The sequence below is a fragment of the Myotis daubentonii genome, chromosome 16 (assembly GCF_963259705.1).
Source record: "Myotis daubentonii chromosome 16, mMyoDau2.1, whole genome shotgun sequence".
Lineage (NCBI taxonomy): Eukaryota > Metazoa > Chordata > Mammalia > Chiroptera > Vespertilionidae > Myotis > Myotis daubentonii.
The window spans coordinates 14696080-14767186 of NC_081855.1; the positions used below are offsets into that span (position 1 = coordinate 14696080).

The following is a 71107-nucleotide window of genomic DNA, read 5'->3' on the forward strand; positions in this document are numbered from 1 at the left end:
CAGATCGTGGTCTGTAATAGAAAAACACCAACTCTTGTTGCCTTCATTCAAAGGACTGCAAATTGCTTCCCCCGAGGTGGCGCGAGGGCAGAACTATTTTGAGGAAACATGGGGAATGCCCTCTGCCACAGACTTCAAATCCCTTGACAGGACAACCACCTGCTGCACCTCCACAGGCCAGCACCCACCGGATGCTGCTTCCTTTCCCACAGTGACACCCCCCTCCCCCACGGGGCTGTGAAGACCAACAGGCAAGTACCTTCTTAACCTGCACTGTCCATGCAGTAACCACTTGGGTTAAGCAGCCACTTAAATTGAAATTAACTAAAATTAAACCAATTAAAAATGTATATGAGCCACATGTGGCAAGTGTCTATGTGCTGGACAGAGACATTTTTGTTATCCTAGGAAGTTCCAGCCACAGCCATGCTCTCCATGATAACGCCTGATACAAATAAATAATGAGTTGTATTATCACTGCTGCTGTTGGAGTTTGGAATTCACACACACACACACACACACACACACACACACACACACACATGGAGAGGCACCATGCACAGGTTGCCCACACACCAACGTGAACCAGAGTGAGGGCCTCCCTAAGCATTCATATTTCAGCTGCATCGAAAGTAATTGCAAGAGCAATAAAAACATAATTAAACCCTTGGAAATTAGAGGCAAGGGTCAAATAATTATGGGTGCACTGTTTTCAATAAATGTCATTGTCTGGGCCACAAATAGATAGCTTCATGAGCTTTCTAATTATTGCAGCAAAAAATAGGAGTGCTATTTTCCTATGAAATTACTAGTTCAGATTAGCCATTTATAAAAAGAAATGTTGTCTTCTGAAGTCCTTTCCTCGTGTCCTGCAAGACTAGGCCCACGGAGGAGAGCAGGAGAGAGCAGGGAGCAGCTGGAACCCTGCGCAGGGACTCCTGGCCGGCTCTGTGACACAAAGAAAGGGCAGTCACAAAGAACATGCAGCCCCCAAGGACTCAGAACAGCAAGAACAATAATATCCAACATGTGTCATGTGCCAAGACTTACACTAAATGCTTTCTATACCTTACTGAATTACCCTTGCCAAAATACCAATGAAGTCGCTATCTGGCATGGTCTCAACTTTGCAGATGCAGGGACTAGGCTCAGAGAGGTTGAGTAACTTGCCTGAGGTCATTCAGTAAATAGGTATCAGAGTCAAGGCTCAAACTTAAGTATGGTCGTCCCCCCCTTATTCATGGGGGATACATTTAAAGACACCCAGTGGGTGCTGTTTTTTCTTGTATACACATACCTATGATAAAGTTTAATTTATAAATTAGGCACAGTAAGAGATGAAAACAATGACTAATAAAGTAGAACAATTATAATAATATACTATAATATAAGTTCTATGAATGTGGTCTCTCTCAAAATACAGGTGGGGCAAAAAGTAGGTTTACAGTTGTGAGTACACAGAACATGGAGTGTATGCTTGTATTATGATTTATTAATCATTGTATTATTTTCCATATGAGAAACTGTAAACCTCCTTCTGCCTCTCCCTGTATCTTGTTGTACTGTACTCACCCTTCCTCCTGTGATGATGTGAGATGATGAAATGCCTTATTTAGTCGAGACTCTCTCCTTTTCACTTAGAGGAGGCACATGGCAGCTTCGCTGTGGCACTTTCCCAGTGGCCAGCCTCCGTCTTGCACTTGGAGCCATTACTAAGCAGAATAAGGGTGACTGAGCACAGCAAGGTGGTGCCCTGGCAGTAGATCTGATGACAGGGAGGAGTGGCTGACAGGGAGGAGTTGCTACAGCGTGGAGACCCCGGACAACGGGATGGCTCACGTCCAGGCGGGATGGAGCGGGACAGCGAGAGATTTCATCACGCTGCTCAGAACAGCGTGCAGTTTGAAACCTATGAATGGTTTACTGCTGGAATTTTCCATTTAATGTTTTCAGACCACCGTCGATCACAGGTAACTGAAACCTGGAAGGTGAAACCACAGGTAAGGAGGGACCCTTGCATGCCCCTCATTGCTTATGCCCTTGGTCCTGAACAGGGTGGTCCCGAGGAGAGGAAGCAACGGCACCTGCCCCTTAGGAAGGCCTGTTTGGGCTCTGGTGCCAGCCCCTCAGTCCTTCTCAACCCTGGCTCCACCCTGAACTGCAGGGGCTCACACAGTGTGCGGACTCTCCAGTCTACACATCCATGCACTAGCCTTTCCCACGCCCTGTGCACAGGTGCAGCGCAGGCCCTGACACCAGCTCAGGCTGCGTGGACAAGGAGCTCTGAGACCCTGGTTCTCCGAGTACAGTCTAGGAGCAAGGAGGATGGGCCTTGGCCCCATAGACTCTTCGCCTGTGGGGAGGGGCCCAGCTGGCAGAGGCTCAGGAGAGCGTCCTCCAGCCCTGGCCGGTGGCTCAGGTGGTTGGAGTGTTGTCCAGTACACCGAAAGGTTGCGGGTTTGATTCCCGGTCAGGGCACATACCTAGGTTGCGGGTTCAGGGTGTGCACAAGAGGCAACCAATCAATGCTTCTCTCTCACATAGATGTTTCTCTCTTTGTCTCCCTTCCTCTCTAAATAAATAAATAAATAAATAAATAAATAAATAACATATCCTCAGGTGAGGATTTTTTAAAAAGACAGAGAAGGTCCTCCAAAGAATCACTGCTCCAAGGGGTGTCCCAGGACCGGCCGCACCAGCATCCCCTGGGAGCTTATAAAAACGCAAATCATCAGGCTCCGCCCCAGACTGAGTCACACACTCTGGGTGCCGCACCTCTAGCCTGTGTTTTAACGAGCCCTCCTGCTGATGCTGCTGAGGCCTGAGAACACTGGGCCAGGACAGCTCTCCACACCCACTGTGGTCCCTGGCAGCAGCACCAGCCTCACCCGGGAGTTTGCTAGGGATGCACATTCAGGGCCCACCGCAGCCCAGCCCGTCTGGATCGAAAGGGATGATTCGCTTCAACATGCCCTCCAGGTGGCTCATGCGCAGGGAAGTGGGAGAGGCCTGCTCCAAAGCAGGCTGTCTGAGCCCCACTCCACTGCCGTGTTCCCCGTAAGGGCCGGGCTGTTCCCAGGGACAGAAAGTCCTCTCAGGTTGGTTTAAGGGAGAAAAGGGAATTCATTAGCTTATGTCATTGAAAAATTTGTGAGTAGATCTGGCCCCACTGATTTTAGTGGCAAATTGTAGTCCTTGGGCCGACCCCGCCCACTGCCTGTTTTTATAAATACAGTTTTATGGAAACACGGCCACACCTATTCTTTTAGGTGCCTTCACACTAACTAACAGAGCAGAGTAGAAGAGTTGGGACAGAGACATTGGGGCCCATGGAGCCTAAACCGTTTATAGGAAAAGTGTGCTGACCCCTGCTCTCCAGCCTGCGGCCCAGGGCAGGACCCCGCCTGCCCAGGTGTGACAAGGACAGTGGGGATGAGTGACACTCAGCCTGTGGGCCCAATATAGCCAGTGGGCTGTTATGCCTTGTTTATGGCTATATCTACACAAATGTGTGTATATACATGCTTACACATATATGTATACACACATGCATGTGCACATGTATATGTGTGTATAAATAACTATTATATATGATTAAATATGTACCAAAACAACCCTCTATGCTCAGTTAAGGAATCTTCTGGGGCAGATTTATGCAGCAATATTTGAAGCACTTTACCACCCCTGGAGTGTGGACTCCTAATTAAGGGGTGTGGCAGAGTAAGAAATAAATATTTGGCCTTTTCCACAGTCCCTGGCTCACAGTTCCTAAAACCCTAGAATCTCCACAGTGATGAGAGGATCTTGTGTATGCTAATGAGATGGCTGTGGATGCCCGCCTCCCCCCAGGTTCAGGATGAGGGCTGGTCTCCAGAAAGAGCCTGGCATGATTAGAGGGTTGGAACTTTTAGCCCCACTGCCTGACCTCCAGGGAGGGGAGAAGGGCTGAAAGTTGAGGTGCTGGGGGAGTGGTGCACCCGTGCCCCACTCCACCCCTATACCCCTGCCTTGTGTGGTTCTTAAATTGTATCCTTTATAATACACTGGTAAATGAGTTAAGTGTTTCTGTGACTTCTGTGATCCACTCTAACAAATTACTGAGCCTGCAGAGGGCGCTGTGGTTCATCAGCAGTATGGGTGGCTCAAGACTTATAACTGGCATCTAAATTGTGGAGGATCTAGTGGGAATGAGCCTTAAATCTGTGGAATCTGACGCTCACTCCAGCTAATTAGGGTCAGAATTCATTGAATTGTTGGACACCCAGTAGAGTGTCTAGACAAGGTCTGTCCTCTGCTTCGCCAGAGCTCTTCTTTAGGTTGGGATTTGTGGAAGTTGAGGGAGCTGAGGGGAAAGCTGTTGGAAGCTTTGGAGGTGAAAATGAGTCAATGGACTGAAGTGTCTTGGCTTGTATGTCCTCCTGATTTACTAAGCCACTATTTTATTGATGTGAATGAGGAGAAAGAGTTGTTGCCTCTTTCTGAATCCTGTCCTGAAGGAAGTGTTGCTCTTTCTGAATCAGGGTGTTGATTATTCTTTTTTAATTTCAAGAGGAAAATTCTGATTTTTTTATTGCCTAATCATTTGCATTTCTGCGATGAAAGAAATGGGTATTGTCCAGGCTTACTCTAGTTTTTGAATCAGCTTATGCTGTGCATTTTAACATATTTTCTCTCTGTGGTCAGGGCCGCAAGCTTCTTATTATTGGGACCACTAGCCGCAAAGATGTCCTTCAGCAGATGGAAGTGCTTAGCGCTTTCAGCACCACCATCCACGTGCCCAACATTGCCACAGGAGAGCAGCTGTTGGAAGCTTTGGAGGTGAAAATGAGTCAATGGATTGCTCACCGTTTATAAGAAAGGAGTTGGGGCCTGGAAATAATGCTAAGGGGTGCCAGACTTTGCACCTGGCGTTTAGTTTCTATGTTAGCCTAGAATATGGGACTGGGGCTATCCCTTCAGTTGTTTTCATGAGTTAGGGCAGCCGTGGGCAAACTACGGCCCGCGGGCTGGATCCGGCCCGTTTGAAATGAATAAAACTAAAAAAAAAAAAAAAAAGACCGTACCCTTTTATGTAATGATGTTTACTTTGAATTTATATTAGTTCACACAAACACTCCATCCATGCTTTTGTTCCGGCCCTCCGGCCCAGTTTAAGAACCCATTGTGGCCCTCGAGTCAAAAAGTTTGCCCACCCCTGATTTAGGGGAACGAGAGATGAATATAAATTAGAGTGAATTTCCCTCTTCTCGGTGTGGGTAGCACAGGAACTGCCAGGAATGAGGCACTCTGTGTTCAGCATGAGTGATGCACCTAGATTACAAGGACCAGAAACGTGGGGTGAGGGCAGGGACGGTAATCAATATAGAAAATGCAGTTATTCATAGTAGCTTTCAGCCCATTTACTTGTATTTATTTTTTTTAATATATTTTTTATTGATTAAGATATTACATATGTGTCCTTATCCCACTTTACCCCCTATTCCCCCCCCCACTCATGCCCTCACCTCCCCCCCCCCGCCCCCTGTTGTCTGTGTCCATTAGTTAGGCCTATATGCTTGCATGTAAGTCCTTTGGTTGATCTTTCCCTCTTACCCACCCCCTTCCCTACCTTCCCTCCAAGGCCCGTCAGCCCAATCAATGCCTCTCCGTCTCTGGATCAGTCCTTGTTCATCAGTTTATGTTGTTCATTATATTCCACAAATGAGTGAGATCATGTGGTATTTATTCTTCTCTGACTGGCTTATTTCATTTAGCATAATGCTCTCCAGTTCCATCCATGCTGTGGCAAATGGTAAGAGTTCCTTTTTCTTCTTCCTCTTCTTTTTTTTTTTTTTTAATTTATTTATTTATTTTTTTTATTGCTTAAAGTATTACAAAGGGTATTACATATGTATCCATTTTATCCCCCCGCCCTAGACAGTCCCCTAGCCTCCCCTATCCCCCAGTGTCTTATGTTCATTGGTTATGCTTATATGCATGCATACAAGTCCTTTAGTTGATCTCTTACCCCCCTACCTCCTGCCCCCCAACCCTCCCCGGCCTTCCCGCTGCAGTTTGACAATCTGTTTGAGGCAGCTCTGCCTCTGTATCTATTATTGTTCAAAAGTTTATAATGGTCTCTATTGTCCATGAATGAGTGAGATCATGTGGTATTTTTCCTTTATTGACTGGCTTATTTCACTTAGCATAATGCTCTCCAGTTCCATCCATGCCGTTGCAAATGGTAAGAGTTCCTTCCTTTTTACAGCAGCATAGTATTCCATCGTGTAGATGTACCACAGTTTTCTAATCCATTCATCTACTGATGGGCACTTAGGCTGTTTCCAGATCTTAGCTATGGTGAATTGTGCTGCTATGAACATAGGGGTGCATATATCCTTTCTGATTGGTGTTTCTGGTTTCTTGGGATATATTCCTAGAAGTGGGATCACAGGGTCAAATGGGAGTTCCATTTTCAGTTTTTTAAGGAAACTCCATACTGTCTTCCATAGTGGCTGCACCAGTCTGCATTCCCACCAGCAGTGCACAAGTGTTCCTTTTTCTCCACATCCTCTCCAGCACTTGCTGTTTGTTGATTTGTTGATGATAGCCAGTCTGACAGGTGTGAGATGGTACCTCATTGCTGTTTTGATTTGCATCTCTCGGATGATTAGTGACTTTGAGCATGTTTTCATATGTCTCTTGGCTTTCTGGATGTCCTCTTTTGAAAGGTGTCTATTTAGGTCCTTTGCCCATTTTTTGATTGGATTGTTTATCTTTCTTTTGTTAAGTTGTATGAGTTCCCTATAAATTTTGGAGATTAGGCCCTTATCAGATATGTCATTGGCAAATATGTTTTCCCACACAGTGGGTTTTCTCGTTGTTTTGTTGATGGTTTCTTTTGCTGTGCAGAAGCTTTTTATTTTGATGTAGTCCCATTTGTTCATTTTTTCTTTAGTTTCAAGTGCCCTAGGAGCTGTATCAGTGAAGAAATTGCTTCGGCATATGTCTGAGATTTTGTTGCCTTTGGATTCTTCTAGAATTTTTATGGTTTCCCATCATACATTTAAGTCCTTTATCCATTTTGAGTTTATTTTTGTGTATGGTGTAAGTTGGTGGTCTAGTTTCATTTTCTTGCATATATCTGTCCAATTTTCCCAGCACCATTTATTGAAGAGACTATCTTGGCTCCATTGTATGTTCTTGCCTCCTTTGTCAAATATTAATTGAGCATATTGGTTCAGGCCGATTTCTGGGCTCTCTATTCTATTCCATTGATCTATATGCCTATTCTTGTGCCAGTACCAGGCAGTTTTGAGAACAGTGGCTTTGTAATACAACTTGATATCTGGTATTGAGATCCCACCTACTTTGTTCTTTTTCAGGATTGCTGCAGCTATTCGGGGTCTTTTTTTATTCCAGATGAATTTTTGGAGAGTTCGTTCTAGATCTCTGAAGTATGCCGTTGGTATTTTAATGGGAAGTGCGTTGAATTTATAGATTGCTTTGGGTAGTATGGACATTTTAATGATGTTGATTCTACCAATCCATGAACACGGTATGTTCTTCCATCTGTTTATGTCTTCCTCTATATCTTTTTTCAACGTCCTGTAGTTTTCTGAGTAGAGGTCTTTTACCTCTTTAGTTAAGTTTATTCCTAGGTAGCTTAATTTTTTTTGGTGCAATGGTAAACGGGATTGTTTTTATAATCTCTCTTTCTGAAAGTTCACTATTGGTGTATAGAAATGCCTCAGATTTCTTGGGGTTAATTTTGTATCCTGCTACATTGCCAAATTCATGTATTAAGTCTAGTAGCTTTTTGATGGAATCTCTAGGGTTTTGTATGTATAATATCATGTCATCTGCAAATAAGGACAGTTTTACTTCCTCTTTTCCAATTTGGATGCCTTTTATTTCTTCTTCTTGCCGAATTGCAATGGCTAACACTTCCAGTACTATGTTGAACAGGAGTGGTGAGAGGGGGCATCCCTGTCTTGTTCCTGTTCTTAGGGGAAATGGTGTTAGTTTTTGTCCGTTGAGTATGATGTTGGCTGTGGGCCTGTCATATATTGCTTTTATTATGTTGAGGTATGATCCTTCTACTCCCACCTTGCTGAGAGTTTTTATCAAAAATGGGTGTTGAATTTTGTCAAATGCTTTTTCTGCATCAATTGATATGACCATGTGGTTTTTTTCTTTCAATTTGTTTATGTGATGTATCACGTTTATTGATTTGCGGATATTGTACCATCCTTGCATCCCTGGGATAAATCCTACTTGGTCATGGTGTATGATCTTTCTGATGTACTGCTGGATCTGATTTGCTAAGATTTTGTTGAGGATTTTGGCATCTATGTTCATGAGGGATATTGGCCTGTAATTCTCTTTCATTGTGGTGTCTTTACCTGGTTTTGGTATTAGGGTGATGCTGGCTTCATAGAATGAGCTTGGAAGTGTTCCTTCCTCTTGAATTTTTTGTAGTAGTCTGAGGAGGATAGGTTTTAGTTCTTCCTTGAATGTTTGGTAAAACTCCCCTGTGAAGCCGTCTGGTCCTGGGCTTTTGTTTGATGGAAGCTTTTTGATGACTGCTTCAATTTCTTCCATAGTTATTGGCCTGTTGAGATTTTTAGATTCTTCCTGATTGAGTTTTGGAATGTTGTATTTCTCTAGGAATTTGTCCATTTCCTCCATGTTGTCTAGTTTGTTGGAGTAGAGCTGTCCATAGTATTTTTTAACAATCATTTGTATTTCTGTGGGGTCTGTTGTTATTTCGCCTCTATCGTTTCTGATTTTATTTATTTGGGTCCTCTCTCTCTGCTTCTTGGTGAGTCTGGCTAGAGGTTTGTCAATCTTGTTTATCCTTTCAAAGAACCAGCTCTTGGTTTCATTGATTTTCTGTATTGTTTTTTTGGTCTCTATGTCATTTATTTCTGCTCTAATCTTTATTATCTCCTTCCTTCTGCTCACTCTGGGGTTTTCTTGTTGCTCTCTTTCTAATTCTTTGAGTTGTAGAGTTAGATGATTTACTACCATTTTTTCTTGTTCTTTGAGATAGGCCTGTAGAGCTATAAACTTCCCTCTCAGGACTGCTTTCATTGTGTCCCATAGGTTTTGGATTGTTGTGTTTTCATTGTCATTAGTTTCCAGGATGTTTTTAATTTCTTCTTTGATCTCATTGGTAACCCAATCAATATTTAATAACATGCTATTCAGCTTCCAGGTGTTTGAGTATTTTGGGTTGTTTTTATTGTGGTTTATTTCTAGTATTATGCCATCGTGGTCTGCGAAGATGCTTTTTAGGATTTCAATCTTCTTGAATTTGGGGATACTTTGCTTGTGACCCAATATGTGGTCTATTTTTGAAGATGTACCATGAGCACCTGAGAAGAACGTATATTCCCTGGCTTTGGGGTGAAGTGTTCTGAAGATGTCTATTAAGTCCATCTGATCTAGTGAGTCATTTAGGATTGCTGTATCTTTGCTGATTGTTTGTCTATAGGACTTATCCAGTGCTGTCAATGGTGTATTAAAGTCCCCTACTATGATTGTATTGTTGTCGATCTCTCCTTTGATATCTTCCAGGAGTTTTTTTTATGAATTTGGGTGCTCCTACATTGGGTGCATATATGTTTACCAGGGTTATATCTTCTTGTTGTATTGATCCCTTTAGTATTATGAAGTGGCCTTCCTTATCTCTTGTTAAGGCCTTCACTTTGAGGTCTATTTTGTCCGATATAAGTATTGCTACCCCAGCTTTCTTTTCCTTTCCATTTGCCTGAAAGATATTTTTCCATCCTTTCACTTTCAGTCTGTGTGAGTCCCTTCTAATGAGGTGGGTTTCTTGTAGACAGCAGATGTATGGGTCATGTTTTTTTATCCATTCAGCCACTCGATGTCTTTTGGTTGGAGCATTTAGTCCGTTTACGTTTAAAGTTATTATTGAAAGGTACTTGTTTGTAGCCATTTCTTTTTGTGTGTGTGTGTGGCTGTTTTCTTTCTGAGCTTTTTATTTCTTCTTTTTATACCAGTCCCTTTAGCATTCCTTGCATTGCTGGCTTGGTGGTGACAAACTCCCTTAGCCTTTTTTTGTCTGTGAAGCTTCTTATTTCCCCTTCAAGTTTGAATGATAGCCTTGCTGGATAGAGTATTCTTGGATTCAGTCCTTTGCTTTGCATCACTTTGTAAATTTCAGTCCATTCTTTTCTGGCCTGATGTGTTTCTGTTGAGAAATCATTTGACAGTCTAATGGGAGATCCCTTGTATGTAACTTTCCGTCTCTCTCTTGCAGCCTGTAAGATTCTCTCTTTGTCCTGAACATTTGCCATGGTGATTATGATGTGTCTTGGTGTGGGTCTTTTCGGGTTCACCTTGTTTGGGACTCTCTGGGCTTGTGTGACTTTTTTCTTCCCCACCTCAGGAAAGTTTTCTGATATTATTTCTTCAAGTAGGTTTTCTAATCCTTGTTCATCCTTCTGTTGTTCTGGTACTCCTATTATTCGTATGTTGTTTCGTTTCATGTTGTCCCAAAGCTCCCTTAGGCTCTCCTCCTGTCTTTTAATTTTTTTCTCCAATTGCAGTACATTTTGGGTGTGTTTTGCTTCCTTGTCTTCTAATTCACTAATTCGGTCCTCCGCTTCTCCTAGTCTACTGTTGATACTTTCAATGGAGTTTTTCATTGCAGCTATATCACTCTTCATTTCTTCTTGGGTCTTACTTAAGTTGTTGATTTTTTCATCTGTTTCTTCTAGCTTCTTCCATATGTTATCGATTTTTTCATCTGTTTCTTCTAGCTTCTTCCATATGTTATCGATTTTTTCATCTGTTTCTTCTTGCTTCTTGAAGAGGTTGTCGATTTTTTCCTCCATCCGGTTTATGCACTCTAGGACCCTTATTCTGAATTCTTTATCTGTCATGTTGCATGCCTCTGTATTACTTAGCTGCTTTTCTGGAGAGTCCTCCTTCTCTTTCCTTTGGGGGTTTCTTTGTCTACCCATGTTTGATCTCACTGACATATCTAGATGTTGAGTCGTTCAGTGGTTGCTCCCTTGGTGGCAGTGACTCCTTGGTCTGTGGTTGCTCTTCGGGCGGTTGCGGTAGCTGCTGCTCTTCAGTTGGCAGCAGCTCCTCTGGTGGGTGCTGTTCACAGCTGTGGTGGCTCTTCTGGCTGGTGGGGCGAGGTTTCACATACAGCTGCTGTTCCTCAGCAGAGGATGTGGTGCTCAGGAGGTTGCTGTTGCTTGGATCTGCTGCATTGATTTAAAGGCACAAAATACAACACAACAAGGCACCACGTACCAGGCACTATACACAAATATATTCACGATATTAATAACCCCAATTAAAGGTGACCACCTGAATTAAGAGAATTAGGGGATAAGGAAGAAGGAAGAGAAAAAGATAAAAGAGAAAAAGGAAAAGAAAAGTAGGGACCAAAAAAAGGGAGTGCAAAAATGAAATTGGGAAAAAGGAAGGGGGAAAATAAAAGCGAGAAAAGAAAAGAAAAGAAAAAAAGAGCGAAAAGAGAGAATGAAGTGGAAGAGGGAAGAGACTTTTTATATGAGGAGAATACTCCTATAGAACAGCCATTAATCCCAACAAATTCCAGCAACAGCTCCCTGGATATGAATGCAAACTAGAAACAACCAATAATATAACAATGAAAATAGAATGGAGAACACTAATCCCAAAATAAAATAAAGAGAAAATAAAATGGCACTTTAAAAAATGGTAAAATGGTAGCAGTAATAATACTGGTTAAAAAATAAGAAGGTAGTAATTAAAAGGGTAAAATCAGGTGATGGAAAAAGAAAAAGAAAAAAAAAAGAACAGAAAAAAATAAAAAAAATTGATTTCTTAGTTAAAAAGTGAAAAAAGAAAAAAAAAATGCAGTAGTGAAGGTCCTTCGGTTCTTCTATTCTTCAGTGTGGCTCGCCTTAGACCTTCCAGGTATTCAGGAGAGTGTTGAGTTTCCCTGCGATATACTGTTCCTCTGTGTTGTGAACCACAGTCCTTATTTTAAAGCAGGTCGCATTTATTTCCCAGACTGCCTTATTTTGTGTTTAGCAAAGAGTCAGTTTGTGGGTCAGCCTCTGGGTGGCAGTGTTCTGGGGTTGGCCTCTGGGGCTATAGGGCCTCTCTTTCCAGTGGAAGTTCACTGCCCAGAGCTGACTGCGTAATAGTTAGTTACCGGCGCTATGTTGTTGCTGGGATTGAAAATCCCTCTATAGGCCAGACCCTGTTAACTCCCAGGGACTGATAAGGTTATTTTAATCCTTGATCTCGTACAGGGTGGAATCTGGGTGTGGCTGTGCTCCTTGTCTGGGGGCCGGGGGGAGGAGCCTCACTCTCTGGAGAGAGTGGCTGCCCCAGTCTTGGGCTCAGGGGTGTCTCAGCACTCAATTCGCTGCCACCTCTCCCGGCTCCCCCTCTCTCCCCAGTCTCTCCCCAGATTCCACTCCTCCGCACACTCTCCCTCTCTTCAGCACAGGTGAGTGTCTGTATCCGAAATGTCCCATGAACAGGATTCAGTGAAAACAGACAAACAAACGCCGGCCGCGGAAACGGGGAAGGCTTGGTTTCTGTAAGCTTCTTCTCTTACCGGGATTGTATGGTCAGGTCAGCTCTTCAGGCTGCCCCCTTTAGGCTCAGTCCTCCGCGGTCACAGAACCCAGTTCTCAATTTCCCTGGCGGCGCCAGGAATCCCGCGGTTCTCTTTTCCCCCCCGTCAGGGGCTGTGCCTGTCCCAGGGGACGCGGCTGTCTGCCACGCGGTCTTCCTCCGACTCTCTGGGCTCAGAGGTCTGGCAAACTTTCCTGCCCAAATCCCTGGTTTTTTTTTACCTTTCCAGGGGAGTTCTGCTCTTCCCAGCTGCAAACCCTCTCACCAGCTGAGCAATTTCGCCAATTCGGTGTGGGTGTTACTAGTTTCAGCTGTTCATTCCATTTGCTCCGGGACACGACCTGGGACGCGTCTGCCTATATCGCCGCCATCTTGGTTCTTTCTTCCTCTTCTTAAAGAATACCTTTCAGCATTTCATATAATGCTGGTTTGGTGGTGATGAACTCCTTTAGCTTTTTCTTATCTGTGAAGCTCTTTATCTGACCTTCTATTCTGAATGATAGCTTTGCTGGATAAAGTAATCTTGGTTGTAGGTTCTTGCTATTCATCACTTTGAATATTTCTTGCCACTCTCTTCTGGCCTGCATGGTTTCTGTTGAGAAATCAGCTGACAGTCGTATGAGTACTCCCTTGTAGGTAACTGGGTTTCTTTCTCTTGCTGCTTTTAAGATTCCCTCTTTGTCTTTTGCTTTTGGCATTTTAATTATGATGTGTCTTGATGTGGGCCTCTTTGGATTCCTTTTGTTTGGGGTTCTCTGCGCTTCCTGGACTTGGAAGTCTATTTCTTTCACCAGGTAGGGGAAGTTTTCTGTCATTATTTCTTCAAATAGGTTTTCAATATCTTGCCCTTTCTCTTTTTCTGGCACCCCTATAATTCTGATGTTGGTACGCTTGAAGTTGTCCCAGAGGCTCCTTACACTATCTTCATATTTCTGGATTCTTTTTTCTTTTTGCTTTTTCGATTGGGTATTTTTTGTTTCTTCGTATTTTAAATCTTTGACTTGCTTCTTGGGATCCTCTTGTCTGTTGTTGGATCTCTGTATATTATTCTTTATTTCAGTCAGTGTATTCTTAATTTCTAGTTGGTCTTTTTTCATATCCTCCAGGGTCTCACTCACTAAATTTATTGGTGGTTTCCAAAAAAGTCTTGAAAAACCTTATAAACGTGGTTTTGAACTCTATATCCAGTCGTTTGCTTTCCTCCATTTCTGTCATTTGTGACCTGTTTCTTTGTCTCTGCATTTTTTATGCTTCCCTGTGTTGGTAGAGTGGTTTTGTGTGCTAGGCGTCCTATAAGGCCCAGTGGCTCTGCCTCCCTAGTTACCTGAGGTGGACACGCTTGGTGCACCCCTTTGTGGGCTTTGTGCACAGTCTTGTTGTAGTTATGCTTTGATTGTTGTAGGTATCACTAGGAGGAATTGACCTCCAGGCCAATTGGCAGTGAGAATCAGCTGTGTCTACAGTGGGAGAACTTCTGTGCTGAAGACACCCTTCTGGGGCAAGACTTGCTTCAGTGGGGCTTTGGTGCTCACTGAATCTGCCCCCTGAGTGTGTCCCTTATGGATCTGAGGAGTTGTAATCTGGATGGTCCCACTCTGACCACTGGGTACACTGGCTCTTGGATCTAAGGAGGTGCTAATTTAGCCTCTGCCTGAGGCTACCGAGCAGGAGCTACAAAGAGATCTGCAGATTCCCCTTCCTTTTTGGGGGTTTGGAGGTGCCCAGATGAGGCCCAGCTGTAAAGCAATGCAAGCTGCTGTGGGGCCTTGGGCCTTCTCTTGGAAGTTCTGGGTCTGTCTGGCCCAGCTGCAATTTGTTAGGTAATTTTCAGGTTGCAAAGGGCCAGGGCATTCATATGCAAAAGCCTCTGCCCCAGCCTAGGTGGGGCAGGGTCTCGGAATCAACAGGGCAGAGCAAGCAGCTATGGCTGATCCTCAGCCCTGCCCTAAGGGGCCCTGTGTCTCAGTGTCCCCGTAATTGCTGCAAGCACCTCTGAGGGAAAGCCGCCCTCAAGTTCCGAGTTCTGCCTGCTGCCAGACAGTCCAGTTTCTCCCTGTATTCTTTTTTGTCAAAGGATGTCATTAAAGCCTAAAAAAGAGGTTTGTCCTTTTTTAAAATTCTTGCTAAATTTGTACATCTTCACTGAAACACTTTTTAAATGTAACACAGAAAACTGTATACTGGTAGTTAAAACCTGAAATATTTTTTGCTTTAAGTCTGTTTTTTCATATCCTAAAAACTTCCCCTTGAAGTTTCAGCAATAAGCCATGGAGTAGATTCAAGTGTGTACAATAATCAAATCTTGCTAAACACACTTGGGGAAGCATTGAGTCAGCTATAAACAGCCAACCCAGCCCAAACACAGAAGGTAAAGGCAAGATTTCATTTTTCCTTGCCTGGCAACTTGATCCATAAGCCTTTTCAAAGTAGTGACAGGGAAAGGTGGGTACGAGTTCAAAAAAGCATGTAAATCCAGAAGTTATTGCAAAATGATCTGAAGTTTCTCATCAGCTGGCAAGCAGCGCTGAGACGAGAGCCTGGAGCAGAGGGCCTTGGGCTGTGTGTGTATGGATACCAGTAGTGAAGACAGGATTTGCAAGGACTCAGGTTCGAAAATTTCCCAGTATACAGTCACCACAACTGCCTTTGCCTCACTATTTGGGGAGTTTACGACTTAGGGGTAGATAATTTTTTTGCATCCTAGAAAGTTCTCTGTTAAGCTAGGAGAAATGATGACAGTGTGGTGGCCCATCATTTTGCTGAAATAACTTCGCTCACACTTTCCCCTTCCTTTCTTTGTAAAATAATACTGCTTTGAAAGATATCTTCTCATTATATTGTCTTTTTTCTTTCTTTTGGATCTTTTTTTAAAACTTCCTCATGTTTTCAGATGTTTATTAGTTTTTATGTTTACAGAGATGCTAAATGTTCAGGCGCTGCTATAAACTGTATTCTCTTTAATCATAGAATATGGTTAATCATAGGAAGGATTACAAATGGCCTTAGTAAGTATGAGTAGGGACCATTTAAATATTTGGCAATCTTAAACATACCCAGAACACTGGGGTAGACGAGTACTAACGTTACATAAAAGCTGAATACAAAGCTAAGCAGCGCTTTAGAGCGTGGAGGGGAGCTGTATATTTTCCATGTCCGAAGCCTCGCACAGCTGAAGCAACCATTTCTGTGGTTTAAGCTTTGCAGGGGCTAAATAAAATGCATGAATTTCTAGTAGCCATTCCCAATCTAAGGTTAGAGGTCTGGCAACCCATCTCCACTGCACAAGGCAGACTGCTTTATTTTCCTGTTGTTGTCTTCTGTGAAATTAGATGAATAGTATTTGTTCCTAATAAAGGTAAGTCAGGAGGGAGGGAAGGAAGGGAGGGAGGGAGGGAAGTGGGTGGGCAGGAGGAAAGATGGAAAGGTTTTTACTGTGCTAAATAAAATGAAGATGACCTTAGGGTTCGTCTGAAGACATTTTATGTCTGTTGTCATAAAACCGAGTTATGGCATCTCACTGCTAAGAAGGTGTTCTTGTGGACCTCAGGTGAGTCCTTTGAAACTGCAATCCAAGGAGAGGATGCCTTTACCTAGAGCAGTGGTCGGCCAGCTGCGGCTCGCGAGCCACATGCGGCTCTTTGGCCCCGTGGCATGGCCCACACAAAGTTTCAATTGAACTGTACGTGCGCGCCCGCACGTGGTATTTTGAGGAAGAGCCACACTCAAGGGGCCAGTTTGCCGACCACTGACCTAGAGCATGCCCACTGGGGGTCCGTTCTGCCCAGACCAGTCTAAAACTTTAAACGACACTTGTTCCAGACCATCCAGAGCTCAGGGGACAGCATGTCTTCTTCCTGACAACCCTGGCCCTTGTGTGGCTTAGCTCTCCAGCAGAGCTAGCAGGGCAGAGCCATTTCCAGTCAAGTTTCATTTTCAGTAGGGCAAACGCTATGTTCCCAGTAAATGGAGTTGAAAACATGGGTGAGGAAAGGATTGAATCAGTGGCCAACATCGTGGTCTGCTGGCCTTGAGCCACATCTTTGAGTGTCTGTGGCATTAATTTGTGTATTGGGAGTGCTGGAGTCTATGAAATGAATTACTGCCCAAATTGCTTATTTCTAAAACTGGAAATTCTTTGTTAAAAGCTGTTTTAGAACAAAGTAAGCCTGTAAGAAAGTCCTAGAGTAGATCAGGCCTACTGTCCATGACGGGTCAGATTATCTTGCTTGGAGAACAGAGGAAATGAACTTAATTTGGGCCACTAATTTAAGAGTGAGAGTTGAAGCTACCACATTCAGATCTTGATATTCCTTGACCTCCTGAGGATTAATCTGGAAACTCCACACATTGTACAATTTATCCATTTTAAGTTGACCTTCTCTTTAATGACTTAACAGAAAAAAACTGCATGATGAAATATATTTTCTCCAAATATATATATATATATTTATATAATATACTAGAGGCCTGGTGCACAAAAATTTGTGCACTCGGGGGGGAGGGGTGTCCCTCAGCCCGGCCTGTGCCCTCTCGCAGCCTGGGACCCCTCGGGAGATAACGACCTGCTGGCTTAGGCCTGCTCCCAGGTGGCAGAGGGCAGGCCCAATCCCTAGGTGAAGCCCCTGGTCAGGCTCAGAGCAGGGCTGATTGGGGAGTTGGGGCGCCACCCCCTGTCATGCACAGAGCAGGGCGAATTGGGAGGTTGCAATGCCACCCCTAGTCACGCTCAGGGTAAGGCCGATTGGGGGGTTGGGGTACCACCCCCTGTCACACTCAAGGCAGGGTCGATAGGGATGTTGCGGCGCCACCCCCTGTCACGCACAGAGCAGGGTCGATCAGGGGGTTGGGGCTCCGTACCCTGTCAACCTAGTGAGAATATCTAAAAATCATGCCTCTGGAGAGAAAAAGATGAACAGAGATGGCTGAATCCCCAAATCCCAAATCCCAGCTTCTTGTGTGGTCACAGTCCCTCCCTGCTGTCCTACTATGCTACAAGTACACGTATAGGCATGAATATCCCAGATTGTTACTGTATTTCCTTATCATTGGTTTCTTAAAGATGGGGCTATATCATAGATAATGCATAAAATGGTCTATTAGTTCTCACATGAAAAGATTTTTCTTTGATTGCAGGTAATTTTAACTTGTGAAATGGCAATGTACTTATATGGTTCAAAATTCAAAAAGAAATAAAAGTCTATAATAAAAAGTCATCAGCTCATCACTGTCCCTTAACCATCCAGTTCCCTTCCTGTAGGCAACAATTTTTATTTTTTGTATATCTGCCCAAAGGTATTTTATGAAGTATAATTATGCTATAATTACATATTCCTCCCCCATTTACAAAACAAATTACAGTATGCTACTCATGTGTCAATTTACCTTTTCTAGGTTCTTTTAGTGCAAAAGTGTAGTCAGTCTGATGCAAGGTTCTTTGTTTCTCAGATAAGGATCCCTATAAAAATAGAATATGAAAAGGTACCTAATATTTATAAACCTTTATTTTTATTAGGAATGGCAAAGAGATACTAGTACTATGCCGGCTTCCCCCTGTCTGTTTTGCATTAGAAACGAATGATTCTAAGGATCTTTAAATATCTGAAGACAGCGATCAGCAGTCCCCGCAATGAGTCTTTTCTCCAAGTAAAATATCCCCAGTTATAGCAGTTATTTTTCAGATGACATGGTATCTGATTCCTTTTCCATCCTAGTCATTCTCTTAATCCCTCCAGTTTGCCTGTGCTTTAGGATGTGGGGCCCAGCACTGACCACATAACATTCCCAGGATATTCTGACCGACATACAATAGAGTGGGCTTTTTATCACCCATGTCCTAAAAACTAAGCTACCTTCACTGCTGGTGATACAGCTGAGGATCAGATTTGTTCTTTTGGCAACCACATTCTTGTCTGAGAGAGGGCTTACTGTCACCTGAACCCCACGTGGTCATTACCGGTATTGCCACATGGACTGCTGCTAAGAAAGTCTCCCCCATCCTGTGTTTGGATGGCGTGTTGGATTCCTCCTGGGCACCTCTTTTGGGAGATCCTTGTACCACCTCTTTCCCCAGCCAATGTGGCAGTCACCAGGTCTGTGCAGGTTTCAATGATATTTGCTCAGACACAGTGTGGCAGCACCTTTCTTCAACCTGTGTCTGGCTTCCTGGGATTTTTCTGGGATGCCACAAAGACTTCTGACACCCAGCTATCTGGAGTTGTGCCAAACTTCATGGGTCACGTGCACAAGGCAACTTTACTTCAGGCACCAGCTTCAAGTTTGGGGTTCCCACTATCCCCTCAGGTTCATCGGAATGACTTCCAGGACACAGGAAAGGGCTATACTTACCATTACAGTTTTATTACAAGGACACAAATGAACCAAAGGGAGAGATCCCGGTGGTACCAACACACAGCTTCCGTTGTTCTCTCTCTGCTCACATGTGTGGTTTCACTAAAAGCAATCAGATGGAAGGATACAGGGTGGGGCAAAAGTAGGTTTACAGTTGTGAGTACATAAAACACAGTGTTAATAAAGCTATTGGTGTGTGTGTGTGTGTGTGTGTGTGTGTGTGTGTGTGTGTGTTTTGGGGGGGAGGGGGAGGTTGTTGTTAATCCTCACCCAAGGATATTTTTCCATTGATTTCTAGGAAGAGTGGAAGAGAGAGGGAAAGACAGAAACATCGATGTGAGAGAAACACATTGATTGGTTGCCTCCTGCATGAGCCCTAACCAGGGCCCAGGCTGGGGCAGAGCCTGCAACTAAGGTACGCGCCCTTGATCGGAATCAAACCTGGGACCCTTTGGTCTGCAGGCCGATGTTCTATCCACTGAGCCAAACTAGCTAGGGCTAATAAAGCTATTGTAATAATCATAATCTGCATGTTTTTTTCCACACAAGCCACTGCAAACCTACTTATGCCCCACCCTGTATATAATCCTGAGAGTTAGGAATGCATTACCCTTCTGGCACATTGATGTGTGATGTATGCAGAGTATTGCCAAACCAGGGAAACTTACCTGAATGTTGATGTCCAGAATTTTATTGGAACTTTATTATGTAGGTTTTATGCAGAAATGAAGTGATTGAAAATGAGTGATTGCCCTAGCTAGTGTGGCTCAGTTGGTTGAGCGTCGTCCTGTGCACCAAGAGGTTGCAGGTTCGATTCTCAGTCAGGGCACATGCCCAGGTTGTGGGCTCAATCCCCAGTAGGGGGAATGCAGGAGCCAGTCAACCAATGTTTCTCTTCTCTCTCACATTGATATTTCCATCTCTTTCCCTTCCTCTCTCTCTAAAATAAACAAAAAACGTATTTTTTAAAAATGAGAGATTAAAAACCTTTTCTTTGTATATTTCTCTGTATATTTTATATAATCTGGTGAAGGGCTATGATGCTTCTGAAAAAGATAGGTTAGTTGGTGTACAGTACACTTCCTAACTCTCGGGATTATAGAGTCTTCCATAGGATTGCTTTCTGTGAAAACACACATGTGAGCAGGAAGAAGCTGTAAGGAGCTGCCATTTCCAGGTTCCGATTACTAACATGCTTGTGATTTCTCTCCAGGTGTGATTTTTGTGGTCGATAGTAACAACAGAGAACGGATCAGTGAGGCCAAGAAGAACTAACCAGATTGTTAATGGAGTATGAGCTCATGGATGCAGGATTGTTGGTGTTTGCAAATACACAGGTATGTTGTTGGCTTTCTGAATACTGGAACTGGAATTTACTGCTAGTTGATCACTTACAAATAATAGATATTTGAATTACATGTCTGCCTCTCTCTCTCCAGTCCCTACCATAACCTCTCCCTCCACCTCCTTTATAGCATATGTCATTCATTCATCCACTCAACAAATATTCATTGAGCATCTAAGTTCCAGTCATTGTTTTAGGGATTGGTGATAATATCAGTGAACAAGACAGACAAAAGTCTCTGTGCTGATGGAGTTTACATCCTGTGGGAGGAGAGTCGGTGAGTACATAGTGTGTACTGTGTCTGGTGGAAGTGTTGTGGAGGAAGGTAAAACAGAGAAGGGGCAGAATGGATATGGGGAGGGGCCAGGATGCCTCTCTGATAAGATGACATCTGAGCAGAGACCTGAAGTCCAGCAGGAAGGGAGCCCCAGGGTTCCAGGAACAGCAAGACAACCAGGGACACTGGAGCAGAGTTGGGAGTGGACAAGGGAGGGAATGATTATATCTCATGGGGCTATCACTGAGGAGGAGATGTAATATAAGCTGTGAAAGAGTGGGAGAAAGGCCCAGTGTAGAACAGGACTCGAAGCTGAACTAAGTATGGGAAAGAAGGTGGAATCATGTGCAATGTACCAGCCTGAGATAACGACAGTTACCTTTGGATATGTTTCCTCCCACTCTCTCCTCTATGAATATATTCATTTTAAAATTGAAATCGTACTGTTTTGACAGTGTTGCATACTGTTTTGTCACTTCAGATTCATCGAAAGCATTTTCTCTTGTCATTCATCTCTTTGTAAACATGATTTTAAAGGGCGAATGGATCATCATTTACTCAACTATGACCCTACTGTTAGGTTCGATGTCAGTCCAGAATTTCACTAGTGAACATAGTGGACTTTCAAAAAAAAAAAAAAAAGAACAGATTTATTTTTTAATTATAAAAGCAGAATATGTTCATGGTATAAGTATGCAAACAGTTCAGAATATCAACTGAAGTGAAATACGTAGCACCACTCCTCAGGGTAAAATATTGTTACATTCCTTACCTCTTTCCAGAGGTAGAACTTTCTATGCCTATACAACAGTGATGGCGAACCTTTTGAGCTCAGCGTGTCAACATTTTGAAAAACCCTAATTTAACTCTGGTGCCATGTCACATATAGAATTTTTTTGAAATTTGCAACCATAGTAAAACAAAGATGTCTATTTTTCATATTTATTTTATATATTGAAATGCCATTTAACAAAGAAAAATCAACCAAAAAAATGAGTTCGCGTGTCATAGGTTCACCATCACTGCTATATAAGCAGTTAAATGATTATATTCACATTGAAATTGTGGAGATCATAGTCTGCATTCTGTTTGGCAACCTGCCTTTTTCAATTAGCATATCTTTGACCAACCTTCCATATCAATACAACGGATCTACCTTGTTCTTTAGTGCTGATTTATTCAAATTTAGTTTGAGCTTGCTATGTGCCAGGCACAGTTCTGTGCACTTGGGATACACCAGAGAAAGAGATAGAGTCCTGCCTTTGTGAAGCTAACATTCTAGTTAGGGGAGATGGCTAAGAAAAACCATACTAAGTAAGTAAGTGCTATAATATAGTGCTGAGTGCTGTATTTAAAAAGACTAAGCAGACTATTTGGAGAAGTCATGGGGGCTCAGGTCATGAAGGCCTTAAAGACCATCAGAAGGACTCTGGAAGTTCGAGAACCAAGATGGCGGCATAGGTAAACACCGGAGTTTGCTGCCTCGCACAACCACTTCAAAAATACAACTAAAAGACAGAACGGACATCATCCAGAACCACAGGAAGGCTGGCTGAGTGGAAATTCTACAACTAGAAGGAAAGAGAAAAGCATACTGAGACTCAGAGAAGGCACAGTGTGGAAGTAAAATTCTAAGGTGCAGAGGTGCATGCGGAGCAGGCTGGCGGCTGAGGGCGCGATTGTTGTTTTCAATCAGGAGGGAGTCTCAGGCTCTGAGCTCCAGTTCCAGGCAAGTCTCTAGGGACCCAGACTCATACAGGCGAAGCGGGACTGTCTGGCATCGGTCAGAACCTGAGGGCAGCTTTCTCTCCGAGGGGCTTGCAGCAATTACCTTACCAGGACACTGAGAAGCAGAGCCTCTGAGGGCAAGACTGAGAGCAGCCATAACTGCTAGCCCTGCCCTGTTGATCCCATGGGACCTGCCCCACCCAAACCTTGCATGGAGGCTTTTGCTGAATAGCCACAGGCAAAGTCTAGATTAGCAGCTCTCTAGAGATCCAGGAGGCAGGAAGCCCAGAGGTCAGAGTGGGACCATCCAGTTTGCAGCTCCCTAGAACCATAAAAGACACACTCAGGGGGCAGACTCAGTGAGCACCAAAGCCCCATTGAAGCAAGACTTGCCCCAGAGGGGTGTCTCCAGCACAGAAGTTCTCCCACTGCAGACACAGCTGATTCTCACAGCGAATTGGCCTGGAGGTCAATTCCTCCCAGAGATAACTACAACAATCAAGGCTTAATTACAACAAGACTGTGCACAAAGCCCACAAGGGGGTGCACCAAGAGTGTCTACCTCAGGTAATTGGGACACTTAGCACAGAAAGGCACTCTATCGACACAGCGAAGCATAAAAAATGCCGAGACAAAGAAACAGGATGCAAATGACAGAAATGGAGGAAAGCAAACTGCTGGATATAGAGTTCAAAGCCACACTTTTAAGATCTTTAAAGAACTGTCTAGAAGCTGACGATAAATTTAGTAAGGCCCTCGAAAAGACTGGTGAGACCACCGATAAATGTAGTGAGATCTTCAAGAAATCTAGTGAGACCTTCGATGTTGTGATAAAGAACCAACTAGAAATTAAGCATACACTGACTAAAATAAAGAATATTATACAGGCTCCCAACAGCAGACCAGAGGATCACAAGAAGCAAGTCAAAGATTTGAAATACGAAGAAGCAAAGAAAACCCAACTGGAAAAGCAAAATGAAAAAAGAATCCAAAAATATGAAGATAGTGTAAGGAGCCTCTGGGACAGCTTCAAGCGTACCAACATCAGAATTATAGGGGTGCCAGAAGAAGAGAAAGGGCAAGATATTGAAAACCTATTTGAAGAAATAATGACAGAAAACTTCCCCTACCTGGTGAAAGAAATAGACTTACAAGTCCAGGAAGCGCAGAGAACCCCAAACAAAAGGAATCCAAAGAGGACCACACCAAGACACATCATAATTAAAATGCCAAGAGCAAAAGACAAAGAGAGAATTCTAAAAGCAGCAAGAGAAAGAAAATCAGTTACCTACAAGGGAGTACCCATACGACTGTCAGCTGATTTCTCAACAGAAACTTTGCAGGCCAGAAGGGAGTGGCAAGAAATATTCAAAGTGATGAATACCAAGAACCTACAACCAAGATTACTTTATCCAGCAAAGCTATCATTCAGAATTGAAGGTCAGATAAAGAGCTTCACAGATAAGAAAAAGCTAAAGGAGTTCATCACCACCAAACCAGTATTATATGAAATGCTGAAAGGTATCCTTTAAGAAGAGGAAGAAGAAGAAAAAGGTAAAGATACAAATTATGAACAACAAATACACATCTATCAACAAATGAATATGAAAATCAAGTGAATAAATAATCTGATGAACAGTATGAACTGGTGATTGTAATAGAATCAGGGACATAGAAAGGGAATGGACTGACTATTCTTGGGGGGGGAAGGGGTAATGGGGTGCGGGAAGAGATTGGACAATAATCGTGCACCTGTGGATGAGGACAGTGGGTGGGGAGTGAGGGTGGAGGGTGGGGTGGGAACTGGGTGGAGGGGAGTTATGGTGGGAAAACAGAGGAACCAACGTAATAATCTGAACAATAAAGATTTAATTAAAAAAAAAAAAGAAGGACTCTGACCCCCAGAGAGAGTGAGCTGTTGCAGGATTTTGATAGAAGAATGACTTGATCTGATTTTAATTGACTGTTAAGAATAGACTTGAGGGGAACCAGAGCAGAAGCGAGGAGACCAATAAGGAGGTTATGTAAGTAATCCAAGTGAGAAATGATGGTGGTGGGGTTAGGGTGTAGCTGTGAAGGTGAGGTGAGAAATGGTCAGATGCTGAATATATTTAGATGGTAGAGTCTGTAGGATTTCCTACTGTGGAGTTGTGAGAGTGAGAAAGAGAAAAAAAATTAAGGATGATTTTAAAGTTTTGGGCCTGAGCAGCTGGAAGGCTAGAGTTGCCATCAGCTGAGATAAGTCTGTGGGTTGGGGCAGGTTTGGGGAGAAGAGAATGATATATGTATTTTTAAGAGCACGGTGTTTCATTATATGAACGCAACATTATAAACTGACTTTTGAATATTCTCTTTCAAGGATGTTCCCAACGCTATAAGCACAGCAGCAATAACAGACAAGCTTGGCTTACAGTCTGTCCGCCAGAGAAACTGGCACATTCAGGCTACCAGCGCCACCAGTGGAGACGGGCTTTATGAAGGCCTGGACTGGCTCTCCAGCCAGCTTAAAAACCAGAAGTGACTGGAAGCAATTCATTCCTGTGCATCGTGGCGAAACCAGCTGCTTGTGTGTGTGCAAGGAGCAAGTGTGGATGTGTGCCTGGGCGTGGGGCAGCTTTCTCACACTGTGCCTTGTATCTGCTATAAGAAAACCAGTGCAGCTTTCTCACACTGTGCCTTGTATCTGCTATAAGAAAACCAGTGTTGCATTTTAAGAAAAACCAGCGTTACATTTTGTACACTACTTCCTATTTCAATAGCCTTGATGATCATCTCTACAGTTGATGGAGGGAGGAATCCTGAGGGCTGTCGGGTGCACAGGAGCCAGAGTGACCTTCATCGTGGAAAGGAGAAGGGTTGCCGGCATGAGGACCAAGTTCAGTTGTGAAGCCCTGGACCTGGCGTCTCCGCATACCCGGGACCCTGTTAGACTTTAGAGTCTATGAAAAGGATGGAACTGGCATTCTTCCCCATCCCTGCCAGAGCTAGATGCTCACTATTCAGTGCTTTCGAGCAAAGGGCGCTTGCTTACCACAGGTTTGAAGTTCAAATTGGAACTTTTCCCTTCAGCTGCAGCCTAGCCCAGACTTCCTGGTGTAACATACTTTATTTCAAGGAGCCAGTGGTCTTTTTCACTAGAGTATCCAGACTACAGGAACACTAGAGAATTATCCAGTCCTCCCCTTGTGCTAGTTCCTTCCTTGATTTGCCTTTTTTTTTTTTTTTGGCCAAAATGGAGACCATTTTGGGTAGTAACCCAGCATGAGGCTAAAGCTCTTTGCTGGGGCCACAGTCGAGTGGAGGGTCTGAAAAAGAAAGCAAGGTGACAGTCATGTTTGTGTCCTTGCATCACCCTCTCAGGTTTCAGGCTCCTGAGGCTGCTGCTCTCGCTTCTCTGCTCTGTGCTGAATGCTCTACGCTCTCAAAGCAGGTTTGCTCATTCCTGGGAATGAATCATCACCATGTACAGTATCTCAATCCAACTTCCGGTTTGGGCTAACACCTGTGAGTTATGAGAGTTTGTGAGAGAATCAAGAGGTTAATTTGGCCGAAACCAGTTTGGCTCAGTGGATAAAGCATCGGCCTGCGGACTGAGGGGTCCCGGGTTTGATTCCGGTCAAGGGCATGTGCGTTGGTTGCGGGCATATCTCCAGTGGGAGATGTGTAGGAGGCAGCTGATCGATGTTCCTCTCTCATCGATGTTTCTTTCTTTTTCTTTTTCTTTTTTTAAATATATTTTATTGATTTTTTACAGAGAGGAAGGGAGAGGGATAGAGAGTTAGAAACATCAATGAGAGAGAAACATGGATCAGCTGCCTCCTGCACACCTCCTACTGGGGATGTGCCTGCAACTAAGGTACATGCCCTTGACAGGAATCGGACCTGGGACCCTTCAGTCCGCACGCCGATGCTCTATCCACTGAGCCAAACCGGTTAGGGCTCATCGATGTTTCTGACTCTCTATCTCTCTCCCTTCCTCTCTGTAAAAAGTCAATAAAATATATTTTTTTAAAAAAGAGGTTAATTTGGGGGACAAAATTCCCCCAACCCCTGCTTATCTATTGCCTCTAAGTAAGTGCAAAATTTCGCCCTCCTGGTAATGTCTAGCCTACACCGCTGTCCATGGTACTGACTCCCTCTTCGGGATGGTGGTAATGTCTTATATGGAAACATGCTTTATGTTGTCAAAATGTTAATGAAAATGGCCTGGAGATGGGCTAGGTTCTCTCAGTAGTCTCGGGCTCTTTTGCTCAGACATTTGTTGGCCAAATTTTTACACGTTTTCACTACTTTACCTTTTAAAGTTCCTTTAAAAAAAATCTATTGAAATTACAGGGGTGAATTTTAAGAAAAGTAAACCTTGTTTATTGATAACAATGAAGTTGATATTACTTGGGAGAACTTGCATACCATAACAAGTGTAGGTGTAATGTTTTTCTTTAAAATGTTGGCTTTAAAGACTGTTCATTGCAATATTGTTAACTAAGTCCAGTTTTGCTTGTTTAACCATGGAGTAATTCCTGAGAAATGTCTAGATTCTATGTTTAAATTGGCTGGGACTGTGTCTTACACTGTGTATTTATGCTTAGCACAGTGCACTTAGTACAGTGCTAGGCTTTGCTGAACACTGTCGATTGGTTGAACAAAAAGCTTGCTTTGGAAGGAAGAAAAGGCGGCCATGTACTTCTGAATGTCCTGAACTACTTTAAAATCCCTCCTTTTCTATCTTAGCTGACTTTCTATTGAAAACTCACAGGGCACTTGTTACAAAAGACAACCACAGGGGTAACTCTCCTGGCCCTGGGCCTTTAGCAGTACTGGTACTTTCATGACAATTCCAACTGCAGTCTTTGTCTTTCAGTGATTTTGGTGAGTTGGGGTAAGTGGGGACACATTAGTACAGCAGACACTTGGGCACCTGATAGCCATATTCACATCCCAGAGGTGTCCCTCACTAGCTGCTGGCCTCAGGCCAATTACTCTCAGCTATTTTATTTCATCACTATTCTTAGGACAGGGGGCTAGGATATCACCAACACTGGCTGAAATTGTGCAATCCATTCGAGAACCTCAACAGAGAGGACCTCAACAGAGAGGACAGCTGGAGCCAAACAGGCCTCCATAGAAATTAGTGTGAAGGGACAAGTGAGTGTCAATTAAAACCAGCAATCAGCATGGCAGAGCTTGATGGGGCCTCTATGGGCTACACAGAAACGCCCCTCCTTTGGGGGTATCGTCCTCTGCAAGGCCCTCCTCAAAGGCCTTGGTGAGATTCTCAACAAAACAAATGACCTCATTAATTAAATGGGTTTATGTTCTCCCCTGCCTTCTTTAATTGCTGCTCTGTCTTTGGGGAGAGGTGTTTTCAAGCCAAATTGAGCACTCAGAGCCTTCAGCCATCAGTGCCACAATAAGGCCTGTGTGCTTTGAAAGTGATTACAAAGATGACTGCGCAGGATGTGCTGCCCACCCTGCCTCCACCTCCTGGGTCCCTGTGTGCCCGGTTCCCAAGTGCCCTGCCTCATTGCTTTGTCTTTCAACCCACCTAGAAATCCAAGAAGTCCACCACCATCCTCGCTCTACAGAAAGTTTCTTTTCATGTGAAAACATGCTCTATCTCTATTTCATTCATTGAACGTGTTATTATTTGAATACCCTTGGTTCTGTTCTAAGTACAAGAGATAAAGCAGTAACCATAATAGGCCAAACCATGGCTCCATGGGCTCCATTCCACTTGGTGAGTTTCTTCTGTAACCTTGTTCGAGTGTTGCGTGTTTGTTTGCATGAGGAACTGTCCCTTTTCTGTCCCATGCTACCCGGCACTTCTCCCTGTTGAACTTGAGAACAGGAACCCTTTCTCATTCCAATGTTTTTCTCCAGTACCTAGAGCAGCACCTGGCATATGTAAGTTGCATCAATTAGCAATTCTGCGATAACAGAGACACATCCCGCTCCACCCCATCCCCCCACGCAAAATACACTGGTTTAAAACAGATAACGGTTCATTTTTTCCATTCTTGAGTCTAGAAATAGAAAGTCCAGGCTATTGTAGTCTCCACAGGATCAGCAATATCCAAGCTCCTTTTGTTTCTGTTCCAGGCTTTACTGCTGTTCCATCCTCCCGCCTCTCCATTGCCCCTGGACCGCCACTGCCGCCATAACAGTCCCATTCACAGCTAGTCACAGAGAGGAAGGTGGGAGGGCAAACAAACACGTGTGCCCACCCTTCAAGAAAGACCTGGAAGTCCCATACAGGTCTTCTCTGTATTTCATTAGCCTGGACTAGATCTCATGGCCACCCCTTTCTTTTAGGGTGTAGTAATTTTAAAATACAGCAAGTCCTCACTTAATGTCATCGATAGGTCCTGCAACTTTAAGCAAACTGACATATAACAACCAATTTTATCAATGGCTACTTGACATAAGAATTAAGTTCCTACAGCATCTCATCCTATCTAATAAAAGAGAAAAAGGGTAATTAACCGTACCTCTGCTACGCTTCTCATTGGTTAATCAGGGCAATATGCAAATTAACTGCCAACAAAGATGGCAGTTAATTTGCATACGTAGGCGCCAAGCAAAGGAGCGAAGCTGACTGGCCCCGGGCAGGAGCAGCTAGCAAAGGCCGGCGTGGCGAGCGAAGAGCAAAGAGGGGGGCCCACCGACCCACGCATGCAGGGCCGGGGGCTTAGCTAAGGCTTCGCACATACTCCCCAGTGGCCCCACAGCAGGGCATCCTGGCAGCCTCCTGACAGGAGGGCGGCTGGGAGAGCCGAGTGGGGTAGTGGCTTCAGGGAGCCATGGAGGGGCAGGGCAGCCAGAGCCAAGTTCCCGGGGGTCTGAGGAGAGTGCTTGACAGGAGCCTGGACTGCAAAAAAGGAAGAGGAAGCGGCCACGGGGAGGTCTTCCAATCCCCCTGCACGGACTCCCCCAGGGGATAGGGAGGCTGACCAGACAAGGAGAAGACCCAGCCTTGGGGGTAGCTGCAGCCCGTATCTAGATCCTCCTGGTACCCGACCCTCTGTTGACAGTTGTTCACACCTACTCACCTGCCAGCCTCCTGAGGACAGGAATAGAATCTTATTCACATTTGAATCACCAGCGTGCCCAGCCTGGCAGATAGCAGGTAGATTCAGCAGTTTGTCAATTAAAAATTAATAAATAAAAATAAAGGAAAGAAGAAGCAAAACAGGGAGGGAGGGAGGGAGGGAGGGAGGGAGGGAGGGAGGGAGGGAGGGAGAGAGGGAGGAAGGAAGGAAGGAAATCTGGTTCTTCATGTGTGATGAGGTCAGATGAGGGAGCCAACCGCTGGGCGTCCCTGGGGCAGGCTGTTACAGCTCCACACTAGACTTCACCCAGGCTCCATCCTAATTGCCCAAGGCACAGGAAGGCTCTGCATTTTTACTAAGAAAAACTGGGACTCGGTATACATAGTAACAGAAAAATTGCTTAAACACATTAGACATAACATCTCTGCAATTTCTTCCAGTTCTAACGTCTATAATGCTAGTGCTATTAAGTTGGATTCCTTATATTTACACATAAATGCTTTGGAAATCATTAAAGGAGAAACTGAAGTTTCTGCTTTCCTATGGTCTGTTTTCCTCTGACTCTTGATCAACAGCACCATCACCAACTTTGCCTCTTAAACCAACATTACCCCCCTAACCATCTCCACCGTCTCCACCACCACCACTACCACCACCACCATCTCCACCACCATCTCCACCACTACTACCATTACCACCATCTCCACCACCACCATCTCTACCACCATCTCCACCACTACTACCATCACCACCATCTCCACCACCACCATCTCTACCACTACCACCACCATCACTACCATCTCCACCACCACCATCTCCACCACTACCACCACCATCTCCACCACCACCAACAACAACAAAACCTCTATTCCCTCCATCATATTTTTTCCTGGCTCTTATTTTTCTTTCAAGGCTCATCTTTGCCATCCCTTCTTTTGGAAGCCTCTCCCTTCATCCCAGCTACCAATCTAGGTCACGAATCTTTTAAATTATTCAAAATATAATCTTATTTCCTTGAAATTTTGAAACTGTGGTGACTATTTTTGTGAGATTTTACTTGTCAGAAAACATTGTGAAGTTGACTTTTCCATCTTAAAGTCCAGTGTTAATTACCAGGCCTGAGCCTGATTATTGATTGGGCAAGGAGCACTGAGAAATAATTGAAGTAAACTTCAGATAGCAACACTACCTACATTTTACCACTAGGTGGCAGCCGCATCCAAAGAGCAGGCCACCTGTGCCCTGTGACCACACCCCCTGCCCAAGCAGTTGGGTCCTGAACTGAAGACTATCCCCTTACCAGCCCCTGTCCAGCTCCTTTGAAGGACACAGACCACCCGAAAAGGAGGGCAGGTGCTGGCAGGTATTGCTCGCCCTGGGAATATCAAAGAGGTGTTCCTTCCTCCCCTGCTCCACTCTGACCTGTTCTTGTAAGCTCCACCAGTCCCTTTATCCTTCATGCCCCTAGCTCCCCCATCTCTCACCACCATCACCCCCTGCCCCCATTATAAAATTCCCCATTCCCCACGCAAGACCCAGCCCGGCTGCCATCTCCACACCATCTGCTCAATTAATATGTAGGATGACAGAAAAGTGCAGTACTCCTTGCATGTCCCCCAGGGAAATTAGGACATCTTGAGAGCTGTCATGTATGGGAGGCACAAGTAGACAAGGAAGAAGATAGACAGAGAGAAGACAAAAGCTTATCAGGAGAGACAAGAAGAAGGGGAAAAACAAAGATAGAGGTGGCTGGAGGAAATGGCCATAAGGACATAGCTTTGGCCCCATGTGGCTTGGAGAGGAGATGCTTGACCCAGACAGAGAGAAGGGCTGGCTAGGGAGAAGCCTTTACGTAACTGAGTTTCTCAAGATGAACATGCAAGGAGACACTTAGGGCGGGAGAGCCCCATCTCCTTGGTCATGACACCCCTCCTTGATGGGAAAGGAAGGAGACAAAGGTTAACAGGGGAGAAGAGCAGGTGGCCGGTGGTGGCTCCTCCCTGAGGCTGCTGATTTGAGTAATTGCTTTGCATGACTCTCTTGGGCCATGGAAACAAATGCTTCTCATCCGCCTTAGAAGGAGCCTATGAGCTTGTGGCCCAAGGGGCCTCCTCTCTCCCACATCCACCGGATCCACAGGAGCAGAGCCCTCCCCTCCAAGCCTGCCTCCCTTACTTCTGTCTCTGCCCTTGGGCACAGCCTGGGACAGAAGCGTCATTGGGGTGGAAGCAATATGTTCACTCTGAACATATTCTCCATGGGTGGAGGTGTTTTGGGGGTTTTGTGATTTTTGTTTTGTTTTGGTTGTTGATGGTGTTTGTTTTTTGTTTTTGTTTTTGGTTTTGTTTTGTTTTATTCAGACAATAAGCTGCCAATGGCATTTTTTAGGTTATGACAAAAAGGCATTGGAGCAAACAGCGTGAAAGACAAGCGTGTCGATATAAACACCTCTTCATTAGATGTGTAGCCCCACAGCCAAAAGCAACACCTCTGCTCGCTCCCTTGCTGGTACCCAGGCCCAGACCCCCTCTTCACAGTTAGGACTGGCCATGGGAAGAGATACCCAGGACCCTGTGGAAACTCCTGCTCAGGGAGACCTCCTCTGAAGAGGACTTGGAGATCTACAGTTCGTCTGAGAGTCCCTGTATGAAAATCCCCATGACTAGATGTTGGAGGCAGAGAGGGGAAGACAGGCATGACCCCTGCATGTAAGTCTTTAGTCCTAGTGACCTGTCCCAGCAGTACAACTGAGAAGCATATACAAAGTGTGGCCCTGCCTGTGTCATGGGGCTATCCTGAGGACCAAATGGCATGCAGTCAAAAGGTAGCTAATTGTAAGGTAGCTGGTGCATGTTCACTTGGCCACTCATTCCACATCAACTGGGCACCTCTTCTGGACCAAGGCCCTGACCTAGAATCCCAGGCTACAGTGGAAATCCAGGCACGACAAGGTCCTTGCTGAAGAGAGCAAAATGTAAAATGATCCATGAGGAAGCAGACAACCAAGTTCATAATGTGGGAAGCAGCCATCCAAGTCCAGAATGTTCTAAGGCATTATCCATGACTAAATATTGTGAGCAGTGGAGGAAGTGGCTACCACAGGTGAAATGAAACTTAAATGTGGCTACTAGGAGGAAGGGCTAGTACTTGTGAGGATCCTCTTTTATGGAAACCTTGAGACAATCAGGAACATGTGAATCATGTGTGACGATTATGATGATTATATGGGGCTGTGGTTGCTTTTTCCAAAAAGAGATGAAGGGAGTCCTTATCTGTTAGCTCAACCTTCACTTGCAAGGTTGAGCTAAACATCTCGTGTTCGGGGGTTTGCTTTTGTGAACTCTGAGAAGAAGAAGAAGAAGAAAAAGACACCTACTAAGAAGGACCCCTGGTGGCTAACTGGGCTCAAATTTTTAAAAACAGAGCCTAGCAGCCATTTTTGCACAGGGACCTCTCCTTAAAACTGCACTTCACAGAGAAGCCTGCATTGAATTGCCTGCCTCTGCACTGAACCACTGGCCTTTGTGTTATATTCCCTGCCTGTACTCTGTTTCTGCCATCTGAGGCAGTCCTTATAATGGTTTCCTGGAATCCTATTTCAACCAGTGGTATTGAAGCTTTCCCCATGCAATCAGAGCTATGCAGTTCTGGCCAATCAGAGTGGCTCTATTCTAACCAATCAGGCCAGTGCCTTTTGGGCCAATCAAACTGCAAGGATTTGGAGCCCTCATTTGCATGAGGACAGACCAATCAGGGATCAGGGCCAGAGACTTCTGTCCATATCAGCCAGCTCCCCTCTGGCTAACAGAGCACATTGTCCCTTTTCACCAAAGAAGGAAGTCTGCATCTCCCTGGCTGAGCCAAATCTACCCAGGGCAGAGTGAAGGAAATCACCAAAGAGCAGAGCAAGGCTGTCTAGCCAGCGAGGGGCCTGGCCCAGAGCTGTTTTCACAGCTGCGCTGTATTACTGTTGAGCTGGGCACCAAGTAAAATCTCCTTCTTCATCACAACCCAAATTGGGGCTTTCTCTTGGTATTGAATTGGCACCAATGACCACTGGTTGACACTTTAAAATGCTAAAAAATAAAAATGTAGTGCAGGGGGCAGGGGGGAGACAAATGAAAAAGAATAAGCATTGATAATTATTGAAACTGGATTGTGGTTACATGAAGGTTGATTAAATATTTTTTTCAGGGCAGACAATCATCAGGAAGTGTAATAGAGCAGAACAACAACAACCAGACCGCCCAGGGAGGAGCATTGAACCCAGCCGGCCCAGCGGAGGATGCAGAAGGTGGGAGGCATGATCAGGCGGGTCAGCGAGGCATGAAGAGAGCAGAAAGGGCACTCCAGGCAGAGAGCTGGTGTGCAGAGGTGTGGATGCTCCACAGTTTTTATGAAGGTAACCAGTTCCCCTGGGTTCACTTGGAACTGGCCTGGTTTTAGCACCAAAAGCCCTGTGTCATGTCCCAGGAAACCGGTCTGTCGTGGGCTACCCCAGATGACTGGTCACCCAGTCCTTCCATTGGGGCGTGACACATTGGGCTAGCGGGTCAGGGGAGCAGAGGTGAGCTGGAGAGGCTGTGGCACTCTGAATAAGAGGCCGGGAGCCTCCCCCAGGCAGTCCTCATGCTTGCTCACTTCAATAACCCCATTGCAGCAGCAGCCCCTCTTCCCAGGACATTCAGAGTCCACTGCCCAGGGGCCCAGCTGGCTTCTCATGCTTCCTGCTCTGTCCTGCTGGGGAGAAGCCGGAAAGCTTCTACCCTGGACACTTTCTCCTGGGCCCCAACCCCCCTACTTTGCATATATACTTATATGTGTACATATATACACACATGTGTACATATGTATGTGTATAATACATACATACATACATACACTATATATATAGTTGTGCCTCAGTGCCCTCAGGAGATTGATTCCAGGACCCTCGGATGCTCGAGTCCTTTATATAAAATGGTGCAACATTTGCATGTAACCTATGCACACTCTCCTGTATACTTTAACCATCTCTAGATTACTTAGAAAACTTAACACAATGCAAATGCTACATACATAGTTGGTATACTACATTGCTTAGAGTATAAGGGCAAGAAAGATGTCTGTACATGTTCAGCACAGATGCAACCATCGTGGGCCTAGCTCTGCACAGCACATGCCAGCAACAGTGCACCTTTTCAAAATATTTTTCATCTGTGGTTGGCCGAACTCACAAATGCAGAAACTGGATATGAAGGGTCACTTCCCCACCAGTGCAGTGATTTACATACAATATATAATATATACAGTATAAGTATACTCATTAAGCACTTACTATCCTCATTTTAAAAAAAACCTTCATTTTAATAAGGCTCAGAGAAGTTAATTTGTTTCAAACCAAATATGAGGATAGCAATCTACCTCACATACCCATCTCATAGGGTTTCAGGGGGAATGAATGAAGGATCCTCCTATATAATAAAAGGCTAATATGCAAATTGTCCCCACGAGCAGGAGTTCGACCGACTGGGAGTTCAACGTGCACTAACCACCAGGGGGCAGTGAGGAACACGGTGGGCATTGGCAATGCGGCGCTGGCAGCGGGTGGCAGTGGAGGGGCTGCCAGCCCGATGGGCCCTGATGAGAGCAGGACTGTGGCGGGATGGTGGAGCAGGTGAGCAGGCAGCACCAGACTAAGGAGGGTACAAAGGGAGGCCCCAGCTGGCAGCCGCTAGGGACCCTACCTGTACATGAATTTCATGCACTGGGCCTCCAGTCATGCATATAAAGTGCTTGGACTAGTGCAGGCCCTAGAGGAAGTGCTGCATAAGGCTTTGTCTCACTGATGGCTACTTCTAGACCACCCTGCCACACCCTGCAGAGTGGGGAAAGCACAGATGTCTAAACTGAGGAGAAAAGAAATGATTTGACTATTTGCATTGCAAAATAATTCACCCCAGGCTCCTTCACAAGCCAGCCCATCGGTTCAACAAACTGAGTGAGCATAAAGACTGAGGCGCCGACAGCAAAGCAAGCAACATTTTCAAAGCTTCCGGCCATAGTCTCTGGACTCGAGCCCCCTGAGCGGAGGCGGCTCAGGCTCCGCTTTCACAGAGGAGGACACAGGAAAACCACTCAGCTTGACCCCTCGCGGCAGCTCAGTGCACAGGCCAGCCCTGTTAGCTGTCTGCTTCTCTGGCCATTTATCACACATCAACCTCTGCAGAGGCTTCCCAGTCTGGAAATTTCCTGTTTGTTTCATAGACACGGAAATCAAGATGCCAGAGATGGAAGGAGCTCTCTCCCTCCTTAGTCCCTGGTTCCCTAATGACTCCTGGGAGAGCCTCCCCTACAGACCACAGGGAGGCCCCCAATGACTGTCCCCACGGCCAGGACCTCCCTCACAGCCAGTGAGCAGCCACAGCTCCTCCCTGTCCCCAGTTACCATGGAGAAGGGCAGGGCCAGCTGGTGCAGGATCTTGGACAATTTTGTTGGCTTCAGGGCACCCATCAGCATCTTGAGAATGGGCAGCCAACACCTCGCACGCAGCTCTACAAGCACAGTCCGAAAACTGTTCATAGAGATGGGAGTCCCTTCCCCACCGGTGCAGCCATGACCTTATTCTCTATCACCCTGACATGAAACCCCACGGGGGAAATCAGGATGGGTGGGGGAAGCAAGGGTGAGCATGCGCTGTGCCCAGGGCAGAGCTGTCTGAGCGTGGGGTGTGAGGGGCCTTGTGCGCTCACCTTACCTTCTGCTGTGGATCCCCGGTATTTGTCACATGTGGTGCCCACCTATCACATTGGGAAGTTCCCGGGGTTGCCACCTGGGAACCAAGGGTGTTTAATACATCTACACCGTCCTCTCCAACATCCAGAACAAGCAGAGCTCCTGACCCAATTGTCAAGGCCATCTGGGCAGCGCTGCAGAGCCTCTGAGGAACCCACCCCTGCCCCACCATCCCCACCATCCCCACCACACACGCCACCGACCCAGAGGCTCCGGGTCCCCCGGCCTCCGAGCCCAGTCAAGAGAAGCAGGCCTGCAGGCATCGCCCTGATGCGCACTCCCCAAAACTCGAAGACACACTGCAGAGACGCTTCATTAATTTTTCACAAGATTCATCTGAGAGTGGCTGAGCAGAGCTGAGCGCAGCCACATCCCCGGTGCCCGTGCCAGCCGCCCGCAAAGGGTTAAGCCATTAGCCCATATCCTGGTGAGCTCATCCCCGCTGGAGCCTGCTCAGTGGCTGGACTGGCTGCACACCGGCTCCTGGGCCGGCCCAGGGAGGCTTGCTCGCCTGGGATGAAGAACTTGAACAGAAACTCATTGCTGGCTTCCTCCCCGTGCGAGCCGCGTGCGACTCCCAGGTCCCCCACCCTCCCCGGGGACAGCAGGACAGTAAGTAAGGAGAGCTTCGCCCTCTGCCCTTCCTCCCACGCCCCACAGGAAGCTGGTGCTCACTTTGCTTTAGAATGTGTTGTCTTTGAACCGGAGTCGGAAGGCAAAGTGAATGACAGGCCGAGGAGAGGGGCCCTGGGAGGGGTGAGCGGCTGCCAGCGGGCAGAAGGGACTGCCCGCCCAGTGAGAGTCCGGGCAGAGCGGTGGCAGGGGAGGGGCTGCCCGGCTGTGCACCTGGCAGGGGGAGCAGGGTGGTGTGGCATCCAGCCTCCACCCTTGGCCTGCACTGGGGGCCGAGCTGGGCAGGGAACACATTCCCAAACCCGGTCAGAGGCAGGAGCAAAACAGGCAGACGCTGACGAGCAGGATCACCCCCAGACCCCAGAGTGCACGGCGGGCCTGAGACCGGGACAGCCTCCTGGGCATCCCACCTCGGCCTCAGCATCTGCCCACCCTCCCGCTGCAGGTGCCAGGCGCCCGGGAGGCGCCAGGAGAACAAAGTGCAGGGCTGGCAGGGGCATCTCCATTGCAGAAAGGGAGAAGGGCGGGAGCATATACACACGTGCAGGGAGAGCGCGCTGGGACCAGACCCCGGTGGAGCAGACGCCACCTGAGCTGGTTTCCCACCTCGTTGCCAGGCAGGGCCTGGGCGCGGCCTTTGGAGAAGGCGCTTCCAAGAAGGCCTGTGAGCAGGTGGCAGATGGCAGCTGTGCCCTGGTGCCGGGCAGTGTATTCAGAAATGCCCTGGCCTCTGTTTTATCAGCACAGGCACCGGGCCCCACTCACCTTTATCAGAGAGCGGCCGTCACTGCGCGTCCTGTTGAGGGCGAGGCAGACACCAGCTGTGAGAGCTTGTGGGGCGCTGTAGGGACTCCGCCGGGACATCTCAGGAATTAAAACCAAACGACCTTGGGTCTCCCTCAAGAATAATAAGTCATGTGACCTCCACCCCTCCATCTGTGGCCACCCTGCCTTCTCCAGCAGCTGACCTGGGAAGCAGGGTGTACCCCCCACCCCCCCTGCTCCAGTCCTTGCAATTCCCAGAATAGAGCGGCCGCTATCGTGGCGGGAAGCTTGGAAGGGGCAGATAACACCGGCCCCAGCACAGCAGGGACACTCCGCTATCAGGCCGCCAGAGACATGACAAGATGCCAGTTAAATGGGAATTTCTCAGAAACAACAAATAAGCTTTAACATAAGTGTGTCCCGGGCTTTGTTTGGAATGCTCTCACACGAGAAAAGCATTCGTTGGTTATGTGATACGCAAATTTAACTGGGCATTTTGTCATTGTATTGGCCAAATCCGGCAACCTGTTAATACTGATGGTGTTTCATCAGATTCAAGGGGGGATGAGCTCAAGACGTGCAGACAGGGGGTGATGGGAGGCTAGGAAGGAGGGAGTGGATAAAAAGAGAGGGAGGGCAGAGCTCCATTGAGAGAGCATGGTAGACACGGTGTGTAAAAGCCCAGGACTTGGGGTCCGGCCGCTCTGAGCCTCAGTTTCCTTATCTGGGAAATGGGAACGATCGTAAGAAGACCACCCTCTTAGAGCTCTGAGGGTCACAGAGATGCGCCACGTGAAGGGGCTGCTGTGTCCGGCACTGTGCGCTCCGCTGGATGATGGAGGCACTCGGGCCGCTCAGGCCCAGGCCTGCTGCTCCTCTGGCGTCAGCTCCAGGCTGCAGCGTCAGCCCTCGCGTCTTCAGCAGCTCCACGCAGCAGCGCGAGGCCTGACCCCACCCAAGGCAGCCACGCCTGCCGTTCTGTCCACGGCCAGGGCCTGGCCCAAGTGTGTTCTCCATTTTCTTTGATTTGAAAAGAAAATCAAAACCGTCCCACAAGGGAGCAGGATAAACTGGAACAGACAGCCTCCAAAACTCCCCTCAGATCCTGGCTTGCTGCTCACCTGCTGTGTAACTCTGGGCAAGTCACTTAGCCTCTCTGATCCTCAGTTTCCAAGCCTGTAAATTGGGATACTAACACTCCCTTCCTCAGCGCCTAACGATTAGACGAGGCCAAGTGGAAAGAGCAGGCAGCATGGCTCCCAGCCCATAATAAGAGTCTGACAAGTGGCAGTTATTGTTATTGTGGGGCATGTCAACTCTCCCCAGTACACTGTGTCTTCTGCTCACGAGGGGCTGCTCAGGTAGTTGGAGACTTCGAGAACGTCAGCCAGAGGCAGCCAGTCTTGGCGAGGTGTCAGTCCATTAGAAGCCAAGGAGGGCAGGAGAAAAGGGCTGGCCAGTGGGTCCCTCCTGGCTCCTTGCAGCTGCCTCTCATGCCCCCTGGTTAGCCTGTCCCATCCTACCACCCTCACTCGAGAACAAAGGACATCGTGGACAACTGGGTGAGAAGAAACAGGTGAGGAGGAGCTGACCGTGACAATGGTGAGCCCTCCTGCCACAGCTCCTCTGGTTATTGACTAATTTAACAAGCGTTTGCTGAGTCCTGGCCTCAGAAAGGCATGGAACTGTCTGCTGGAGAGCGTGGGAAGCCGGGGAGGCCAGCCCAGCCCTGCCCAGCCCTTCGAGGAGTCTGGGAGGGAACAAGGGCTTCTGGTCCTGTGAGGACAGACACCAGGCACATATGGTCACCTCCAGGGCAATAGTTCACTTACTGCACTTCCAACTGCCATTTCCATGAAGTGGTGCCATTCAGACACTCAAGAATCTACCAGAGGGAAAAGTATTCCCTCCTCGTTACCTTGGACACTCACTGTGGCTCCCCAGCTTGCATGCTCTACACACCATCAGACCCTGTGTTGGAGGATGAATACATGAGTGCATGAGCAAAAGCCAGTTTCCCTGCCAGCTCTCTCCCTTCTCATTTGAGACATCTCATCGCCTCATTTCTCAGAGACCCCGGTGGGTGAGTGAATGTGGCTGAGCGAGGACGTGTGCACGCCTTGAGCTCCCCCGTGGAGAAGGACACATCTGGGTTGCCTGTGAGTCCGTGCCCAGCAGAGGATGGCACACGAGCGTTGCTTGACAAGTGTCTGTGGCCGTGCTGGTGAATGCTATTAGCTGGGAGCAGAATGGCGACCTGGGGACACAGGTACACACAAACACTGAGCCCATATAAGTAGGCAGGCTCTCCAAGTAAGCTGACAATTACAAATACGCAGATAAGTAGACCAGTGATAACAGGATTAAGGGACAGTTCCATGGGTTCCTCCCTTTGGATGTGTTTCTTTGCCTACCTGTCTTTGCTCTGCCCAGGCCCCTCTGGCTCCCTGAAAGTCTGTGTTTTCCTTCAAGGCATGGAATCTGTCCAGATTCAAGATAGAAAAGGTAAAATTCTTGTCATTCTTGCCCCTCTTTTCTCCCCCTCTGCCTCCCTCTCTCCTCTGTCCATTTCCATCTTCATCCATCTCCATTCCCACCTCCATTTCCATCTCCATCTCTATCTCCATCCCCATCCTTATCCCCAAACCTACTCCCTTCTCCACCCCCACCTCCATCTCAATCTCTACCTCTATCTTCATCTCCACCTCCATCCCATCCCCAGCCACAGCCCCGTCCCCAGCCCACCTCCATCTCCATCTCTATCTTCATCCCCACTTCCATCCATCTCTATCCCATCCCCATCCCCATCCCCACCTCTATCTCCATCTCCATCTTTTATCCTCTGTCCCCAATTCCCAATTTCTCCAAGATGCATCTCTCTTCCTTGCAGAATCTCCTCAGAATCAGTTACACAGTCTTTCCCATAAGAGCCAGGTGACTCCTCACCCTACAGATTTCCCTTTAATGTCTCAACCTTATTCTGAGGTCACTTCACCCCTACCCATACCCTTACTTTCCTTTTCTGGTGTAAGATGTTCCATGCCCACACCCCTACCCTGGATCCCCATGTTTGATCATATGGCTTCAATCATTATCAATATTCTGCCATCTTGGTGTAGCTATACTTCCAACTGCTCCCCACCCTGACCCACCCTACTATTAAGACTTTTACAGTTATTTTTTCTGGGGTGTAATTTACACCCATAGAAATGCACAAATTTTAGTGTTTCACACTGACAAATTGTTCCTCCATGTATCCCACATCAATATCAGGAAATAGAACATTTTCACTCACCTCAGAAAATCCCAGTGAGTTCTTCCCCACATTTACAACCACTGTTTTGAGTTTTGTCATCTTAGATTAGTTCTTAGAAGGTTCTAGAATGTTGTATAAATGGAAACATCTATAGTAATAAAAGCATAATATGCTAATTAGATGAGACAGCCAAACAACCTTCTGGACAACCTTTCCAGACAAAGCCGGGGCTGTGAGGGCTGAGGCAAGCTGCCGTGGCTGCAAGGGCCGAGCCCCTCGCACGAATTTCATGCATCGGGCCTCTAGTATAATATATGTACTCTTGTATGTCTGACTTCTCTCACCCAGCCTGAGACTCATCCATGTGTCCGAAATGAGTTCCTTTTTGTGGCTTAGTAATATCCGAATTGCACTGTTTATCTTTTCTTTTGCGCATGGACATTCGGGTTGTTTTCTGGTTTGGGTTATTATGGGTAAAGCTGCTATGAATACTTAAGCTAGTCTTTAGTGGACATGGGTTTTCATTTCTCATGGATAAAAAAAATCTAGTAGTGGAATTGCAGGATTAATGGGTAGATGGGTGTTTAACTTCATAAGAAACTACCAACCTTTTCCCAAAGTGGCTATGCCATTTTACATACCCACCAGCAGTGCACGAGAGCTCTCGTACCACAGCTCACTGTTTGGTATTATGAGATTTTAAATTTTAGTTATTCCAGTGAATGAGCGGCTATATCTCATTGTAGTTTTAATTTGCATTTTTTCTCTTGAGTATCGATTTCAAGCACTTTTTCTTGTTCATTTCTTTGTCTTCCTTTGAAATGGGCTTGTCCATTTTGCCCATTTCTTAAATTAGGCTGTTAGTGTTCTTATTCATCAAATGTAGTAGTTCTTACACATTCCAGATACAAATCCTTTAACAAATACATATTTTGCAAAAATTTCCTCGCAGTCCATAGCTTGCCTATTCATTTTCTTCTTAGTCACTTTTAATGAGCAGTTTTCAATAATGCTGAAATCTAAATTATTGATTTTTTTTTCTTGGTTATTGCCTCTTCTGTCCTGTCTAAGGAATTTTGCCTGCCACAAGGTCACGAGGATATTTTCCTGTATTTTCTTCTAAGACTTTTATAGTTTTACATTTATATTCAAACCATGTCTGTGATTCGTCTTGATTAATATCTGTTGGTCGTGTGAGGTGGACTTGTCCCATTTCTTCCCATGTGAACATCCAGTCGTTCTAGCACCATTTGCTAAAATGACTTTCCCTTACCTATTGAATTGCTTTGGTGCATTTGTCAAAAGTTAGTTGTCCTGGGTTACCGTTTAGCTTGCTGGGCTGGTTGCCAGAGATAGCAGCCTGGCTTCCCACAGGTCTGATCTACAGACAGCAACCTGGCTTCCTACAGGTCTGACTACAGACAGCAGCCTGGCTTCCTACAGGTCTGACTACAGACAGCAGCCTGGCTTCCTACAGGTCTGACTATGGACAGAGCCTGGCTTCCTACAGGTCTGACTACAGACAGCAGCCTGGCTTCCTACAGGTCTGACTACAGACAGCAGCCTGGCTCCCTACAGGTCTGGCTATGGACAGCAGCCTGGCTCCCTACAGGTCTGGCTATGGACAGCAGCCTGGCTTCCTACAGGTCTGAGTACAGACAGCAGCCTGGCTCCCTACAGCTCTGACTATGGACAACAGCCTGGCTTCCTACCGGCCTGACCTACAGACAGCAGCCTGGCTTCCTACAGGTCTGACTATGGACAACAGCCTGGCTTCCTACCGGCCTGACCTACAGACAGCAGCCTGGCTCCCTACAGGTCTGACTATAGACAGCAGCCTGGCTCCCTACAGGTCTGACTACAGACAGCAGCCTGGCTACCTACAGGTCTGACTATGGACAGAGCCTGGCTTCCTACAGGTCTGACTACAGACAGCAGCCTGGCTACCTACAGGTCTGACTATGGACAGAGCCTGGCTTCCTACAGGTCTGACTACAGACAGCAGCCTGGCTTCCTACAGGTCTGACTATAGACAGAGGCTGGCTTCCTGCTCTGGTGTCTATAGAGTAGGAGTTGGTTTCCTGGGCTGGTTGCTGCAAATTGTGGGTCAGAGTCCTATTTTTATATATAGTTTGACCATCATTTATTTGCATACTCAGCCTCTAATTTATTACAAACATTTGCAAACATACATAAAAGTAGAGATAGTAATATAGTGAACTTCCATACATCCATCTAGATTTAATAATTTTATTTTGTCATATTTGATTTAAAGTTTGGTATTTTCATGTGGATCATAGCATCACAATATGGCATCCCTATATGTTGTTTCAAGTGCATCTCAATATTTATAAAGATGTTTTCTTATATGTCCACAATATTGTTATCATACTGAATACAAATTTTAAATCCTTAATGTCATCCAATATCGAATCCATATTCAAACTTCCCAAAAAATATCCCAAAATGTCTTTGTATCATTGGTTTGTTCTAGTCAGAATCTAAAGAAAGGGACATATTGCATGAAGTCATATCCTTTAATTATCTTTGTTTAAACATTTTATTAATGTCTAACATACAGACAGGAAAGCAATCAATTAAAAGTCTGCAGCTCAAATAGGAAATACCCATGTCACCCACTACTATCAAATCAATACTCCGAACCTGCACCCCAAAAGTCTCTATGTACCCCTGCTTTCAGACACTGCCCCACCTGCCAAGGGTAACTACAATCCTAACCTCCAATAGCATCAATCATCTTATAGCGTTTTGAAGTTTATTTAAATGAAATCTCATTTTATGTAAATGAAAATGTGTCTGGCTTATCTTGGTCAGCCTCCTGTTTGGAGATCCCTGCATGGTTTTCTGTGGGGAGATTGTCATTCTTTCCTACCTATGGCTGTGTAGTCCCAGCCCAGCCCACTAGCTACAGGTGCCCATTCCTAGCTGCGTGCGACAAATAAGTTCCACCCGCTGATCTGCCTCCTGACTCTCCAAATGTGGCCTCCAGGGGAGTAGGACCTATTCTCCCTTTGGAAATTGATGCCCAAAAGGCTGAGCCAACATTCAAATCTGTGGGTAGTCCAGGGGGCCCTGAGTCTCTGGCCTTCCACTGTCTCTCACCTGGAGATCCTTACCTTGATTACACCTGCAGAGACCCTTATTCCAAGTTAGGGTCACATGCTGAGGTTCTGGGTGGACAGCTGAGCCCACTGCAGGAGGTTAGGAATCCATTCAACCCAAGGCCCCAAAACTTAATCCAAACCCAAAAGCGTGGTTCTTCCCAGGGGACTGGCTCCCAGGTGCTGCCAGGTCCCTCACAGAGTGGCAGCATCAAGGCCAAATCCTCCAGCAGGGCCAGGCTGTGCACCCTGGGTCACTGTTGGGTGGAGTGTGAGTCCCCAGGGGGTGATTTCCAGGGAGCCTGCATTCTCAGCATTCACCTGTGATTCACCACCCGTGGGCTTTAGAAGCCTCTCAGCCCAACCTCTTCTCGAGACCAATGAGGAAACAGGGACCAAGAAAGACAATAATTTTATTAGCAACAGGGCCTTCTCTTAGACGCCTGGGATGTGTCACACACTCAGCAGGGTTTGGGGAGAGATGATAGTCACTCCACCCCTGGGAGACAGATACTCTGTTATCCGTATCTCCTGTGTGGCGCTAGCAAGCCTCAGGGTGGAAAGTAACCTGCCCCAAGTCCTAGAGCTCAGAAAGGCAAACTGGGTTCAAACACAATCTTTCCAGATCTTTCTGTCGCATGCGGACACTGCAAGTAAGTTAAGTGCTTGCCGGGCCTGTGAAGGAGTGATTCTTCCCAGTACAGTGTTCATTCCATGGCCACACCCTGCCTGCCATTCGCTATCCCACGGACACACCTCTTCCTGAGTGAGTCCCCTACGTTTATTTTCAATCCTCACCTGACACCCGAGGGCATGTTTTTCATTGATTTTTTTTTTTCTTTTAAGAGAGAGAGGAAGGGGATGGAGAGAGAGAGAGAGAGAGAGAGAGAGAGAGAGAGAGAGAGAAACATCATCACTGGGTTGCCTCCCATACATGCCCCAACCTGGGATCAAACCCACAACCTACATTTGTATCCTGACTGGGAATTGAACCCACAACCTTTTGGTATATGTGAGGACACTCCAACCAACTGAGCCACCTGGCCAGGGCAGTAAGTAAACTAAGTTAAAAGTTCCCATTTGGGGGATTTCATGGGCCATTAGAATTTAGATGATAGATGATAGCTAAATAAATGTGGATGATAGATAGATAGATAGATAGATAGATAGATAGATAGATAGATAGATATAATAGATAGGCAGACATCTGCACAGGCTAGTCAACCTTTTACTTTGGCAAATACAGATACTAACAAAACCAATGATCATCTTCCCTCATGGCCATTTCATAAAATGAAGCACTGCCAAACAAGGAAGGAAGAACATAATCTCAGAGTAAAAATAGTCCTTTAAATTAAATAAATGTAACACCATGGAAAACAACAGTGCCCTTATTTGCCTGCTGTATGCTGAGTCACTGCTCAATCACTTATCTACGGCACTCATCTTCAGGAAGAGGCTAGTTTTCTGCAGAGTGAAGCCCCACAGTGAAAAAATTCAGACGTTGTCAGAGTTGAAGGCCCCTCTGGACTCATCCAGACCAGTGTGCTCTGGGCAAGGAGCCTTGAGTCCAAAGACCATGGCCTGAGTCCCAGCACAACCGCATAGGAAGTGGGGGGCTACGGCCTCGCCCCTGAACCTCTCTGGGCCTCAGTTTCTGCTGTTATAAACTGGGAATACATTAATGACCTCCTCACAGGGATAAAGAGCATCCCTCCACCAGGCAGTCCAGCAAGGCCAGGCAGTCCCTCCGCCTCCCTCAGCGTCCGGGAATCTGCTATCCCTGGCAGGGGTCCCCTCCCCAGTTGCCCACTTCCTGTTCATGATGCAGTGGCCACCTCACACCCCGAGGGTAGCTCAGGGGCGCAGCCCTTCCTCCTTCAGCCCAGCTCTCCTCCCGCACCGTGGAGAACGGCCAGATTCCCCATTATAACCTCTGCAGCGTCTGAGCAGCGAGCCCTTCTGCCTTAGGCCTTCCCCGCAAAGTGGTGGAAATGGCGACCCAGCGGAAACCCTCCTGAAGGTGTCAGACTGCCCACCTAAGGAGCCAGGTGGCAATGACCAAGGCAAGGTTCCTGGCTAAGATTTCCTAACATGCCTGTGACCCTTCTCCTGCCCCCAGCCCACCGGGGAAGAGGTCACTTTAAAATGACTGCTTAGCTTTGCAAATACTCCGCGGGGTTGGAGGGAGGCGAACACCTGTCTGCACTTCCAAAGCACGTCATCCTCCTTCTCAGCCTTCGGAGGCAGCAACCCAAGCCCCTCCTCCGGACGAGTGTCTTTGAATGACCACCACAGGCTGAAGGCACAATTTCATCCTTCCCCTTCCTCCCTCCCTCAGGGAAGGCGCCTGCACCTGCTGCTCTGGACAGGGGGGACATGTGCTTTGGGGAGGGGGGAGCACTACCCTGTGGTGGTTCCGGGGGTGGGTGTTGAGAGGATTTGCCTGAATTTAACGTTGTAGGAAGTGTTGAAGGACAACCCACAACTGCAGGTGCAGAGGGCTGGGGCTTGGGACCCACCGCTGCAGACACCATCTCCTTGACCCCAAGCTGTCTTTCACCAGGGCTGGTGCCACAGTCTCCAAAAATGTACCCCCCTCCCTATTTGGGTCTGGCTCTCACTCTGTTTGGGGTGGGTCAGGGGGACCCATGGTGACTGGGAAGAATAGCCTACTTTCTCTCCCAATAAACTTTTTGCTGTGATGAGAAATCTCTCCCATCCCACTCACAGGAGGGATATTAGTAACTGCTGGTTTGAGTGGGGCTGATGGGGTCAGAGGCCTCGGGGAACCTGGCGGGGGAGGGGAGAAGACACCAAGGCCCAAAGGCAGCTGATCGGAGGAGGGAGAAGAGCAGAGGCTGAGGAGAGCGCTGCTTGGGGAGCTTCTCCCAGGCAGGCGGGGGGCGGGGGGGGGGTGCGGGCGGGGGGGCCTGAAGGAAGCAGCAAGAGAGGCTGTGGATCCAGGATACAGAGGAGAGAGTGGCCAGCCTGGTCCCCCAGCGCAGCGCACCTGAGCGTGCCCAGGGAGGCACCAGGCTCCTCCAAGAAGAAGGGAGTGGGTATAGCAGTGTTGTAAGGAAAGCTGGACTTGTTGTTGGTGACCAGTGGATGGGAAGAAAGGAGGGAGAAAAAAGGAGAGAGGGAAGGGTGCAGTGGGAGGGGGGACAGAAAGGAAGTTCTTCGTTCTCTCCCTCATTTGATTAAAGCTGTACGGAATCTCAGTCTAGGGCACAGCGCTGCCCCGGACCCTCTGGAGGTCATACAGAGGAGTCAGGGCGATCACGCGGCGATGACCTCGGGAAGGGTGTCTGGACTCTGCTGGCCTCCCCTCCCTCCCCCACACAAAGAGTGTCTAATACCAGGAGAGTGTCTAAAAGCATTCATCTCTTACTGACTTGCAAACCTATAGGCATTTGCACTTGAACCCATCCTTTCTGATCATGAAATGAAAGGGTTTAATCCCACCTTAACGGCGATTGAGCCAGCGTGGCTCTGGGGGAGTATTTGGCAGGTGAGTGTTGCCTCTCAGCAGCTGGCATTGCTCTGCACAGGTGACCACCTGCCTCCCCATGGGACTGGGGGATGAGAGAACTCTGGTGGCTGTGAGGTACACTGATGGGCTCTAGGTGAGAAATTGGAATAGGCAGTTGGGCTCGCTCTATACCAGTGGTTCTCAACCTTCCTCATGCCGCGACCCTTTAATACAGTTCCTCATGTTGTGGTGACCCCCAATTTCATTGTTACAAATTGAACATAATTAAAGCATAGAGATTAATCACAAAAACAATATGTAATTATATATGTGTTTTCCGATGGTCTTAGAGACCCCTGTGAAAGGGTCGTTCGACCCCCAAAGGGGTCCCAACCCACAGGTTGAGAACCGCGGCTCTATACCCTTACGGGCCTACGAACAGGAAGGTGGGAATCTGATGTGATTCACACGGGCGGTGGGAAAAGGGGTCGTTTAGATGTTAAAGGTCACACTGAACCGGAGGCATCACTTCCTGTGCTGACAAAGCACGTAAAATCCCAGGCCGCACTAAAAGATGGGCTCCAACCCGTACGTAGCCCGTGCTGTCAGAGAAGAGCAGACTGCGTTTAATCCGACCTTGTGGTCACTTGCTTCACCTCTCTGAGCCTTGGCTTTCTCATCTGTAAAATAGGATGCTTACCTCCCAGGGGTATTGTGAGGTTCCAGCTTGATGAAAGAGTGTTTAGTGCAGCGCCTAGCACTAGCAGACACTACACCTGTGCGTGCGCACACACACGATTATGTATTAAGGATCACTACTCTAATGGACAAATGATACCCTTTGTGGAGGGCTTGCAATATGCTAGACATTGTTCCGATGTGTGACATGTCTTAATTCATTGAACCCTTTTGAAAACCCTACAAGTGGTACTATTATCCCATTTTATAGATAAGAAAATTGAGGCACAGAGACATTAGGTAACTCACTCAAGATCACAGAGCTAGAAAGCTATTGAGTCTGAAAGTAAGATGCCAATCAGTAAACTGTTGATTTTGTTGGCTTAATGGGCACTGCTGTTCCCAGTTTTAAATACTAAAAACTTGATTAGATGATATAATATTTATCTCTGGCAAGAAGAACGCATACCAGCTTGAGTGGTTTCTATTTTATGTGGCTCTCATCTGCTTTTCCTTTGGCTTCAGCACAAAAGCCCTGTCTGGCCCTCCCCTGAGGCCGGGCTGGAGGCAGACGCTGAGAGCAGGAAGGTGTGTGAGGAACCCTTTGCCTTTGCCCTTGCTTCCAACTGCCGCAGGTCCCACATGCCGGGTGCTGAGGAGCTGTGACGATGGAGGCTCTCCCCAAAGCCCTGGAGGTCGACGAGAAGTCTCCTGAATCCAAGGACCTGCTGCCCAGCCAGACTGCCAGCTCCCTGTGCATCAGCTCCAGAAGTGAGTCTGTCTGGACCGAAGCCCCCAGGAGTAACTGGGAGATCTACCGCAAGCCCATCGTCATCATGTCCGTGGGTGGCGCCATCCTCCTCTTCGGCGTGGCCATCACCTGCTTGGCCTACACCCTGACTCTGGGTGATATGAGCCGTAAGGTCCTTAAGATGATAGGGCCTGCGTTCCTGTCCCTGGGACTCATGATGATGGTGTGCGGGCTGGTGTGGGTGCCCATCATCAAGAAGAAACAGAAGCAGAGGCAGAAGTCCATGTTCTTCCAGAGCGTCCGGTCCTTCTTCTTAAATCGCTGATGGTGGCCTCCCCTGCTGGCCCCCCCTCGTCCTGCACCTCAACCAGGAGGAGGAGATCTGGTGACCAACATCCAACAGCCCATCACCTTGGTGGTGGGTTTGCCATGAAAGTGATCCAGGCAAGCCCACTTCCAGGATCCGAGGGAAAGAGAGAGCTCGGGACTCCACCCTCCATGTAGTGAGGGCGCATTGCTGGATGCATCCATTTAGTGTCTTATCACCGATGCTCCCCTAGATCCTGCCCGCAGCCATCCCCTTTCATGGCTCCCATTCCCTGTCGTGCATTCAGGAGTCACTCAGCTAACTCCCTCTGCCAAGTGCTATGCATGTTGGGAAATTCCTTGGGGTGGGCTATGCCCCAAGGAGAGCCTCATGTTTACAGAGCTGAGTGCCTGAGCTAGAGTCACATTTGCATCCTTCTAGAACCAAACTGACCAACAGTGGTCCTTCAGAGAGGGGAGAGGGGGCTGACTTCTGACCCCTGGGTTTGCCAGCCCGGCTCATGGGTGAGATATTGACTTGCATTTCAAGAGACCAGACAAGTCACAAGTATCAAACATTCCAAAGAGTGAACAGTGAAGGAGCTGGGGAAGCCACGATCCCCCTGGACAAGCTGGGTCAGCCAGCCGAGGAAGTTAAGTCTCAGTTACACAGTATTCACAGAGTCAGTGGGGTGTGCTAGGGGTGTCACAGTTTCTCCTTGACCTTCTAACTCCTTCTCCTTGACGACTCTCCCCTCTGAGCTTGCCAACTAGCCAAGGACAAGTGCATGTGGCCCTAACATCCTCTTTGTCCCTACCCTTGATTCTAGAACAGCAACGATGAGCTTCGGAGGGATTCTATAAGATTGCTCTCTCCTTCACCGCCATTTAGAGTCAAAACTAAGAGGATAGAATTCCACATTTGAATGGTCTGTAGGTTTCCAGAGATGGAAACCGTTTCAAAAATCTGTCTCCCTGCCCCCACCCACCAAACAAGCAAACATATATTATGGGCCAGGCCCTGGGTTTGGAGCAGACAGACACGTTCCTGCTCTAGTCTTCCCAAAATGTGAGATACAGCCTGGCCAGCAGGCACTGCAATACCCTGGGCTGTGTACTTGATGGAGAAAGGTGGGTGGGTGTGGCAGCAGGAGGGGGCATCTAACCCAGACTTGAGAGAGGACATAGAGGTTGTGGAGTCCCCATCATTCAATATGGGAACAAAAGGAAGACGAGAGCTAGCAAAGAGGAGGAAGGAGCAGCATCTAGGGCAGCAGGAACTGTCTTTGTAAGCTGGATGGGGGAGGGAGCATGATAACACTTAGGAAACTGCATAGAAACTCTTCTAACCTCCCAAATGTTGCACTTCGCCCTTCCTTGTGGCTGCTTCTCCCCCAAGTGCCTCAGGACAGCTTCTCCTGGGACACACTGAGGGCCTCGGGGGTGTGTGGGAGACTGGAAGGGGGTCTCCTGAGGGCCTGCCAAACAGACAGCACCCACGTGGAAGGTGCTCCCAAGGCCAGAGACCCTCAGGTGACAGACGAGGAGGGGTACCTGAGACAGGTTGCCACAACGCCACCCTAGGTCAGGCCTGGGCCAGTGGAGAGCACTGATAAGGAGCTGGGAGGGAAACGTGTCCTGCCCTGCACTCAGCCTGGGCTTGAGCTGACTCCCTTCACTCCTTAGTCTTCTGGTCTCCTGGTCACCATGGCAACCTTTCTCTCAACAGCCCTCCAGGCATCTCTACCTGGTTCCCTCTGCATCATGGGAAATTCCATGAAGGCAGGTACCTGTGACATGAGGGCATCCCGTACCCTTCTTACCTAAGGAGCCAGAGTTCAGGGAGCTGGTGGCCTTTGAGCTTCACCCAGAATGGTCATGTCGTTCATTCAGTGTATCCGAGTCCTTTAGCCCACCTGCCCCTGCAAACAGGGTGTCAGGATCAACCCCGGGGTGTTGCAAGTGCTATGTCACTAACTGTAATTCCGGTGCCCCCAGTGACCGGCTTGCAGATCATTTCCTTTCTCTGACGTGAAGGCAGGTTCAGTAGCGGCCCTGTCATGTCATTCCTACATTCCTTGATGCTCTATGGCAGGGGAGCAAATGCGGTGGTGGTCTCCCAGTTAGCTCAATGGAAATCCACACTCCCTGTGTCTTGACTCATCTGCCCGAAAGCTAGTCGTCTGGGCAGAGCTGTGGGAGGAGGCCCCAGGTGGATGTCACTACCACCATGTCTTAGTGGAAGGAAGTTTGGGGACAGCCAGGACTCTAGAAAGTGTCCAAGCTCTGGACTCCCCTGCAGTCTGCAGCGATACTTGCCCGCATTCCCTGCTCCTCAAGCTAGTTTTTCAGATAGGAAAGCTCTGAGGACAGCTCCCCAAGCGTCCTGCAACCCCCTGGAGGTCCCCTATACAAATGTGGGCCTAGGAGCACGCCAGCGTCACACTAAAGGGTTTTGCCAAAGCCTCACCCGTGGAAGCCTGAGGTATGGGTGTGCCTGGCCTGTGAACGCAGCGCAGGTCAGACACCGTGTCTCTGCCCAAAGCTCCACCACATGACCGCGTTCATGCCCGCGGGTCAGAGAAGGGCCAGCATCCCTGCGCTCAGCCAGCTGGATTGCATTACCCCCCATCGCTCTTCTCCCCGGAGAGTGCAATTGAATCTGAGGCCTAAAGGAATTGATGTCATGTTGAATTGTATTCAGCATGCTCCTTACCAGTGAATTCTACTTCTTCTATTTAACAGTGCCTGCTGTTTCATTCTGCTCCACCAGAATTCCTGGGACTGGGTCCACTCATTCATTCCTCTAAGCTGCCCCTCTCACCACCACATGTCCGCTCCCCCACCCGGGAGCTGCCCAGGAGAAAGGGGGCAGGGTGGGTTTCATGCATGGTTCCTCAGGGCCTCACAGGAGCTGATGACCCTACTCTCCATCCCATCCGTCCAGTAGGGAGGCCACAATAGAGGCAGAGAGGCAGCATCCGAATGAGTCAGTGGTCTGGGGGACATGGGGGGGGGGGGCAGGCAGCACCCGGGCCAGCCTGTCACTGTCCCTGGGAACAAACACAAGGGTGGCAGTTCAGCTCCCGGGCTCCTCATGGCCTCCTCCTTCCTCCTAAGCCCCCCTTTCTCCCGGCCCAGCCTCTCTGCCCCTCTTGGTCTGCATCCCGACTCTCTTCACTGGGCTACAACCAGATTCCTCGTGTCCTTGACTTTCTGCTTGTCCCAGCTTGCCCTGTCCTCTGAGGGAAAACAAGAGGGTGGTGCTAGGTCTGCACGGCGAGCAGTGTGTTTATTCTTGCTTCCACTCCTGCAGCACCATCAGTCTTGACGCCCCACCCGCCTGCCCTCCACACCCACCCATCGTCACTATCTCCGCCCGCCAAGATCGGAGGGCCCTGGAAAGCTAACCCAGAGCCCCAAGCGTGTCTGTATTAAATGTGGGCCAGGGAGCTGCCTGAGCATGGCGAGGCCTCTGGGGGACACCTCTGAGTGCCAGGGGGCTTGGGTAGTGGGGAAGGCGGGGTGGGGGGTTGTGAGAAGGGGCAGGAGGAGAGAGGTAAGAGGCACCTGGCAGAGACCTTCTGCAGTGGAGTTGAAAGAACAGAGGAAGGGCCCGGCTGGAAAGAATAAACATTCCGTGGGTGTTTACCACGTACGAGGGGCTGCTCTAAGCACTCTATGCATGAACTCACTTAATCCTTTCCAAATGCCCGGGCCTGGGGTACCACCACCATCATTCCCCTTGACAGGTGAGTGAGTGAGGCACAGCAACACGGAGCTAGGACAACACCCAGCCAGGACTGAATCCAGGCAGCCTGGCTCCACAGGCCACACCCCTTACCCCACCCAGTCAGCCCTCCAAAGGCCTCCAAGAGGGGGCAGAAGCACTAGGGTCATGACAGGGCAGGACAAGTAAGAACGGAGCTGGGGTTACAGGACAGCCTGGGAGGATGAAGCAATCGGGGACCCAGAACACCACCCTGGAAAGTGGCCAGGAGCCGGGGGACACAAGGAGGCAGCAGCCAGGCAGGCCCAGCATTCTGAGGAGCCAGCACCCAGCTGGGGGCATTCACATAGGTTTCGCTCCCCCCCACATCCAGTCCTTTTTAGCGCATTTTAGAGAAACAACCACAGCTCAGAAAAGTAAGGAGCTTGTCCCAGGTCTCACAGCCCATAAGCAACCGATCAGAGATTGAGGCCCAAAGCTGCCTCTGAGGTCCGATGTTCTCATCCCCTGAACTCCTGGTTTTCTGCCATGTGAATGGTCAGAGGCAGGAATGGGGGTCCCCAACCACCAGCACGAGTGACACCGTCAGAGGCGGGGGCCTTGGTCCGGCCTTTGTCCCACAGGCCAGACTCTCCTGCTGACCAGCAGGAGGCTTTGGAACTGCCTGGCCCTGGCTACGGTGCCTTTCCATCACATTGTAGGCCAAGTTCATAAGCCCTCAACAGTTCAAGGTCACCTCTCCCGGGAGTACCCGGAACCGGACAGCAGTCAAGGTCCAGTGTCATTTCTCAAGGGCTTGGAGCTGCTGGACTCCAAGTCTTCCCGCAGGGAGAGGTGCTGTGGGACATTTGTCCTGTTCCCCATTTTCCAAAAGACCGTCCCTGCCCCATTCAAGACGAGAGAGGAGTCACCGATGAGCCTTGGACCTGGCCTCCTAGACCCTGCTAAACCAGGCCATCGTATATCCAGGCCCTACCTTCTGCCCCATCGGGACTCTGAGCCTGTGCCCTCAGCTCTCACGGGGAGTGGCCAGCTCCTGTCTGAGGTTTTCATCTACGCAGACTGCACACAACACCGGGGGCCACACTGGCCCACCCAGCCCTTGCCACATGTCTGTCCGGAGACTCTGCCATCGAGAAGCAGCAGTGTGGTCTGTCCTTTCCTGGACGTGTCTCCCTGTGGGTCCTTCCCTAGACCCCTCTCTCCTCCCTGCTCTCCTGCTCCAAACGGTTCCTTCCAGGACCAGGGCTCCAGTTGTTCTGCGTGCTGGTGACTCCCCATCGATCCTCAGTGTCTAAATGCCTGTTAGAAGATGTGTCAGCTTCCTGTGGCTGCTGTAAGGAAAATCATCATCAACGTAGTCATTCAAATTAAAAAATAAATTAAAAGTTTATTTAAAATGTAGTGTCCAGTTTATGACCTCATCATTCTGAAAGTCAGAAGTCCAAAATGGATCTCACATGAGGCACTCAAATCAAGATGCGGGCGGGGCTGCGCTCCTGCTGGGAGCTCCTGGGAAAATCGGCTCCTTGCTTTTCCAGCTTCTAGGCTGCCACACTGCTGGGCGGGTGGCCCCCTCCTCCACCTTCCGAGCCAGCAACCACGTCAGTCCGACCTTTGCTTCCGTCACTATGTCTCCTTCTCTGACTCTCCTGCTTCCCTTAGAAGGACCTGGTGGTCCTGCTGGGCCACCTCAATAGCCTTCGCCCACCTCCGCGCTTTCAGAGCCTGGTATTAGTTCGCCAGGGCTGCCACCACTTGTGTCACAGACTGAGTGGGGGCTTCAACAACCGATACTGGTTTTCTCATGGTTCTGGAGGCTAGAAATCCAAGATCAAGGTGTCGGCAGGGCGTGCAGACGGCCACCTTCTCCCTGCGCCTTTACATGCCCCTCGCTCTGTACACGCCTGTGTCCTAATTCCCTCTTCTTATAAGGACACCAGTATGTAAATTAGTGCCCACCAGTGACCTCATTTTAACCGAATTAGCTCTTTCCAGGCCCTGTCTCCAAATACAGTCACATTCTGAAGTCCTTGGGCCTTAGCACTTCAGTGTGAATTTGGCGGGGGACACAATTCACCCCTTAACTTAATCACACCTGCAAATTCCTTTTTGCCACGTGAGGCAACTTATTCACACATTTCAGGGATGAGGACAGAGACATCTTTGAGGCGGGGTGGGGGGGCATTATTCTGCTTGCCACAAAAACCTTCACCTTCAGACTTCCAGCAGCTTAAACGCAACCTGCCCCAGTGGAATTCATCCCCCTCCTCCTCTCCATCACCTGTCTCAGAGAAGGACACTGCCACCGCAGTTCACCAGCCTTCAGCACGCTGCCCCCGCCAAAATCTGGTGTTCTGGGGAAAGTATCAGAGACTACTGCTTCCCTGTCCAATGTCCTCCCCGCAACTTCCCTGGGAATAACACCTCCATTGTATTGGGGGCAGTAATATGCTCAGCTAAATTACCATATTCCTCAGCCCCCCTATGACAAGAGTTGACCCATGAGATGCATATGAAACTCATTGGTCGGGGGGGTGGGGGGGCACAAGGAAACTCCTCATCTGCCAGAGCTTTTTCCCTCACCCCCTTTCTCTGAGTGCAGACACCATGGGTGGGACCATGTTGGGACCATGAACGGATCTTGAGAATAGCAGCCATTGCCCAGGAGAGCAGAGGCCGGGGGGGCGGGGGGGGGGGGGGACTCCTGCGTCCCGGGGGCGTCTGGGGAGCCACTGGACTGCCTGGCCCCATCTCCCACAGGAGGCAGAAATAAGCCCTTACAGTAAGTCACCAGTGGTTCAGGTCTGTCCCTTGCAGCCAATACAATCCCTACTTATATAGGTGACTGTGGGCTCCCATGGCCTTTCCTGAGGGTGGAGCCCCTGTGATGGGATTAATATTCTGATAAGAAGAGGAAGGACCACAAGATCCTTCTCTCTCTCTCTCTCTCTCTCTCTCTCTCTCTCTCTCTCTCTCCCAAGGAAAGTCTGGGGAAAGAGCTATTTTCTTCCTCTAAGCTATTTGGTTACATCTGGAACCGTTATACCGACGACAAAGACTATCATCCATAAGTTCCAAATCAGGGCCATTACGTCTTCTCCACCTCCGAGCATCCTCTGAGTCCTAAGGAGAGAGGAATAAGGGAGAAGGAGCTACAAGCAGTGCCACCTCGAGGGGCTCAGACTGTGCCCTCCTGTCTCTGATGGAGCAGGGACCCTCCTCGGCCTGGGCCTCGGGTGATGGGCAGGGAAAGAGTGTGCTCACACAGGGCACCCCTGGCTCTCTGCGACCTCTCGGTCTGTCCACCTGCTCTGAGGGCTGAGGCAGGGGAGGGTGGGAGAGGGTGGTAGAGAGGACTGAGCGTATGAAACTAGCCACCATTAATGGGAGGAGACCCCTGGCTGATCAGCTGCCTCTCCCAGGCCTCAGCCTCCGCGGCTGTCAACACCAAGGGGACACAGACTTCCCGACCACACGGTGTCTGTGCAGGTTGAGTGTGTGGAAGCTGGAGACAGCACCCGGCTCGCTCCCCTCTGGGCCTAGATGACTTGCTTCACTTGCCCATAGTCCCATCTTCACAACTGCAAACGGGGTCCATGAAAGTGCCCGCCTCCTCCGAGAACTAACTGGGATAATTCACACAAGGCGTCTCTCTATGAAGCCCTGATAATAGTTATTATTAATGCAACAGACTATGCAAGGCAGTCTATGCAAGACTGGATATCCTCCTAAATGAGTTCATACAAAGAAGAATGCAAATCTGTACAACTGAGTGTAAGATGATTAGCGGGGAAAGGAGAATGGGGGAGGGGTACTATATACTGTGCAGCCTGGCCAATAGGAGCCTGACACTGGCCAATGGCTTTATTCTGATGTGTGTGACCCTCCCTCTCGCTTTGCTTCTCTGTCACCCTTAATCGATCACCAAGGCCTGTAGTCCTATCACTTTAATATCTCCCAAGGGTGGCAATTCCTCCTGGAGGCAGCTCCCTGCTCGGCAACATTTATATTTCCCTCCACAGTGAAGAGTGAGGTCAGCCTCCTACCAGGTCCACATGCCCAGGACGCCTCGCCTTCAGGTGTGACCGTGTGCCCGGCTCACGGGAGCAGAAGTGACGTGGAACTGCAGGCCTGAGCCTTATAAAATCTCTTCCCCATACTCCCTTCTAGCTCTGGGCCGAGGACAGGGTGCCAGGAGCCTGGCTCAGAGCCATCAGCTAAGTGTCATGAGCGGAATGTTTGTGTCTCTACAAAATGTATGTTGAAACCCTCACCCCCAGTGTAATGGTACTGGGAGGCGGGGGCTTTGGGACGTGACCAGGTTTAGATGAGGTCCTGAGGGTGGAGCCCCTGTGGTGGGATTAATGTTCTGATAAGAAGAGAAAGGACCACAAGAGCCTTCTCTCCCCCGCCCCCTCCGCCCCCCGCCCCCATGTATCAAGGAAAGACCATGTGAGCCCACAGGGAAATGGGAGAACACAGACAAGAGGGTCCTAACCAGACCCCACATCTGCCGACTCCTGCCTCCAGGACGGCGGGCAATGTCTGTTGCTGAAGCCCCTGGTGTTTTGTTACAGCAACCCCACCTGACTATGACAATTAGGAAAGCCCCATGGAGACCAGGACATGACATTGGACTAGTACATAAGCAAGAAGTAAATGTCTACTTAGTGTAGCTACCAGAATGGTGGGTTTACTTGTTACAGCAACTACACGAGCGACATTGTCACTGTCACAGCTCTCACCGGAGCCGGAGGAACCCATCTTCCTGGTGACTCTGACTGGGCGTGTCCAGCTCTAACCCATTCTGTGTCCCGCACCAGAGTGATCTTTCCCCCAAATGTGAGGTCTTCTCGAGCTTTCTCTCCGTGGGGTCCCTTTGCACAGTCTGAGCTCCCCTCTCCGGAGGACTCATCTCCTCCCACGCCCTCCCCGCAGCAGGAAGCCCAATCCCCAAGGAACGTGGGTGTCTCCTCCGATTAATGGTAGCTAGTTTCATAACGGGCTTTTCATGTCCATCAAATCCGGCTTGAAAAGTAAGCATTTCATTAAAAGCAGTTACAGTCATGGAAAAATTGGAAACTTGGGCACTAGCCAGACCTGGGTTCAAACTCTGACTATAAGAGCTAATTTCTCCACCACGTGACTTGCTTTGCATTTCTACTTCAGGGTTCCAGTTCTGTGTGAGAGTGGTGATGCCTCAGCAGGTCCTGTCCAGGATGAAAGAAGGTACAGTGGGGCCTTGACTTACAAGTGTCCCGACTAACGAGTTTTTTGAGATACCAGCTGTCTCTCGGCCGATTTTTTGCATTGAGTTGACAGAGTAATTTGAGTTAACGAGGTCCTTAACGAGCTCTGTCTCGGAACGAATTAAGCTCGTAAGTCAAGGCCCCACTGTAATAGTGCTGATGGTGCAGAGTAGGTGTTCACTAACGGCAGAAGTGCTACTATCTTTGTCACAGGGAGAGAGGATTTTAGGATATGGGCATAACGCGGGAATCCCCAACCCTATGTTAAAAAAGATCCATGCTTCAGCGAGTAAAGCTGCCGGGGTCCAACCCCAGCAGGTCCAGGGGTCCCCAAAGGTGTGGACGGAGTCGGCGAAGAAGGAAGGACACGGAGGCAGAGTTCAGTTGATCAGCAGCCTAGCCAGGATCTCCAGCCAAGTTCTGGTCTCGATCTCCAGAGAGGTTCTGCTTCAGATCTCCAGCCAGGTTCTGTGTCCATGTTGTCTTGCTAGGTTCTCCAGCCAGGCTCCGTCCAGGCTCTCCAGTCAGGTTCAGTGTCCAGGTTCCAGTCAGGTTCTCCTGCCAATCTCTGTAGTCAGGTTCAGTCCAGGATCCCTTGCCATGTTCTCCCGCTAGGCTCTGTCTCTAGGCTCCGAGGCCAGTCCCTCTCCAGGATCCTCCGGCATGCTCTCTCCAGCGAAGTTCTTCTGTCTCTAGGCTCCGTGTAGGTTCTGTCTTCTTGATTCTGTTCTAAGTTCTGTCTCTTTCTGTCTTGTTACATCTGTATTTATACCAGTTGATTCAATCCCATCAATCTCTATTCCAAAGGTTAGGGCGTTTCTTATCTCCATTCCAGGGAGTAAAGATTATGTAGCTTAAGCATGATAGTTCGTAGTTAAAGTGATTAATTACCCGCCTGGCACTTAGTTAAGGGGTTTTATTCCCTCCCTAACTTCAGGGGAAAATCCCTACCTGGGGAAACAACCTTTCTCAGAGGTGACCTTGGTAAAAACACAGTGCCAAGAGGTGAGCAAACATATTAAGAAAAGTATGCCATATATGCCAGGTCCCTTGAAACAGCAAGCATGGACCGGCTCCCGGCATAAAGCCATGAATAGACTCTTCAGGTAGGACCTACAGATCTGATTCTGAACAAAGAAATGAAGCGTTTTTGCAACAGAGTGCAGGCTGTCCCTGTAGCATTGCTGTCATTATGAGGGAGCCTCTTTCCAAGACTAGTTCACATTTTCACTTAGAATCCAGGTCAGAACCTCATAAAATTCAGGTCAGAATCCCCAGTGAATACCTCTGGGAACACCTGCCACACACCCACTGGCGCTCATGCACTGGGAGAGCGAACAGTCCCACGTCATACGCCTGTGGGGGCTACCCATCCTCGGGGAGAGGGCGTGGCTGCTTTCAGGGCTGTGCCCAGCAAGCAGGCTAATGAGCGACTCCAAATGTGTGTGCCCGAGCAGCCACTGGCAGGTTCACCCCAACAAAAGGATGAAAGGCAGTGAGGAGAGCGGGTGCTGGCTCCTGGGAAAGCGGGTGCTGGTGAGAAGAGACAGGTTGGGGTGGGTGTGGCCGCCGCGTGGCCACACAGGCTGCTGCACAGTGAGGCGAGCCGGAGTGGGAGTGGGAGTGGAAGGAAGGTACAGAGGCTAAGGCCAGACTGGACAGGCCTGGGGTGGTCACATAGCCGGTTCCCAGGTGGGCTGGACAGGCCTGGGGTGGTCGCACAGCCGGTTCCCAGGTGACTGGACAGGCCTGGGTTGGTCGCACAGCCGGTTCCCAGGTGACTGGACAGGCCTGGGATGGTCGCACAGCCGGTTCCCAGGTGACTGGACAGGCCTGGGATGGTCACACAGCCGGTTCCCAGGAGAACTGGACAGGCCTGGGGTGGTCACACAGCCGGTTCCCCGGTGACTGAACAGGCCTGGGATGGTCACACAGCCGGTTCCCCGGTGACTGGACAGGCCAGGGGTGGTCACACAGCCGGTTCCCAGGAGAACTGGACAGGCCTGGGGTGGTCACACAGCCGGTTCCCCGGTGACTGGACAGGCCTGGGGTGGTCACACAGCCGGTTCCCAGGAGAACTGGACAGGCCTGGGGTGGTCACACAGCCGGTTCCCCGGTGACTGAACAGGCCTGGGATGGTCACACAGCCGGTTCCCCGGTGACTGAACAGGCCAGGGGTGGTTACACAGCCGGTTCCCAGGTGACTGGACAGGCCTGGGATGGTCGCACAGCCGGTTCCCAGGTGACTGGACAGGCCTGGGATGGTCGCACAGCCGGTTCTCAGGTGACTGGACAGGCCTGGGGTGGTCGCACAGCCGGTTCCCAGGTGACTGGACAGGCCTGGGATGGTCACACAGCCGGTTCCCAGGAGAACTGGACAGGCCTGGGGTGGTCACACAGCCGGTTCCCAGGTGACTGGACAGGCCTGGGATGGTCACACAGCTGGTTCCCAGGAGAACTGGACAGGCCTGGGGTGGTCACACAGCCGGTTCCCAGGTGGACTGGACAGGCCTGGGATGGTCGCACAGCCGGTTCCCTGATGGACTGGACAGGCCTGGGATGGTCACACAGCCGGTTCCCAGGAGAACTGGACAGGCCTGGGGTGGTCACACAGCCGGTTCCCAGGTGACTGGACAGGCCTGGGATGGTCACACAGCTGGTTCCCAGGAGAACTGGACAGGCCTGGGTGGTCACACAGCCGGTTCCCAGGTGACTGGACAGGCCTGGGATGGTCACACAGCCCCGTTCTCAGTTGGGCTTTCAAAGACAACATTGTTCCATTCATTTATTCAACAAACAGCTACTGAGCCCCTCCCAAAAGCTGCACCGGGCGCTGGGGAGACGGGAATAACAAAATAGACACACAGTCCTGCTCTCTGGAGTTTTCCTATGGGAGGGGCAGGCAGACCATAAACAAGGACATCATCCCATGGAAAAGATGGTGTCAGAGAGTCACGAAACAAGGCGAGGGCATGGAAAAGGGGGAGGAACAGTGGCACTTGAGCATGTAGTTGCAGGAGGGCCCTCTGGGGCAGACATTCCAGCAGAGAGAGGGCAGAGCAAGGGCAGAGGAGGGAAGAGGCCGGTGTGTGGGAAATGCCCCCTTTCCTCTTCCCCTGCTCTCCCTTCTCCCCACACGGGAGTGACTTCCACACCAGCCTGCCTGAAGGGGGCCGTGTGGGGACACGTGCTGCCCGGCCTACACAGCCTTGTTGGATTTCCCCCTTCAAGGGTCAGCCCTCCCGCAGGGCCAGCACCCAGGTCTCTGTGAACCAGGCTCTTCTCAGGGTCTCTGGGCTTTTTATTCCTGATCTGGAGTGTCCATCATTGACTCCCCAGCTCTCATCCTACAGTAACACTTCCCAGCCGGTTTCCCTGGCCAGTCTCAGAAGACTCCAGTCTACTTTGCTCAAACCTTTGGGCCCAACTGCTTGCAGCCCCAACAGCCATGGGCTGGGAGGAGCAATGGCCAGGTAGATTGCAGAAGGGAGGGGAAGCCAAGGGCCACTTGCTGAGAACCCTGCCCCCCACTTTTGTGCTAGCCCTGGGGAGGTATGTTAGCAGACTTGACCTTTCAATAGCATTGAACACGACTGACGGCTCAATTCTCTCTGAAACGGCCTCTCTCTTCCTTAGGGTTCAAGATACCACCAGCTTGCGGTTTCCTCCTCTCTGTAGATGTTCTTTTTCTGTCTCTTGCTGGCTTATGCTACTCTACCCAGCGGTTACGGGAGAGCCTCAGGGACCCGCCCCAGATCCTCTTCTCTTCTTGTGCTCCGTCTCAAGGACACTCGAGCAATCCCATCCTTACCACCAGTTTGTTGCTGACTCACAAGTTCATGTCTCTAGCTCAGCGCTAGAGCTTCCAACCGATGTATCCACAGCATTATGCGCAAAACTGAACTCGTGGTTTTATGACCACACTAGGTTCTCTTCTATTTTTTTTCTTTTTTAAAAACATGTTTTTATTGATTTTTAGAGAGAGAGGAAGGGAGAGGGATAGAGAGATAGAAACATTGATCAGAGAGAGAGATATCAACATTGATCGGCTGCCTCCTGCACACCCCTCTGGAGATTTAGCCCACAACTTGGGCATGTGCCCTGACCAGGAATAGAACCGTGACCTCTTGGTTCCTGGGTCAACATTCAACCACTGAGCCACACAGGCAAGGCCAGGCTCTCTTCTAGTATGTTCTGTCTCAGCAGGCACTGTTAGCACCCAGCTTTGCAAAACACAAACCTGGCATTCAGCAATGAACCCCCACTTTCCCTCATCTTCATATTGAACTTGTCACCAGGTCCTGTCAGTTTCACCCTCTGGTTATCTCTCAGGTAGATCCACTTCTGTCCATCACCACTGTCACCACCTCCGCCTCTTCCCTGTTCTACTGCAACCAGGCGTATTGCCTGTCACATGCCAATTCTCACCCCTCCAGTCTGCTCTTACACAGCAGCCAGGCTCCTCTTTATAATAAACTCTCCAGCGGCTTCCCAGTGCTCTTAGGAGGAAGATGCCAACCTGGCTCTGTACTCCTTTCTTCCTCTTGTCCCAGCCACAGCAACAGTGCCACCCGCCACCACACAACTTTGGCATATGTTCCTGCCTCTGCCTGAAAAGCTGCCTCCTCCTCTTCACCCCTCCTCACCCAGCCTCCCCTTTGGATCTCAACTCAAACATCAGCTCCTCAGGGAAGCCTGGCCCACGTCTGCCTTTTGATGCTCTCATCAGAAGGACGCCCTTCACCACGGACCACTCACGTCTGCCATATGTTTACATGCATTCACGGGGTGAATTGCCCCTTTGCCCTCCTCCCTCTCACCACTGTGAGCTCCCTGAAGTCAGCTGTATTTCTCTTGCTCATTTATAGCTGACTTTCTAGGCATCTCTAGAGAGCGGAGCCCGAGCTGCCGGTGGAGCCCCGGGGGTTAAGCCTTCAGCTCTGGCCCTGGAGCCAGAGCACTGGGGCACCCAGCAGAGGCCCTGGGGCTGGGACAGGACCAGTATCACAGACACTGACACGGAGCCTTGAGCAACTCAACCCTGGGACCTGGCAAATAGGCTTGCAGCTGATTGCTGCTGAGGCAAGTGGGTGGTGGCAAGAGAAATGGCAAGAGACAGATTCGAGCACCAAGCCCAGCAGGAATCCTGGTGGCGATGCCCAGGAGTGGTAGACCTGGTACCTCCACTGTGTGCCCCGCAGTGAGTGTAGAGCCGAGAGCCAGCAGACACAGATGACACAGCCAAATGGGTGTGGCAACACAATCTAGGCGTGCAGGAACCACTTCCCTGAGGGACAGGCTTCAAGGTTTGCCTTGGAGACAGAGTTGGGAGGGCGCTGCTTCCTCAGAACCGGGCCAAGAAGGAAGGAAAGATGCAGAGGGGCTTTGCAGGTATCCGGGTGGAGGTGGGGGACTCTGGCGAGACAGCCTGGGCTCTCCAGGAGGCTGGGGGTGCCAGGAGTTATCAATGAATCCAGTGAGTGAACACTGGGTGTTGGGTCACCAGGAGAAGGCAGAGCCACTCGCTGTCTGAGACAGACACCCAGCCTAACGAGGGAGACGGAGAATTCAACCAAGTCCCTCCGTAGGTATGATGGGCACCAGTGTGAAGGTCACTATCGACTTAAATAGGAATCTACTTCTCACCCATTAAGATGCTTGTTGTCAGAACACCCGAAGACCATTCGGCCTCCAGAGCTGGTCAGCAGCCACTCCTTGGGGTCCGTCCTCCAGGACCATAAATGCCCCCTTTCTGCCTTACGGAACTGGCCGCCGTGTGCACTCCGTCTACCACCTGCTCTGCCCTCTCACCGTGCACGGCCATGCTCCGGGATGGCTGACCGTGGCCCCCAGGAGACAGTCCCGGCTGCCAGGAGCCCTCCACACCTGCCCAACGGGGACTGGAAAAGCAAATCCCTGTGAAAAAGGGATGTGTATGTATGAAGGGGTGGTCCATACCCATGGGGTGGAGAGGGGGAGAGCGGGCTTGGCATGTCCTAATTGGACCTAGGGCGGTCAGGGGAGGCAAAGGGACAGGGAGCTGTAACCAGGTGAAGCCAAGCTTGATAAAGGGGAGAAAATGATGGTGCGGGAGAAGCAGCGGCTGATCGCTCCCAGCCTGGTTTCCCCCCGCAGCGGCACCATGGCAGGAAGGACGTGAAGGTGCCGGTGACGACCACAGTAGTAACACTGCCCCTGTGACAGAGTGCAGCTTCTAAGCACTTTACACCTGTGAGCTCACTTAACCTTCACAGGAACCCTGTGGAGTAAGGGACTGTTTAACAATGAGGAAATCGAGGCACCGGGAGGGCAAGTGACTTGCCCGAGGTCACACAGCGAGTGAGTGGCACAGGCTGGTGTGGCTAGACTCACCCAGCATCAGAGCCTGGCCCTCGGGAGGTGACTGGGCCTTGTCATCCATACAGCCGGGCCTGGGAGCTGTGACTCTGGGTCACCTGAGCACCTGCCCTCAGGATCTGGGTCATGGAGAGGCTGTCATCCTTGGGGCGTCACAGGGAGATGACAGCTCAGGGTGCTTTTGCCAAGGGAGTGACAAGGTCTCCGCTGCCAGGAGGCAGAGCTCTGAGGCGACAGCAGCAGGACACACCTCTCTGAGCCTCGGTGGACGCAGCCCCGGCAGCCCCGAGGAGTCTCCGAGGCAGAGAGGCAGAGGGGCGCTAAGGGACCAAACCTGGACGTCACAGGCCGGGGCTGGGCGTCCAGCTGTGGCCCATACACCGTGCACATGTTCAAAAGGCATAACCGATGCCTCCTGTCTCACTTTCCTCGTTTCTGTAGTATCTTCATTTTTAAAAAACTTTAACTTCATTTTTTCCACCACCACCACCATTATCTTCCCACATGTAGTATTTTCCATTGCATTTAGGGAAATACATAATCTGAAATCATCTATAATAATAAAAGCGTAATATGCTAATTAGACCAGACGTCCTTCCGGCTGACCTTCCAGATGAGCCAGGGTTACGAGGGCTGCAGCTGCAGGGTCCGAGCCCCTTGCATGAATTTCATGCATCTGGCCTCTAGTATAGTATGATCGGAAAATATATCAGTCACGCATTAATTATTTGTCTCCCTCTTCGAGGGTTAGCTCTATGATGTCAGGTTCTGTACTTGATGCGATTCCCTGCTGCCTGGCATGTAGCAGGTGCTCAGTTAGTCTAATTTACTAATAAATCCCACTTGTCTAAATGTGTGTGGGCATCACTCAGGGTGACCCACGTGCAGATGGGAAGCCCTCGGCCGGGATGAGCGGTGAGCACCGGCCCAGCCCAGGGGAGGAAGGCCCTGCCTCCTGGGCTTGTTTCCTGAGGCCAAGGGGGCCTCAGTGTTCCTGGGCCCGAAGCACTCCTGGTGCCCAGTGGCACGCCGGGCCACCTCTCATGGGGCGCTGAGTTTGTCATTACGTTGTTTCTGAAAGATTGGTTCGAGTCTAAATCTTCTATCTGCACTACAGCTGAAGGTGAAGGATCTCCAACAACAAACAAACAACCCTTTTAACTATTGGTATGTGTCTCATTGTGCCCCAAATTCATTTATTGAAATCCTGACCCCTAGTACCTTGGGAGGCGACCTTATTCGGAAATAGGATCATTGCAGATGTCACTAGTGAGCTGAGGTTGTGCTGGAGTGGCTGCCGTCATGTGCGCCATCACTGGTGTCCTCATGCAGAGGGGAAATCAGGGCACAGGGATGGGCACCAGGAGACTGGTCCTTGATTACGAAGGCTGTGCCCCTGCAAGCCAAGGAATGCCAAAGCCCACTGAACGGCTCTTACTAGTGACCGGCCTGTGGTCTGGGCAAGCCTTCCCGCTCCCCACTGCTTTTACTGCAAGCTTCCCCTTCATCCCAGCTTCTTATCTTATAGGTAGGAAACTGAATTTCAACCACCTGCTTATTATTCTCATCCACGGGGGAAGGCAAAGAAAGAGTGGAAATTCTTTCTTCCGGTCGTGGGGAAACTGAGCCCCGGAAAGGCTTGGTGCCCAGTTCAAGGCAGTGAGCCGGGGCGGGGGCGGGGCAGCCGTCTGTGGGCCTGCGGAGGTGGCTGAAGGCTGTGGCTGCCTCTTCCTCAGTTGACGTTCACTCTGAACACCCAACGAGTGGCCACGGCGATGCGACCCCCGTTTTATACCTACCCCCTCGGGGGCGGAGGCAGGGTTCCTGGGACAGACAGCAAATGTGCACTTCGTCCTTCCAGAAAACACAGAGAGCCAGGAAAACACGCCTGGCTTTTGCCTGGAGTTGCCTTTCGGTCCACGCCCCGTGCAGCACAGACAGAGCCAGCAGTCCCCTCTCGCCCTCTGCCCCCTCTGCCATCCTGGCCTCTGTGCTCTCCGATGAGCCTCATTAGAGGAGGCGCGGGTCCTTGGGTCTGCAGAGCAGAGAATCTACAAGACACATCCCACTTCTCTGGCTAATACTGACCCTCTCTTACAGCACATTCCAGAGTCTCTTTATATCAGTAACCTATCTCCCACGCCTTTCACACACACCCTCCGGGCCCACCTGAACGAACCGGGCAGAGTGGGGAGGCGACGGGCACCCCACCCTACCACACGAGCTGGAGAAACCGTGTCCTGAAACCTAGCAGGACTTGGCCGGGACACAAGAGCCAGAGAGTATGACCCAGGCAGGCCTCTGCAGGCCCCAGGCTCCTTGCTCCTGGTCCCCAGACATGGCAAAGCCGGCCCCGGGCACCCTGACTCCTCCCGTGCCCGTAACTGGCTTGGCCTCGGCCCATAAACTGTGATGTCAGGATCATTGCTGAGCCGTGAAACAGTTAAGAAACATCCTGCCCCACTGGCTGCCGCGCTCATAAAGGTAGGTCCACGTGTACTTCCTGGTGGCTCCAGACAGAGGCTTGCTCATTTGCCCACACCCAGTGGAGAGAGAGGCAGCAGCAGGCAGGACCGCCACCCTCCCATGCAAATCAGGCCTGGGAGTGCCGCTGGGCTCTGGGGCCATGCTCCCGGGGGGGCCCTGGGGAAGATGCAGCCCCGGCCGCTGTGCGCTCCTCCTCGCCTTGGCCCTCCTGCTCGACGCCCTGGGCCTGGTGCTCCTGCTCCTGGGCATCTTTGCGTCGCTCGATTACTGGGACTTCTTGGTCTACTCTGGGTCCCTGATCATGGCTTTCAGCCTCCTGTTCTGGATCATCTGGTACTCCCTCAACATCAGGCTGCCTCTTGAGAAGCTGGACTTGTAGTGCACCTGTTGGCAGAGGAGAGGGAACACAGGCTTCCTATGAACCTGGGGCTGCTGGCAATCGGAGGAGCGGGGACATGCTGCTCCCACCCAGAATTCCCCCCCCCACCCTCCTCCAGGGAGCAGGTGAGTGCACAGGAGACCTGCCCGGAGGAGTGGCGGGGCTCGGATGAGCTGGGACAGGTTTGGGTCTCTGGAGGCCGAATGGGCAAGCAGCTGGAGGACGACAATGACAGGGTTCTGCCCACCTGGGCCCTGGACCAGGAGTTCACGGGGCAGGTATTTATCCCCTGAGCACCCTCGTCCTTGAGGAAGCCAGAGGAGGGTCCCCGCGGCCCCCTCCACTCCATGGAGGGTTCTGCCACCTGAACAGGAGGTTGTCCCCCAGCTTAGAATGTGGAAGGAAGGGGCCCATCTTGAGGGTCTGCGGGTCTGGCCCCAAACCCTGCTGCGGAGAAAAGCCTTTGGCACGGGGAGAGAAGGGAGAGTTCCCCAAAGGCTGCCTGTGCCCTTGCCTGGGTGCAGGGGGAGGAGACAGAGCAGAACCCCCCAGAACGGCCCTTCTCACCTGCTTCTGCCCTGCACCTGCCCAGGTGGACATGCAGGAGGGCCAGGGCCTGCCTGCACGTCCACTCTCAATGCTCCCGCCTCCTCACGCACCCTCCCATGCAGTCAGCACCCCGAGCCAGCTTGGAAGACCCCCAAATCAAGAGACCAGAGCTGGCCATTTCATTGTTGGAGCTGCACTTTCCAGCCAGGCTAGCGGCTCTGGTGACCACATGTCACCAGAGGCAGATACTTGTAAGATTTCTCACATGGACATGGACCCCCACAGGTGCAGCTGGTCTGGCCCCCAAGCCCTGAATGAGAGATGGGCAGCTGTTCCCAGGGGAACACAGTCAAAGCCCCTGTTGGTTGGAGATAGTTACCCACCTCCCACCCCCACCCCCAGGGGGACAGGGACCTGTGCTCAGGAGCAGCTGGGCACTCCCTTCTGCGTTCCAGGTGTAAGGGCAAAGGTCATTGCTGGTTGGAAGGAGGAAATAATCTTTTTATTTTTCTGGTGTCTTTTCTGGGAATTCCATCTGACCCTCAGAACTGAGGGACAAGAGCAGCAGTTTGAAGAGGTTTCAGAGGGTGGGGTGGTCCCGCCCTGCCAGATGAAAGGAAAAGAGAAGTCACCCTGCCTGGGTGCCTGCGTCCCGCTCAGAGCAACACTGGTTCCCAGGTGACGCTGAGCAGGCTGCATGATGCTCTGAGCCTCGGTATTCTCATCTGCAAAATGAAGACAGTCCCTGCCTTGTTTTTGCAAAGATGGGGAATAGGGGAGGCAGGACAAGGCTCCTTGCAACCATGTCACAGGTTGTTAGTGAACATGCAATGCGGGGTGAACAAGCTCACCCAGAGTCCCAACTGGGGGGACTTTGGCGCACCTCGAACCGGCGGTGGCGGGGTCCCCTCCCGGTGAGCATGATGACACAGGAGGGCTCCCTAACAAGTTCGCTCCTTCACCGGACGCCTCAGGCACCGTGCCAGGCACCAGGCTGCTGCAGAGTCAGACACGCGAGGTCTCTACCCTCGGGGAGCTCCGGTCGGGTGAGAGGCAGACAGTAACCTCGTGTTCTCACTAACGGATACATCAGCAGGTCAGGCGAGGACCGGGAAGAGGGGCAGCACCTCACGTGGGACGTGCGCAGAAACAGGCACAGGAGGGGGAGCGTTCCAGGGAGAGGCGCTGGCTGGAGCAAAGGTCCTGGTGAGGAGGAAGTGGGGAGCGCAGGGCAGAGGGCGAGTGCACCAGAAGTCAGCGCCTGCGTGGTCTTTATCTTAAGAACCATTAGAAGATAAATATTAGAGATGTGAGCAGGGTGACGACGACAATGATGATGACCAGTTCAAGGCCATTTGGGCAGCTAAGTCACGCCCCCATATCCAGGGGCCGCAGTGTGGGGCTCCTTGCCCTGCACGTCCTTCTCATTAAAAAGACACGCTCAATAGCCCACAGTGAAGAGCATGGGCCCAGACCCCGCTGTCTGGTGTGCATCCAGTTTTAGTCCTTACTAGCTGTGTGACCTGTGTGACCTAGCAAGTTACTCCACCTCTCTGTGCCCTGGTTTCCGAATCAGCGAAACAAGATGGTGCTGATAATCACCCTCGGTCAGAGGTGACATTAGTAGCAGCATGCAGCTCACAGGGATGCTGCCCACAGCACCGTACCCGTGCTGGTTAAGTAAACCTCCGTCACGATGCCGGCGGCCAGGGTGTTCTTACACAGGGAGACCTCTCTGAGGCACATGGTCATTCTTAAGAGAGTGATGGCTTTAAGATTTGCAGTAGATACAAGAGTGAGAGCCACCCCGGCCCACCGGGCTTTGTCTAGGAGCAGAGGGCCCTCCAAAGTTGTGAGATGCACTGCACTCTCCATGGAACACCATCATGCAAACATCACTTTCACCTTTTCAGTCCCCAAACTCTGTGTTCCACGGGACCCTCAAAGCCAGCGGCCGTTTGGTCTCGCCTCCCTCAGGCCCTCCATCCCTTGCTACGACGTCCGGGGCTGGCTTCGTGTGACAGGTTAGTGTGGGCTGGGCCCTGCCATTCAGGAGCCTGCTCACTTATGGGACTTGCCCACCACCCGCTGGATGACCCTGGGCAAGTCCTCTTACTTCCCTTTAGAGTAGGAGATGGTCTGAGAAGAGGTTTCAAACTGTGCTCTGCAGAGGCGTCCAGGGGGCTGGAGAGTGAGCGGGGGAAGGGCAGCACCCACCCCCATGCTGGCTCTTATCTACCGAAATTTCCCGGGAGGCTTCCTGGGAACCCAAGTTCTGAGGCTAAAAGATATTCCTGATCACGGCACCTCTCAATCCCCTCACACTGTGACCTTTGGCCAGGGCGTCACCTGTGCCCACAGTCCTGGTTTAGACAGTTTGTGACTGGCTCTGCCAGTTCTGCTGTCCTCAGTGGAGAAGAACGCGGAGGGGGCGGGGGGGCGGGGGCGGGGGCAGGGTCCTTTACTCAAAACGTAAGGGAGGACAGGGCAGGGCAGGGGGCCCCACAGCCCTCGCCTGCAGCTTGCAGGGGCTGGAGACCTGGCTGCTATCGCTCCAAGGCCCCGGGAGCTTCAGGGGTGAGCGGCTCATTGTTACGGCCCAACTGTAACCAAGCGAGACGTCATCAGTGGTCAGGGCATCCCTCAAGGTATGTGTGCGCCGTGTTCCACCTGCTGGGCACTTCCTGTAGATTCCCAAGGGGAGGACTCTTGTCCTTTTGTTATTGTTTTTAATTATTATATTTTTTAATCCTCACCCAAAGACATGCTTTTATTGATTTTAGGGAGAGAAAGGGAGAGGGAGAGAAACATCGATGTGAGAGAGAAACATCCATCGGCCGCCTCCTGCACGCACCTTCACCGGGGATCGAACCCCAAACCTTTGGGTGCACGGGACAATGCTTCAACCAACGGAGCCACACCAGCCAGGGCAGGACTCATCCTTTTATAAGGGGGGGTAAGGTTAAACTCCCCACAAATATACACACTCACACCATACTCATATGTCAGCACTTCCTCCACACACACACCCTCATGTGACACACCCATATTCCCCATATACACCTCAGAAACACGTGCACACTCTCACAAACACACACCTTCATGTGACACACCCATATTCCCCATATACACCTCAGAAACACGTGCACACTCCCACAAACACACACCTACCTCTCCCATTGCCCACACACATCCACTCTGTGCACAGATCCACTCTCCCCACACACCCATAGTCTCACCTACTCCTA

At 49.5% G+C, this 71107-nt stretch overlaps 2 protein-coding genes across 7 annotated transcripts in view; both read left to right on the forward strand.

The window, feature by feature from the left end:
• The first annotated feature begins 36537 nt into the window (after nt 1-36537).
• PIRT (phosphoinositide interacting regulator of transient receptor potential channels) lies at nt 36538-52863 on the forward strand. 3 transcript variants are annotated; one of them, XM_059668605.1, is made up of 2 exons: nt 36538-36735; nt 48684-52863. In XM_059668605.1, the coding sequence occupies exon 2, from the start codon at nt 48717-48719 to the stop codon at nt 49122-49124; it is 408 nt and encodes a 135-aa protein (XP_059524588.1). In that variant the 5' UTR covers nt 36538-36735; nt 48684-48716; the 3' UTR covers nt 49125-52863. The 3 variants fall into 3 exon arrangements, with proteins under 3 accessions (XP_059524588.1, XP_059524586.1, XP_059524587.1); XM_059668603.1 differs by having other exon boundaries at nt 36542-36731; nt 48574-52863; XM_059668604.1 differs by having other exon boundaries at nt 36543-36731.
• Nucleotides 52864-66219: 13356 nt separating this feature from the next.
• Nucleotides 66220-71107, forward strand: part of TMEM238L (transmembrane protein 238 like) — an 8405-nt gene continuing 3517 nt past the window's right edge. For 2 of the 4 annotated variants that reach the window (XR_009449074.1, XR_009449072.1), the window contains exon 1: nt 67442-67588. Coding sequence is in view for 1 of the 4 variants with exons in the window: in XM_059668606.1 (XP_059524589.1) it covers nt 67071-67310 (240 nt within the window). In the remaining 3 variants the exon portion in view is untranslated. The other 2 variants (XM_059668606.1, XR_009449073.1) reach the window with 2 other exon arrangements.

Excerpts from the sequence above, each read along its gene's own strand:
- PIRT (XM_059668605.1), top strand. The coding sequence starts at position 48,717 with ATGGAGGCTCTCCCCAAAGCCCTGGAGGTCGACGAGAAGTCTCCTGAA.